Below are 58,127 nucleotides of genomic sequence, written 5' to 3' on the forward strand. Positions count from 1 at the left end.
TCATCTTTGCTCTTTCACTAAGTGCAAAAGTCAAAAGAAAATATTAACATTCTGAATTGAGTAATCCCTTATTAAGACATATTAGGCTGAATAAACTCTGCAGATGTAAAAAAAAAAAAAAAAACAAACAGAAATAAACCAAACTGCTATAAAGAAAAGACAAACCTGCAGTCTGAAACAGGACTAGTAATAATCATGGACGTATCTGATATGAATTGCACATTTGCGCCTCTGAGACAAGACTTCAGAGTCTAGTCTAAGCACGATAAAATGTCTATGATCCAGCAGGAGAACAAGAAACTGAACAGTGCATGATGACATGAGAACACTATCTTTTTAATGTTATTAAACTCGTTTTTCTTACAGATCAAACATCTAATAGGCCACTAGAATCACCCAGTCCGAGTGTTTCTGCTCTCTTTTTGCAAGAAGCCATCCTGCATCAAAACAAAACGTATTAAGCGATGAACTATTAGTTTGTAAACACTTGGCAACTTTTAAATGAGAATTTGAAGAACCATCCAGACCTTTTCTTTTTTTTTTTTTTCCTTCCATCATCAAAAACTAATTTTGATGATGACAGACAGAGCACAGCGCACTGAGTGAAAGGAAAGTGTCATTTTCCACACAGATCACTGAGATAATGACAGACCTAAAAAAGAGTATGGCAACTATATTTGTAGTATCATCATGTCCACTCACTAATAATAACTATGACTGATCCAGACAGTACTGTAGAGGTCTTCTACCACCAAGTCAACGCAGGGATTTACTGGCAAACACTGGACAACACCTTGCTGATAAAGTAGACTAAAACTGACCCTTTCAAAAGCTTTACATGAAGCGAAGTGGCGCACGACCCCTCCTATGACCTGAACGGAATTTTAAATAAATCACCTTTATCAAAAACATTTTGTTTCATCTTTTCAAGAAAAGAAGAAGGAAATCATCAAATTCCTTTGAGAGAATATGAATGTCCACATTGTCTTATAAACTATAAAACTGACTCCATATTTTCACAAAACTCATGGTCATCTAGATTATATATAAACTTTGTCCTGTTGACCAGTTTGGGGCCTTCTGTGAGAGAGGGGTAGAACTCGGTTGGCGTCATGTGGCCCTCGTGACCTTTGATGTACTTCTTGTAGTTCCTGCGTAAGCAATACCATGTGGTGGTGTAGAGGAGGAAGGCAATGCCCTTCAGGATGATGGCAAGACTCACGTACAGATGTCTGTAAGTTGTGTTGTCGTACAGCAGGCAAGCACCCTTTTTGCCGCAATCTGTACTCCAGAAGAGGCAAGTGGAGTCAATCCCGGCACCGAAGATCAGAGGGGGAGGGATGAATCCTGTAAAGTAGCAAACCCACAAACTCATTCTATTTCCATTTCCATTCGAAATAACATTTTGCTGTATGTTTTGCAGTTTCTACTCTTTGTTCTGATTATTTAATTTCTGCCACCAGTTTTCAGGTTTAAAAAATGTTTACCAGACAGACTCTCCAGACTCTAGTGAACACATCTTGAAAAGACTCTCGTACTACTTCCCACCTTTTCACATTTTCTAGCTTTAGTGTTTCAGGGTGTTTCGGCAAGCCTGGCTCCAGGTAAAGTTTGTGATAATTAGCTTGTGGAAATGAAGCCAGGAGGAGGGGGGGATATCTATAGTATCTAAGTGTGGTGCAGTGAGTTTGTCACAGTTGCAGCAAGTGTAACTACTGAAAAATACCCGGGCTATTTTAAATGAACAGTGTGTTGTCTGATCTGAATTGTTAACATTTCTTACCTAAGAGTCGCAGCAGAAGAAATAACACTCCAAGGGCGTACGATTTCAGTTCAGGGCTCACAGTCCTACAAGGGAAGAAGAAAGAATCAAATTTCATTTCCAAACTGAATTCATGGACTGATCAAATCTATATAAATACTGCACCCTCACGCATTTCCATCCAAAACACATACCTGATGAGGATGATGACAGATGGAGTCTGGGCCATAGCTCCGACCAGACTGCAGACACAGATCATACACAGGAAGATGAGGAAAGCCTCCTGGCAGCCTGGCATCTGACATTTCCCTGGAATCGCAGTGGCTAACTCACTGTCAGCAGATATACAAGAACATCCCGACAAATTCTGCAAAGGAAATTACAGGGAGCACTCATATCTCTTTTTACAGTTTTTAACATTTAAAAACATTGAGGTTCCATTTTTAGATCACTCTCATTGATTAAAAAGTAATCGAGGGTTAAAAACCTGAGAGATATTTGACGTGGCCCGAGCACTTTCTCTGCGGGAGCAGCCGGCGAAGCAGGCGGACAGATAGGTGACTCGATTGGAGCCACACACGGGGCTGATGGAGGAGGTGAAGCAGTTGCAGTGACTGATGCACTGGGCTTCTGGTTTCTCACCCTCCCGCAGCGTCCTGCACAGCGACACACAGAAAAACCTGAGCATCCCTTCCCCACCCCGAGTACCAACTATATCTGCATGAAACGCAAACAAAATCGAAGAAACGCTCTCGGCCCTTAATCAGTGACACTGTGGGGCTGCAGCACACTTAACAAGCTGCACTGCACCGCTGCTGGAAAGCAGTAAAAGCCTGAAGGTTCAATTTCTGGATGACCTACCTGGAATCAGACTTTCTTTTACATCTTTAGTACAGATCAAACTGTGTCCATAGCACAAAATACTGAAAACCTATTAAATCATATATATACACACACACACACACACACACACACACACACACACACACACACACACACACACACACACACACACACACAAACATACCAGTCAAAGGTTTGGACACACTTTCTTATTCATTTGAATGGGAAATTGTGTCCAAACTGTGTATATACTAATCATACATTGTGTTCCTGGTCTATTAATCATTGTTTGTCTGTATTTTGCTTTATTTCATGTACTTCTCTCTTTTACTTTGTTCTCCTCTTTCTTCTGCTTATGTAAAGCTCTTTGAATTGGCTATTTGTCTGTGTTTGATATATGCTGTAAAAATAAAGCAGCTTGTGACGTTAACTAAGCCAATCAAGTGTCATTTTGCTGTGTAACTTTTAAAGCAGACTGGTGAGTCTGCTATGTTCAGTATTCATATTCAGTCTGTGCAGCAGCCAGGAACACAAGGCCACTTTTTATAGACTCTGTGACATGACACGAGTGGTCTGCAAAAAAAGTAAACACACTGTGCCCTAATGGCCAGCAGTGATATGAATTTATATTTACTTGCATGAAATCCTCTAACCTTTGCAGCAGTGTTGATTTTCACCGCTGTTACTAACTGCTCATGTTTATTTATAAGGATATGTGGGTTCAAGGGCACAGATATTAACAATGAATTCATGTGACAAGCTAGGGAATTCAAGCACACTGACATTTCAGGACTATATCATAGAGATTATATATAATCTCCAGCTTTATTCACTATAAATAAAGTATCTTTGTCTGAATTGAGCTTGTTTTTGATGACAAACTGAAGCTACTCACCTGCTGAAGCTGCGTGTGTTTCATTACTTTTTACTCTGTCACGATAATTGACTGTTGGATTGTTTTTAAAGCGGAGAAATTTAAATATTTAGATTAGAAAGACAAAACCCCTTCTTCATCCCCAAAGTTAGCTGGAGTTGGCTCTAGACCCCCCACAACGCTGACAGATAAGTGCACAGGTAATGGAACGGGAAACTCCGGCCATAACCTGCACGAGGCCTTCCACAATCAATAACAATCATGTCTGCCGCATATTCAGGCTCTGCCTTACTCGTTGCCATAGGTGACGGTCACTCCAGCGACGGGACCTGTGTCGCAGCCAAGGAAGAGGAAAGAGACATAGCAGGCAGTGGATATCAAGTTAACCAACATAGCCATGCGGATGGCTCCCAGCGCTGACAGGTTCAGCTTCTTCACCAGCAAACCGCCCATGAAGATCCCCAGACATGCACAAGGGATAGCTGTCATACCTTAAAAAGGAAAAGAGAAAATCAGTTTGTTATACCGCCATACTACGTAGTGCACTGCATAACTGGGTATGCGTGAGCTCTGAATACAGACCCAACAGCTGATTTGCTGACGTGGTGGTGAGGTTGAACTGCTGCTCGAGGTATTTCCCCAAAAAGGCTGCAAAACCAGCCACGACAGCTATTTCCATACAGGCTGCGAGGATGATGCAGGTGAACACCGGGTTTGACAGGAGGTGTTTGGTCACCTTGGGGATCACTAAACATGAAAAAATAAGTAAGAATGAGAAGATGCTGGTCAAGTGATCAAATCAGGTAGGCAGTGAAATAATAAATAATGTGGGGCTGCTTTGTCCACATTTGTGCAAAAAAGAAATAAATAAAATAGAATTGCTAACTGAGCTATTTCCAATGACTGAAACAAGTTTGGGTTCAAGAGGCAGTTTATGCACAAGCACATTTTCACTGTGTTGAGGCTTACTGTACTGGGAAAACATGTTAGTAGCAGCTGTGGTGGAACAAAGTTAACTTTCACTGACAAGTACCTCTGAGGTACTTTTCTTGATTACTCCCATTTGAAAAGACTTCATATTAAATCAACACATAACCAAAGGAAATATTGTACTTTTTGCTCCTCCACTGGATTTAGTTGACAGCTGATCTTAATAGTGACTTTGCTGCACATAAAACAAAGTCATATCACCCAAATATCATGAAATATCATGAATGCTTCTTACTATCGTCATTTGCTATATCTAATTTATAAAAACATTCATGATTATAATATGTTGTCCTGTGTGTTGCATGCTCACCCCTGAGTTGCTGACAGCAGGTGGGGCTGTTGGCAGGCTCGTGGTTGTGCACAACCCCATTGCTGGGCTTTGGAGTCTCACTGTCTGGATTCGGAGAGGGCGGAAGCATAACTTGCTCGCTCTCTCCCCCTTCCTCTCTCTCTTTGGTCGGCAGAGACTGTGGGAAGCCAAACATCAAGAGAGCTGAGCAAAACAGCAAGGCACCGCACAGGAGGAAGCCTGCCCACCAGGCCCCAATCCACCGCGGGTCATCTGGAGTGATGCCCAGCTTACCTGTGGAGAGGCAGAGGGGAAGTCAATAAAGCGCACTTATACATACACACACACACACACACACACACACACACACACACACACACACACACACACACACACTGTACTGGAGAAAATTGAAACTCACTGGTGTCAATAAAGATAGCATCCACGTAGAATTTAGTGCAGAGGGAGCCAAGGATGAAACCACAGGCAGGGCCGAACACCAGCGTGGAAAATAGTATTCCTGCAGAGAAAAGGCAAAAGAAACACCAACTTTTATGTTGTGCTTTCAGATAATTTAAAGCCACAAAAACAAGCTGGATAAATTGATTGGAACAGCCATGAATGTTGTACCAACCAAACTAGGACCGGGTAATATTACAGCTAATTCTCACAGGAAGGTGCCATAAAACTGCCTACAACAAGATGTCTCCTTACCAGAAGGACTGAAGTATAATCAACTTTTACACACGTATTGCTTTTGATTTGTGCTATTTTCTTGGCTTCATATTTGCGCTGTGATATATTCACTGTTTTCTTTGTTAGTGAGAAAATTTTACTGGTCTGGCAAGACACATTTTATGTAATTTAAAAAGGGTCCATTCATCCATCCATCCATTTCAACTGCTTAGCCATCGTGGTCGGTGGGGGTTGCTGGGGCCAATTTCTTGCTAACATTTTGGATGAGGGCGGGGTCACCCTGCACAGTTTGCCACTCAGTCTCAAGGCTGTTTCACATTCAGACTCACACTCACGCCTACGGGGCAATTTAGAGTCACCAATTAACCTGAATGTGCATATCTTCAGACTGTGGAGAATACAAGAGTACCCAGAAGAATCCCGGGCAGGCACAGGGTGAACATGCAAATTCCACATAGAAAGGCCCCAGGCCCGGGATTGAACCTCTGACCTTCTGGCTGTGGGGCAACTGCGCTAACCTTTAAAAAACGAGTCAATTTAATACACACATCAACATCAGGGAAGGTACAATGATATTTGGGATTCAGTATAAGTTTCCCACTTGCACATCTTTCGTGCTTTTATGTAGCTCTACCAGAAGATACAAGCTGAAGGATGACAGCAAACAGGGAAACATTTTGGCTGTCATGAGAGATCAAATCTGCCTGTTAAAACCACAAGGCAAGTGCAGCAGTTGTGACAGCGCAAACAGTGAGTGTGCATGCTGTGATGACATGGCTCTGCCTTCTCATCCTCACTGGTTAACGCACACTGTGAGAAAGTAAAGAACACCTGACAACAGAAATCAGTTGTTTTGTCCCAATCTGCCCTGGTGGGCAGCTGGAGATAAAAAATGTGGAGCTTGATCCAAAAAGCCTCATTAGTGCTGTCAGCGGGGGGAAACTCTAGCACTGTGACTCAGACTGCAGGCAGATAATGAAGACTCAAAGCTCGGTTTAGTAGACAAATTTCTCCTTGTGTTTATGTCCTGTGATCTGTGTTATTATTAGACTGCAGCGTGGAGTGTTGGACTGGATGTCAGCCGGCAATGACAAACCAGATCTCGTTCTGAAGTTGGCCACTCATGAATGCCTACGAAAGCCTCAAATTACCGTTAGCCTGAAATGAAATTATACAATCTCTGCTTCCTCCTCCTGCTTCTGTGCATTAGCAACATCCCCTTTTACTGGCTGCAGGTTGATCGCTGCATCGGTGCTACTGGCACCGGCAGGAGAAGCCCCTTAATGAAGAAATGTGGAAATTGTCCCTAAGCCCTGTACGTCTCTGCAAAGTAAATGCATGGTCTGCTTCCTGCCTTGACCACCCACATAGGAAGGGAGTCAACACTTTCACGTAATTTCATCCCCATTCACACGATAGTTTAATCTTCACATAAAGGAAATGGCTCACAGATTCATTAGGTGAGACTCAGCTACCTATAAAATGGTATGAAGAGGCTCATTTAAATGGTGTGAGTGGAACAAAAGAAAAAAGACTTTCATTGTGGCATGAAAATGTGATGTTTTTGTTTTTTTTTTTGGACACAACTGAAAATTCATTGTGGTTGACAGCCAGACCAGTGAGGAAATGAACAGAGACACAGATGTGAGCCCATGAGGCGTCAGAGCACAACAGGCTTCCTCTGAGGTTTTAGATATAAATAAGGCCAGTGACAGGTAAAGATAATTTCCTCCACTGACAGTCGAAAAACCCAAATAAAAAATGAAAAAGTTTGAAAGAGTTGCGCTGAAATGGCAGCGCTTTAACCACATCCAAGACACACACACACAGAGGTGGTCACACCCACAAATACACACAACAGGCATTGCTGTGGCACATCAGGGAGTGTCTGCACCAGCGAAAATGAGCAGTTTAACAGCACTTTCATGATGGAGGGCTGAATCAATGAGCAAATTTGCCTGTGGTGTTGTAACTACGTCCGATGCACTCTGTTTTGAGTGTTTCCTTAGAAACTGAGTGTTGTCTTCTCATAGCAACAGCACAACTGTATTCATGACAGGAAACCTCAGTTAGTGAAATCACCTTCTAGGAGATGACGCCACTGCCACCACTGAGGGGATAAATGTTTCCTATGAGATCTGTACCCATCCCCAGATGCTTTAAGAAATGCTGTGCCCTTGATGATAACACTGAACCATAGCACAAATCCAGCATGTGGAAAAGATCACTAATCTATGGCAGGCCGTGCCTCCTTAGCAGTCTGCTGCTTGTGAGTGAGAAAAAAGGAGCGTGCAATTTTGAAGTTCCTGATATTGTCCTCATGGAAGATTAATTAAAATATTTCTTAAAGCTTTCTTCTTTTTTGTTCCGAGCTCAGAGCCAGCAGAGGAAAAGCAGACAGCACGATGAGTCTTTCAGAATGGGATTAAGCTGGCATGAGCATTAACTGGATCTTGTAGTAAAAAAATAGGGGAAGTAACATTGCGTCAGTTTGGTTTCCCTCTCCGTCTTCCCTCCATCCCTCCAACTACTAACTAATGTGATATGCTGAAGATAAAACTACATCTTATGAGGCCAAATCCTTAATAACACAAAAGTTCTGTCTTTAATTGTCCAATTTGACTAAAGGGAAGAGTCTGTTACCTTGGTGGGGGGTATTATTAGCCAAACCTTGCATTAAAACTCAGAGTTGGGTGAACAGCTGGAAGTTCTGGTGGTAAACAAAGCAATTTCCCTGGTGGTAAAAATGTTTTCCTATGGATGGGAGTATTCTAGATTTGCTAGTTATCTTATTTTAGCTCAAAGGCACCAATCAAAGTCACATCATAACTGTATTTAATCACTTGGAACAAAAATCATACTGGCGAATATGAATTCTGTTGGCGCTGCTGTGATTAAAGGACGGAAATACCAACTCGTGGCTTGCATGATGAAGGAAAAAGTCACAGCGTGCCTTCGGTTGAGTTGACCTTCTGCATGAACTGCGCACAGGGGCAAGACATTTTCATTTATTGTGAATCTGATAGACCTGTGGCCGTTGTCTCCTCCTTAGGCAATGATGTCAGTAACAAGAACACAACCAATTAATACGCAAAAGTTCCACAAAGAGAGAGTATTTCTTCATTAATCATGATCCAAGTCAATGTTTGGAACAAAAGCGAGATTGAATTCAAGTCTTATTATGCAGCTCCTTCATGCTTTAGACTTCTTCTACTGTATGTGCAGACAGATTTGTGTGTACACCAGCAGATAAATGACATGAGACCATGAATCTGAGCTGATTCGGTCTGCTTCACACCAGCAGTTCCCCTGGGCACATATTGACAGGCTTGGTTACTTCACTATTAAAAATGCCTCCTTCCCATCCACGTCATCGCTTCCTCCTGATCTTGTTTCTTAAAACCCGCTCTGACTGTGACTGGAGACCTTTGCAAAAATAAGGAGACCGTTGTTTCTAAGTGACCTGTACCAGAACATATTTCATGTTATTTCGCAGGCAGGATTAAACAGGAAAAAAAGGAAAACCTTAGTTAAGCACATTAAATCTCCATGAAGGACAATACAGGACCAGAGCCATGGTCCATAATCTTTGTAATACACCACTTCCAAACTGCCTCGAAATCCCTTTTCCCTTCCAGCAGTCCTGTTACAAGATAAGTACAAAACAAACTAATTTGTTCATGTTGTAGTTCGCCTGAGCCTTTTAGTATCCTGTGAATTATACTCTCAGGGGAGCATGTCAGATGTAATTCAATTACAAAGCTCGACTCTCGTGTTTTTGTCTCCCACTAATTTGTTTAGAGACTGAGAGAAAGGACTGGGAGAGCTACTGTCCATGAGGCTCATTCTTTTTTGAGTATTTTGACTAGCCTGCAAATATTTGCGTTAACCCCAGGTGCTACGTTTGGAAAGTTGAAACCTCTCAAATAAAGTGATACCTACAACTTCTGCTTAAACAATACTGTGGGCTGATTTTGTATCCTGAGAAGCATTTTGTGGTTTAGAAAAAAAATGACAAAGTGTCACACTAAGCACGTGTCCAAGTCCGAGCACCTGCATCTGTTAGGTGGTTGAGCGTAACTGCACTGCGAGCACAGAGTGATAACAGAAGAGAGCAGAGCAAAAGGCCAAGTTGTACTCATCATACAAAAAAATAATAATAATTTCTGGGTCAGGGGAACCAAGTGAGAGGCCTACTGAGGGTACCTCACATTTAAAATCCCCTCAGTCCCTTTACACCATGCAAGCCAAAGTGATCAAGATTATAAACCAGCACGGTGTGAGGTTAAACAGAAAAGCTTGAAATGTCAGATGCATTATGGCTGCACCATCCTCAGTTCATTTCCTGCTCTCACTGTACAAAAGGAATTCCTTCTCCTCCTCCATTAATCCTACTCAAGTTGGCTCACTAATCCTCTGAGCCAAATAAGAGCAGAGCGACACTGAAGTGGGAGGCCTAACAACAGCTTGTGCTACTTTCGTGTGGGGCCAGACTGAAACTGAAAGTGAGCTCAATGATTATTGAAGATAAAACCAAGAGCCACTTTCCACCTCTGCGGCCTGAATCTGACTTTTTGTTGGAGGTGAATCACAGTCATTTTAGAGACTGCACAAAATGTCCAGGTTGTTTTAAAAGTAGCTATTTAATTTTAAGGGCATGAAATTGATAGAACTTAATCTCTTTCTCAAATCAGGTTTTGCTGACCGTTGTAGTTTTTTTTTTTTTTTTTTAAACAATCAAAGGAGGACAGTCAGAAGAAACACTTGAACAGGCCAGAGGGGTCAGCTTGAGAACAGGTTGTTTTCTCTGTGTCCAGTGAAGTCCACTCACATCATTTACCTTAACTCAGGAAAGTCAGCCACCACGCCCAACAATCAGCCATCTGCTTCCTGGACACATGGTTTTTCTGCTCTCCTCAACGGCACAGAACTGCCTGCTGCCGTTTGCAACAACCACCACAAGTTACAATTTTTTTTTTGATTCAGGAAACCCACAAGTTTCGTGCTTAACACACTCTTCTTATAGTTTCAGAGTGCTAAAACTTAAAAAGAAATCTCTTCTCATGAAGCTGCATTTAACTGATTAAATCCTACTACGAGTGTTTGTCCGAAATGATGTTTACAATGTTGACTGCACCATAATGAGCTTTTGCCTTAATGTAGAACATCTGGCATACATCCTGCCTGCTGCATGCCAGTGTTACCAAAATAATAGGACAGTACTCTAAAAAGATGTGCAGCAAGCAAACGGAACAAAACATTTTCATAAAGTTTTTGCAAACCTGCCTATTAAACGCTCTGTCACTTAGCCTCGCTAACATACTGTCTGGGAGGTCTCTCACAGTGATGCACAGAAAATAAAAATTAAACAAAAAAAGCAATGTCCTGATGAGACAGTCTTTTGACGAGACACTTCGAATGCAAAACAGGGTTGATTTTATGACATGACGGAAAATTATCAGAGGAAGCTTAACGGTGTAAACCTGACAAGCCTAACAGGGAACTGTGTGCTAGGGAGGCTAAATGACTCAGCTTATGCTTATGTGATCTCCTGTTAGAGTGACAAAAGTCACAATGTGAAATAAATCCTCATTTTATACATTTGAATTCGGTGTACTTCAGGTAGTAATTTTTAAAACTGCTAAATCTGCCAGACTTAAAACTCAAAGGCTGGTTTTAATCCACGTGAAAATCCGTACAAACAGTCAGGCAGTGGAGTAGCCACAACAAAGTGCCATCTGATATACAAGACATACAACAAATGTCAGTTGTTAATCTCTACAAAAACATCCTTTGCATGTGTGATGGTTTGACTCGGATCTTGTGTTTCCCATATTTATCTGATGATTATGCATCCAGTCAATACACCCCACTTATTATCAGCTATACAGTGTCTAGATACAAGCTATTAAAAAAGGCACACGTCAGCATTTGTCCCATTTCCAATGATTCACAATTTACTGCAGTGTGGCATTAGCATTTCATTAAGAAAATGCATTTACACACCGGGTATTAGCACGCCATTCATAAGTAAAAAGCATTTCGAGTAAGCCATTACATAATCTCACTGGTTCTCAAATTGCTGCTTGTTAAATCCGCTAATAAGAAAGACAGACTCGGTGTGCTTGCAGCATGTTATCAACTACAATCGCAGTGCTCAATTTAACAGGACAAACTGTACATTGCAGGAAAAAAGAAAACATGACATGAAAGTGGAATTTTGGAGGTATTTCATCTGCTTGTCCCCACTTTGTAAAGTTTGACGTTGTCTTGTGTTTTTTTTTTTTTTTTTTGGTACTTTCTTTGATGTCACCTTTGTTCTCCAATTGATAAAAATCTTATGTTACATTTCTTGAAGAATATCAACCTGAGGCACCAGTTCCTCCTCTATCTATGGACGGTGCAGCTGATTTTTCTTACGAGCTCTCTTGCTCAGTGACTCTGTGACATTAGGTCAACCTCTATGATGTCATGAGAACAACCACCACTGAAACCGACTAGCTAAGAGGAAAATGGCTCATTTATGTGGAATAGAGATCTTTACTGTGATTATATAAGATTTAAATGCTGTCACCACAATCTTAATGCCATCGATTGATGCAGATAGTGGTTATGTAAAATCAGCCCAAACAAACAAAAGTCGTGCAAAAGTTGTCTCTGAGGTGAAGTCTTTCTTGATGAAGTACAGAGGAGATTAACGACTACCAAATCTTCAGTTAACCTTAAGGAGGCACTAACAGTATTAAACGAGAGCTTTCACTCCAGGAAGCCAGCATTGGCTCACCTCGGTGGCTTTTAGTATCAACGTCAAAATCACTTTTGAGGAAACAGTCACACTGAAAGTGACAAGAAGTCTTACTGGTCTTGAACAAATGTACCAATGTGCATTTACTAAAGCTTCCCCCATGAGCAGCTCAACTTTTAATGGACTGAAAGCCAAACAAGAAAAAACTGCTTTTGGAGGGTCATTTTCTGTAGTACAAAAGAGAAGTTTTAAAAACTTTAAATATTCAGTTTGTTATCAAATATGAGATAAGATAATAGTGAAAATTTTCTAAACTTATCAACTTGCTGGTGAGAAATGAGCGATGAGTGAGAGGAAAAATGGTTTGTTGATTTGTTGGGCAGCTGTGCCCTTTAGTAACCCTGTTGACTCCACGCAGCCATGACCTAAATAACAAGCCAAAGCTTAAAGTGGGCTCTCCACTCACATTCGAATGCCATTACATCAGGATCATCCTTTCTTAACTTCCGCTTGCGTCAAAATGTATAGAACTTGAAATTGCGCTTCAGCACAATGTGTCTGGCTGTGACGTGACATTAAAACAGCTTCTTCGGGTCTGGTAAACCTGTAACTTGTGGGGGAGCAGACGAATATTGAAATGGTTTCAATGAGGCCGTGTAGTTGCTGCATTAAAAGTGCCGCTTAAAGACACGTTTAACACTATTAGCATTTTGACCCTGAGGATGAGCAATGGGGTTACCGGAGCACGTCGTCCAGGCAGCGGCCAGCTGACACACCGCCTTCTCAACAGCTCTCTTCCCCTCAACACCCTGTCATCTTAAACTCAGCTCTGGCTCAGTCTGGGCCTCTGAGAGGTAGCAGCCAGAAATGGGAGGTCAACGTCAGGACTTGATGAAGGCTTTACTCCCTCAGATTGGCAGTCTGTTTGAACAAACTCCTGATCCAGGTCTAGACTTCAGACAGCGCGTCATTTAACGTAGCTGCACAATCAAGTGACGTTCACGGAGCTGATTGTACATGCAGTTTTTTTATTGTTACTACATCGTCTTGTGTCAACCACAAAATACACCCCTGTTTAACATCCTAATGTCAGATAAATGAAAATTGTCTTTACTATAAACACGTTTAAATTAGGGCTTTCAGCGTTAATGTGTTAATCACCATCAATTAAAAGGCCGCGATCAACGGGCAATCTTTTTTTAAAATCACATCAATTGTGTGCGGCTATTTTGTCTTCTTTGCTGGACCCTTAACTTGCCAGCAGCTACCTGTTTCCTGCATCATCAATTTGTTTCTGGTGATAAATATTAAAGTAATTAGCAGCTTGTGTAAATTTGAAGTAAAGTCAAATTTTAATATTTTAAGCCATGTTGCTGACGTAGAAATTACATTTCATTAGGCCTATTACACTTTTTTTAAATTTGAAATATATCTAAAGGGCAAGCTCATAAAGTAATTTTCTTCAATTTCCAATCCAGATCCATTGGTCAATCCTTCCATACATTGTTTAATTATGTCCCAGAAAGCTTTTGTTTTGATGCAATGGCTTTTCATTTTGATCCGTCATAAACCCCCCCCCCAAAAAAAAAAACAAAAACAAATAAACATACATATCCACCTCCTGTCTTTCTGTTTCAACAAGATACAAAGAAAATGTGAATTTTTTGGTCATATTTCAGAATGATGATTAATCCACAGCCACCTTAAATCTAGTAGCATATTAGCACGTAAACCTTGTTAATTCAAATCAGTTGGTTGATTGACATCAGATAAAACGGCATTGTCAATAACATATGAACTGCTTTACTAATAATGAGCATTATACTGTGATGTGAAAACGTGTTTGACATTTCATTAACTAATATTTTGACGCAAGTAATCGACAGTTTAATCCCTACTGTCCGTATTTCATATTGTTTCATTGAATTCCTACTGTTACGTATCGGTGGTATAAAACTGAAGATCTGCTGCACCCAACAGATCTCTGTCCTGTTTTATAATTCAGGGGCTGCGACAACTGAGCTGTCACTTCCCATGACTCCTTGGATGACAATAGAAAGAAAAATCACTTTAGTAAAACATACTGCCGGAGGATGGGACAGAAAAAGGTTTCCTAAAAACAGTGAGGCCCTGCCATGGAAATAAATGCTTTTCTGCCCCCCTCCCCACAAAAAAAATAAATAAAAAAAATCTACACCCACCCTGTTATATTATGTAAGAGAGTATTAAACTTTGGAAAAAGAACACTATAAGTGTGCTCATGTCCTGTGTGTCCCCTTATAGATAAAAACTACATCCTGATTATTAATGCAGAGATAAGATCAAATCAATAAATAGATATGAGGGATATTAGAAAGCTCATGTAAATAAACTAAATAAACATGGAACACCCAGAATGGAGGAAGCTTTCCATTTGATGCCATTCGTGAAGGCTTAGACGTTTTGCCTATGCTCGATTTCACAGGTCTCTTAGAGATTTCACATGCAAATGACTCATGCACTGCCAAAAAAAAAAAAAAAAAAAAAAAAAAGGCCCACACAGTTTTGTCTCAATTGAGAGAAATGCTGCAGTTATTATGCAACCACTGATGAAATTCAAGTTTTAAAGAAGTGATGCGGCAGGAAAGTTAGTATGGCGCTATTGATGCTAACAGTGAGTTATGAACCTTAAATGATATACTAGCATGATATATGTGACGATACTGTGATAGAAGAGGTTGAGTCTTGTTGCTCTTTTGTTTATCTTATTTCTGTTTATCTGCCTTTTCACTGCCCATTAAGTGCAATCGTTCTTGTGTGTAAAAGTTGGCCTGCAATCAGGTTCTGCTTCTACCGTACAGGTCAGTGGTATTAGGCATCCTGAACCTGACATGCACTCACTTAATCTTTGAGTCCAATTAACCTTGTGTCATCACCGTCCAACTATTCCAGGAAGCAGTAAAAATCCTCATTAACCTAAATGGTCATCAGTATTAGCTCGCCCTTGCTGGAGTTGTTTTTCATTTGTTTTTGTTTCGTGTCATGTAGCTTTAAATCTACACTGCTAATTAATTCACCGTCAGCAACATGAAAACGGGCACCTGAACTGTGTATTTCTATGAATCAGTGGTGCCGGGTCTTTGCTGCGCAACAGCTACAGATATAAAAGTCAAACAAGAAATATTACAGTGATGCAAACTTCGGCTGCAGCCATCATCAACAATAACGATGGTGTTTTTGAGCCGTGAGACTCCATTAACAGAACAGGCATGTTTTCAAACAGGGTACTGACTCAGATGACTCAGTCAGACTGCCAGCTGTGTTAACACCGGGTCAGCAAAGTTGGGACACACCCATGGACGGACAGAGGGACGGAGAGACCATAAGCAGGAGTTAATGTAACAGCAAAGCCCTGTCGTTCTGCCTCGATACAGTGAACTATTTGTCACCCTTCTTCAGATATTTGCTTGGAGCAAGGACGGCGCTACACACAGCCCCCATTGTTAGGTCGTCGGGTGGTAGGATGACGGCATGGAAGAGAGAGGGCACAGGACCAGAGCGTATACGTCTCTCCACTGGAGAGCTGCAGCTGCTCTATTGAGGATCTCAGAGAGGTTTGGGCCTGTTTGACAGCAGCTGTTAACAGCTTCTTCAGTGGGTGGCTTGGCCTGATTATCAGGACAGAGATGCCAGAAACCTGATTCACTACTTTGTCCAGAAACATGTGAAAGGCATGGGCACAATATACAACTGAGTGTACCACACCATGTCTGCCCCTGGCTATAATGGAGTACTAATTGCAGTGCATACTGAAAAGAGTGTAGGCCACACAAGTGTTTTAAAGAGGAAAAAAGTTAGATGAGAAGTAAACACCCATAAATGTCAGCGATATGCCTAAACTCTCAAACAAGATAAAAATGTTTCCAAAGTTCGTAAAAAAAAATCCCACCCCAGATAAAAGTTTAATTTACAATTTGAGGTTTATCTATCACTGAAAATCAAACTGTAAAACAACAATTTACATATTATTAAATGGGACACAACATAGTGGATTAGAGTTCAGACCCACTTTTGTTTTCCACTGCATAAATAAAATTTTGCAGATCAAACAGTCATCATAAATAAAGCCCACCTATTGATCAGAGTCCATTTAATTAGGCTCCGTTATCCCTCACCCTCCACCATCAGTGATATGGGGATTAAGTGCTGAACATGCTTCTGGGTAATCCTAGGAGCCCAGAGAGCAACCACTTGCACACCGCTCAATCACTGAGGCTTGGGATTTGAGGTAAAACCACGTGCACAGTGTGAATGTGTTCTTCCTGGGCAAAGTCCTTGTCCAAGGTCAGGACAGCTCAGTTTTCATTCTGAAAAAGAAATAGTTAAATGTATGTAAAGTCCACAAAGTGACAGCTGCATCCTCCTCAGCATGAGCAGAGGAAGGATGAAGCATCTCAATTCATCAGTAAAAAACAAAACAAAACAAAAAAAAACAAAACAAAAGCCAACCGTTTCTCTGGCAACAGCCTGCCGATGCTGCTGTGTTTACTGTACGAGCTGTCTCCTCCCACCTCTTCTCCCCATGCTCCTCCCCCAATGGATGCCAAAAAAAAAAAAAAAAAAATCCCCTTTTTAATCAGCAGTGACAGAGCCTGACCCAGATTGCCTGAGAAGGCAGCATGGTTGTGTGGTGAGGTTTACTGAGGCCACAAGATTTCAAGTAGAGGGAAGAGGGAGGTGCCACACGAGTATGTGGACTGTGATAGACGATTCAGCAGGGTGTTGAACAGGGCGTCTTTTCAGCTGAGCCTCAACTGCTACGGTGCTACAGATGAAAGAAAATGAGAAACATGCTTATGACAGTTGTCAGAGCCTCAGCGTGCCACACTGCAGGATCTGCTGAGGCCACCCCAGGGCCTCCAATCTGATATCTATGGCCATTTTTACACTGCGGTGTGACCTATTATCTGACTTACAAACTCACCTTCTCTGCTCCCCGATGGCCCAGCTGAGGGCCACCAGAGGCTTCATCAGGACAGAGAAGTTGGCCTTGTGGAAATTTCCAGATGTAGAGGTCAGGGGGTGGTCTTCAATTAGTTTGTATTAAATAAGATAGTTTTACAAAAATGAACACTGACTTGTTGTAAACCCTATTGCATCAAACAACAAGAAACAGAGTCTTAGATCTCTGAGAGGATGACGAGAGGCGTCTGACTATTAGTTTGAGGCCACAGTGAAAGTCTGTCTCTGGCATGATTTACGTTGGCCCGCAGATTGTGGAAAACAGGCAGCCGTAATTCATCCAGTTACACTCTGATAACTTTAGCCGTTGCACATCAAGCATTTGCCACATTTATTGGAAATATGCCAGTTTGATTGTATTAGTAATTGTTGTATGTTTCATCAGTGTCTCAGCCACTTTGCAGTGAACAGCAATATATACACAATAAATCCAACCACCCAAAGGCGCTCAGATGAGAAGAGATCAAGTGTTTGACTCAGAAAGTTGTTTGAATTCATTTTACTTCAAATCTCATTCAATAAATCAAAATGAATTTATATCTCACTTTGATCCAAAAGGCTTATTGGTTAAGTCTCTCATTCAAACATTCACATGCACACCTATGGCTATCATGGATGCTGCTGGTGTCCTTGAGCAGGACACCAGCAGCATCCTGATAATCAGGTTCAATCTCCGCAGTTTCTCATGTTTTCCAACCATGCCTCTTTTCTTTTTCACATCTTGTTTTTGAGATTTTTTTTTTTTTTTTTACATTCTAAGTCATTACTTTTAAACACAGGACTACCAAATTTAATTTCACACACCAACCATGTGAATAATATGATGCATAATGAGAGAAATATTGCTGGTGCTGATCACAGAACAATTAAGTTAAAACCCCATTCATACACGTCATACTGCGTTCTTATGTGCTGCCAAACAAAAACAAAATGAGGGATTTACCTTTGGATGCTTACAACACGGACATCCGTCAGACACTGGACAGACTGTAGCAAAACATGCACTGACATAATTATGGGGTTGCTGCCATACTATGCCACAAAAACAGCAGATTAACAGGGGGAGGTGATTCACTTCAGATGAGCAGCCAGATGACAAGCTCTTCTGAGCCTGACACATGCCAGGAATCAGGGAATATTAGGAGAGAAAGAAAAAGATAAAAAATAAAAATCAACCTTGGGCCATGTCCGCACCCATCTGAGCTTAATTAACCTTGGGATATTTTTTGCACACCCACCATGCCTATCAGATTGGCATGTACATAAACAAACTCTCACTTCTCTCCAGAAAAAAAAAAAAATTACAGGGTGTCAACAATAGACAAGTATGCTGAGCATGTTTTTCCTTATTACAGCTCAGGGCTGAGAGAAGACCTTATGAGATTTAAGGAAGGAAGGTAGACTCAGAAATCTAATAACTGCCTTGGTTAAAATGTAATATGTTAACTTGGGTCAGCACTAATCAATCAATACGACTTCCTATTTACCACACTGAGTATATCGTCACTCTCCACACGGCAGTATGTCGCCTCAGCTCCCTCCCAACTCCTTTATGTGACGCGATACCCCGAGTATTTGGGGAAGATTACTGATCGGCATTGCGGCAGCAGCGGCATGTTGTATATGGTTGGTTGGATATGACATAATCTCATGTTTATTGCCCGCTCTCCTTCTAGGACAATACTAAAAGTAACCTCGCTGAGGGCAGCTGCCGGGCCTGCAGCACAATGTCAACTTCTTTGGGTCACCCAGCTCGTAGCGCTGCGTGCCGTTGAGCCTACTGACACACATGGCAGAAAGACAAGAGCCCACATAGTTCATTACAGCAATGCAGAGGAGCAGCGGCTGGCTTCAACGCCGTTTATCATCTTGAGATAAAACAAACTGGTGTTGCTAGGCAAAGTCGGCATGCAGCTTATGGCAGGGATGGAAAAACCCATTTAGAATCTAATCCGTCAAGATGACATTAACATGCGCTGAGTTTAAGTAGCTTATATAAACGCCCTGCTGCAGCAACTGCTTGGAGTTAGAGCATTTTTGCAGGAACATTGACAAGTCTCTCGAAGATACTTCAAAGACATTTGTCTGTGCCTTCAGTTTTCCTACCAAACCCGAAGCCCAATTCATCCCTGCAGACCTGTAATGAACATAAAACATACCAGCAACATTACGGAAATATTGACATTTGTTGAAAGACAGCACTAAGGTCTGAAAATAGAATACAAGCCAGCTGTTGGCAATTTCATATCTCCAGCATATGGAGATATGAAACTTTTTTTTTTTTTGAGAAATTTACTTTCAAGGAAGAAGCAGTTATCTTGTCAGGGGCCATCATGGAAAGAAAAGAAAGGACCTTTGTGTTCCCCGTGGCTCAGCTTGGCTGTCATTCTTAGTTTGGTAGTTTGGCCCAGGGAGAGAGAGAGACAGAGACATGTTCAGACTGTTTAAGTCTAGCTGCAATTACTATCAGACCTCCCTTCTAGCAGTCAAATATTATAAATGCACACAGAAACACCAGACGTAGTTAGATATATATTATTAGTTATATATATTTAAAATGAAGAGGCTCTCTTTTTTGTGTAAATGCCTGCTGCCTGGCAAGTAGTGATAGTCAGAGACTCAACACTGACCTTTGAGCTTCATGCAAATGCAGTTTAACATAAACAAATTTGACAGATTTGAAAAAGGAAAAAGAAAAAACTTTCTTATGATGATGTCTGCAGGAGTGAACCTGGTGTTAGTTTATTAAGGCTAACACATGCACAGCTTATAACATGAGTGGGGAGTTCACAACATTGTCAGGCTACAGTCATCCCTGCTTAATCTGTTAAAACTTAAGTGAATATTTTTCACACCATTGGACTGACACCCTGTTAGTCAATTTAAACTGCATGCGTACTGACCAGCTGGAGGCGTGTGTATGTGCAGCAGCTTCTGCTATGTTTTTGTTTTTCCCAATTTGATTTCAGGAATCATTGAATTTCGTTGGTTTTCAACGATTGAACCAACACTGTCTCCCTAAAGTAAAAAATGTAATCTTCTCAAACTGCACTTTTGAACCTGATCATTGATTCATTATACTTATTTCACAACAAGCAGCGTCCAAATGCCCAGACTCTCTATGGATTTTGCATAAAAAGGCATGCCATTGATAAATAAATTAATATCATACTTTTAAACTCCCCCATAAATGTATTGCTACGGAGGCGCTGTATAGTATACATTATTCTTTAATGAGGAAATCCAAGGCTGCCTGAAAGCCTCTGAAACGTGCCGAGGCAGCTGAGTGGAGTTTGTGCTATGGACATTATCTCTAAACCCTGCTCTGTGTATCCTGTACAGTATATTTATGCAGTCGGGGGGTCCTGTGGGAAGAGCCAGAATTAGCAGTGGATAGTGAAAGGTCACAGAGCAGTGGGAATGGAGATCCTGTTGACGCAATCTGTCCAATCTTATTAGATTCCTTTGGATTGAGACGTGCCAGCGTCTAGACTTGAGGAAAAACCCTAAAAAACACAATGTTGTTAAATATATGTGTATATACTAGAGTTGTTTTTTTGACGGTGTTGGTAGTGACATCGTTCAAACCACTTTCCTGACAACTCTAGTACTTCCTTTTAAGAACACCGAACAGCTGTACATACTCCTAAAAAATCCTAACAATGACAGTGAACATATCTTAACCAGGGAGAGACAAAGAGCTCTCGCAAGTATCAGAGCAGAGCTTGCCCGAGTGTGTTTTACAGTTGTTTAAACAGCAGTAAGCCATGTCTGCGGCTGTATACACAGTGAGAGCAGGCAGCCGGAGCCTCTGGAGGAGTTGTTTTTCACAGGCCTGTGTGGTATGCATGTGCGTCCCAACCCACTCAGACCTGCCTCACGGCTGGCTGGTTGGCATTCCTGCATTGGTCTGTAATTATGGCTCCTCTCTAGCCCTCTTGGTTCTGCTCTCCTCGCAATACCATTTTTCTGACAGGGAAGGGAGTTGCCCGAGTCAAAGGCACACACTTCTCACCTGGCCAGACAGCTCAGGCCCTAATCTTAACAATAACACATTGCTGGGCAAGAATGTGCTTTGACAACTGCGATGGGGAACAGTTACAGCGGAGGGTGTTTAAAAAAAAAAAAAAAAAAAAAAGGCAGCTTCAATTACACTTTGGTGTCACGCATCAGAGGTCAGGGTTAATGATTATGTTTTTAACCTTCGGGTGAAATCATGTGATAAAAAGAACACAGAAAAATACTTATGAAAGAATAACAGTGGGTTGCTTGTTTTAAAGTAAGTCGCTAAAATTAGTGTGTGAAAAAGATCAATGTGAAGGAGTCTACACACGAAGCAGCACATCAATACTGTGCAGCCATTTGATGTGTAAACAGAACATTTCTTGTCTCAGATTTGAAATGTGGTTTCATTTCTAATTACTGACAGTTTCTTTAGCAATTGCCTGTAAATCTCCTTCTAAAACGTCTCAGCGGAAGCAAAATAATCCGGCATAGACGATGGATGGATTCACAGTTTTGCAACAATTATCCCCTTCAAACGTTTTATAATTGTGGTGGTGGTGTAGTGTAGGCACGTTAAGACTATTGGACTCATAGGTGGGTTAACAAAGCTGAACAGGAAACAAGACTGAAGCTGGAGACAAAACATTCAGTAAATAAACAAATGTTCTACAGTTCAACTTTCTGCTGCTGAGTTTGTTGAACACTGACGAATAATCCAAATGCATTGCCACTACGTGAAAGGAAATCTCTCAGAATTTCAGACAATCTGGCCCATTCATGCAGCTGGGGGCACATGACATGCCTGCACCAGAAGGATTAGGACGATCAGCTGAGTGCAACTCAATACCACATTGTTCCTTGCTGCTCACCGCTTGTTTTCCTACAAATCTTCTTTCAGCTTATCAGAGGAGGACAGAGCCAAATCTCTCCCACCTACGCCTGCCAAACTTCAATCACTCACAGTCCACTTCCCTCCGTAAACCGCTAGCAATTCACTACGTTGGTGCCAAAATGTCAACGCTACTTGTGCTACGTTTTCATGCTCTGTGTTGTTTCAAACAAAGCTCCAAGAGGTTTTTTTTTTTTTTGGGGGGGTTTTTTTTTTTGGCCTGAACTGTTAATTTTCAGGACAAATAAATACAATGAGTGGCAGAAAACAAGCTTTGGTTTGAGACTACAGACTACAGACTGCTGCCATTGTTCACAGATCACATCTGTATTTGGGTGACAAAAAGCAACCACACATGCTGCTATGTGTGAATGCATTAGAAAGGGTGTGTGTCAGCCTGAACTCATTCTCCATTCAGACTGTCATTGTCTCTGCTCCATGCTGATAACACAAAACACACACTCTGCAAACAGATCTCATCTACTCCATCAAAGGCTGATGTGGCAGTCTGGACTACAAATTAAAAGGCTGGTCACAGTCAAAACAAAGAAACATACTATTATAGATGGATTTGTGGCTGTGGCTCACAGGCCATTATGGAGAGGTTTACCAATGCTGGGGATGCTAACTTTTAAAAACTTTTTTCTGTTTGTAATTTAACTCAAGTAGTTTGGGAAAATGATCAATCTTTCACTTGACAAGAGAGACAAGAGAGGAGGATGAGAAGACGTCCATTCCCTGCCACTTTGGTCAACATGTAGATGGAGTTAGCAGCCAGTTACAGCAACATAAAATCTATTACTTGATGAACTTTAGTAGGTGGATCTTTACTTTCAGAATGATCCGAGCTCTCCTCACATCTTTACGGTACTTACGCTAAGCTAGGGTAGCCAACTGCTCGTAATAAAACTCTGTCCAACTGGTCCTTTAATGTCTGATGGGTCTTCAGAACAAACCACTGTGATAATCATCAGTTTCCTTCACTACTGCTGACAGTGATCTCATTCAGACAGCCATTCTGAAACTCTCCCTCAGCGTGGCTTTTGGCAATCTGTCTTTAAGTCTCACTTTTTCCCCCCTTCAATTTTTTTTTATTTTTTTGTACTCTTTTGTGAATTTGTCTCATCTATATGGTGTTAGAAATATTTCTCCCTCACTTTAATATCTGTTACTTTTTCAGAGCACTTTTTTATGTGCATAATATATATTTCATAGTGCAGTAAAGAGCTAAGGAAGAGAAAATCCTCCGTGGCTTGATGAGGAAAGTATTAAACTTACTGTCTATAAAGCAATATAGGGAAATACGTACATATCACAGCAATTACACACATCCCTAGACCACCATTGAGCATTCAGGATTTTGCACAGAAAGCATATTGAATGCACCTTTAAACCCCAAAGAGCCACATCAGCAGCAGCGTCTTGCGCTTGAAAGAAGACTGAACGCAGCAGACGTCTCTGTTATGGAGATTAAAAAGCTCTAAGATGTGCTCACCTGGCACTCGCGTGTGCAGGCCTGTGCTTGAACAAAGGGAGATGTGCATGGACAAACTGTGTTGACTCAAACTAAGCAAACACGGCACCTGATGGCGATGAACAAACACATTCATGGCTGCCGTTGCTGTACCAGTTTCAGCTGCCTTGGGAAATAAATTTGTTGAAGTAAATACATTTTTACTTCCCAGTGTGATAATCACCTGTTTCCTTCAGCACTGCTTTTCTTCAACAGTGATCTCATTCAGCCAGTGATTCTCAAACCTTCCCTCTTCGTGACTTTTGCCAATCTATTTTATCATTTCACTTTTAAAAGCAACAGACTTGGTGCAATCTGGATTATGAACATTTTGTTTGTATTCCATCATGAAAGTGGCTCACCTATATAAAGGGAGGAGTCTTTCTTCTTCACGTGATCATCAATGTAGGACACCCCCAGAGGCTGCACTGGCGTGGCTCCAATACCCAGCAGGACTTGGGCTCCAATTAGCAGCAGGTACATCATGCTAGTATTGGCCTTGTTGGCACATGAAATTTCCTCTTGGATATTGCTGCTGGTGTTCGAGCAATCATCCCGACCCACGTCAGTCCGCCACATTTCCACAATCTCATACTGATTTGTTAGGAACTCTGGGAGGGCCGAGAGAAGGGCGCCGAGGGCCATGACGATGCCCCCACAGCCAATCAGACGGGGGCGATGTGCTTTGGCCCCAAAGTAACTGACAAACAGGATCAATGCCAGGTTGCCTATCTCAAAACTGCTGGCGATCACTCCAACATCAGCACTTTGCAGGTTGAACCGCCGCTCCAGGGTGGTCAGCACGCTCACCTGAAAACAAAAACATAACAGACTCAAACCAGCCTTGTGATAATGATGCAGAACAAAGCAAAAATGCATAACGAAACACAAAACCAATTATGTGGATATCTCATGGCTCTGGCTGAAAGAGAAGTTTGACCCCATAATTACACTTGCATACAATATCCTCTTACAGTTCGACTCCATTTCCAGCTCACATTATGTGAGCTGTTAAAAATGCGCACAGAACACAACAGAAGGTGAACATATCCACCAGTCTGCAGCTGGGGGTGACTTGTGCATGCAAACCCCATAATGCATTTCTTCCCAGAAAATTGTTGGGCATGATAATAATTTACCTCTTCCTGCTAGGTTTAGCAAGCTCAAGTAAAGCTAGTATTAACAACAGCAGCCATCAAGTCCTCCCTGCTAAAAAGTGATTGATGCTGCCTATTGACGAGTGTCAGCTCCACCCAACTAATTTGTACATTATGATCCAATTAAAAGAATCGCGTCAGCAAGAATACTTAATAACAGCAGCGATGACTGCTAGGCCTGTTATTCTCCAGATAACACATCAGGTATTTCTACCAGGTAAACAGGGGCTTATGTTTAATTTTTCTGGATGTGCTCCTCGTGAAATTGTCAGTCACGTTGGTTTTAACTGTGCCTTTCTGCTGGAACATCCCGGATGAGGCTGTTTAGATGTTTCACACCACAGCCTTGCCAGCAAACCTCCGTTTCTGATTAGGCGCGCACAACAACAGGGACTTCCATGGCTTCAGTTAGAACGGCTCATCACAAACATCACTCTCTTTCACCGGCTGTCATCCACAAAAGAATCGGAGACAACTAGTAACATCCAGCTGAGGCAAACAAAGAATAATGGCTGTCACAAAACAGTTTGTCAGATGTGATCCAGAGGTCAGTGATTAAATACTGTAGGGTTGTAAGCAAGGCATAATCAGTCTGTTGTATAGCAGAGCAAAGATGTGTTTGCTTGCTTGCTTGTGATGCGTGGGAACCATCTCTGTGCTCCATGAACCAGAGTGCCATATTTTTAAACAGTTAACCAGCTATTTTCAGATTTGCCCCAAACTGTCATTGAAAGGGCATCAAAACTTTCCATCTCACCACTGGCTCCAATTTGAGTTAAAGGGGAAAAAAAAAGCATCCTGCCAACACAAGCATCCTGCTCTGAAAAGAATGACTTCCCTGACTCGACTTGCCAGTTTGTCGCTGGAACAATTCACATCAAAGGATAATGAATTTGAATTGGAGAACAGGTTGTTGACATGACTTGAACAGGTGACTTGATGTTCAGTCATCACGTTCATTAGGACTGAATGCTGTCGTGACTGATCAAAATGAATCTTTAATTTAGCCTACTAAATGTGAATACAATCTTTAACCATTTGCATTCAGCAAAAAACCTTTGACCATCCACTTTTGACTTCACTGATAATGAGTCCTCTTTCAGTTTCCCTTAACATAGACAGAGACTAGCAGGACAGTGACATTTTGGAGATAAAAGAATGGAAAATTGAATTGTCCTGAACCAGACGAGAAACTGTGTGTCCTTCAGTCCCCACAAATGCCTGCTATGAATCTATGATCTGTTTCCTGTGCCATTTGAGATAAGATTTAATACACAACAGTCGAGGAGGATGAGTAGATGTCATTGCCAGCAAAGACAAACATTGTACAGGCTGTTTGCTTTGTTTCTGGAGTACATAAAAAAGTTGCCCTCTGATACTGAGGCATAAGTGGCAGCAGACCGACGCTCTTGCAGCTGCTCTGAAGCAGTGCAGTGCCTCCTTCACTCCACATCAAGGATCAGGAAGATGATTGTTGGGAGCACTTTGTGCAATTGTCCTTTGGCAATGTTGAGTGAAAGGAAAACTTCTGAGTCACTCATGACATTTCTGCCTCTTCAGCAGGTATTAGAAGGGCTAGAAGGGCTGCATGTATGCCTGGCTGGCTCCACCCAGGCTGGGGTCTGATTGCAACGTTGGCTCATCCTCTAGGCTACCTCGAGGTCTACACACTAACACTGCAATGAAGTAAAGCAGAGGGAGTGAAGGCATTATCTAATCAGATCCCAAGTGTGTGTGTGGCTGACTTCTGCAGTGGAAACACTGGATGAGCTAAGCTCTCATCACCAGGTCCAACATGTTTGTGCACTTCCACTTAAAATGGCAGCCTTCCAGGAGGATTATGCCCAGAAGAAATTATTCAGGGAAACCGAGTGGAACACAGATTGGTCAGTGGTTACAGCCACATTTTGTCCATAAAACAAAATGTTTAAATCAGTTCCATAGCAACAAAACAAACCCTCGTCATGCTGTGTGACATCCCATCACCTAAAAGAGGAGCCAGTGTTGTCTGAGCACAAGGAACCTCAACATCCATTTTTCAGCTTCGACTGACAGGGTGCCTATTATCAGCAAGCAGAAAAAGCTGCTCAGTTCTGACATTCACGTCAGGAAATCAAGGTTTAGTGCTGAAACGGTTCTATACATGAAGGCACTGCAGGCTTATGCATATGAAACTTTAGCTGATCAGAATCATTTCCACTCCGCTTTATGAATTGTGACCTACTGAAATGTTAGATAAATGAGAAATTTGATGTCTAAAATAAGGTACACAGATAGCATTAGCTGTCGGTGCACAGAATAATTTCTACTTTTTTTTTTTTATGTATATTTATCTGACGTTGAGAGTGACTAAAGTTTAAACATCAAGATTTTTTTTTTCCCCCAGGTAATGTGTCCAAACACACAGTGTGGCACATTTTAATTGGTCTATTAACACCAACTTAGTGTTTGGATAAAATAAGTCACTTGCGATTACTCATTTTTATCTTAGTACTGTCCAATGAAAAGAGCCCTGGTACCAATAATAAACGACCTGAAGATGTATGCTTTAGATCATGGTCAAATATTCACCTGAAATGTCTTATAAACATTGTTTTAAAAGACAATAGTGTTGCTGTGGAACGGTTCAGGCCTCTCCCTCTTAAAAAGAGTTTGAAAGGTTCGCTCAGCTGACATGAAAACAGCTCAGGCTCAGGTGTTAGTTGCTCTTTGTAGCTCGGGCCATGCAGTGTCAGATTGGTTTCCTATCAGGGCGTGTTACTAGGACTAACAGGCTCTGAGGTGTTGCAAAAAGCGGAAAAGAAAAAAAAAAAAAAAAACAAATCACAGAAACAGAGCTTTCCAAGGTTCCGTAAATAATATTTACTCCTGCATTTGACATCAGCTGAAATTAACTGCAACACTTAAGGCAGCAGGCTTGAGTGACCAGTCACTTTAGGTACATTTCCAACTTCTCAGGAAAAAAAAAAAAATAAAAAAAAAAATGCTGCCCAAAATAAACGGGCACCTGCAGACAATGCAATGACCACATTAACCAATACTTGAGCAGATCATTAGTTCCAGCCATAATAATCACTGGCTGTTGGCAGGAATCTTTACATGAAATTATTTATGCCAAATGTTCAAATTCTTTGTGGGAATCACAAGAGGCTGCTCATTGCTGGATCAAAACCATAACGATTGATCGCATCCTTCTGTTGAATTTCCTGTGCAGGCTGACGGGTTGAGGTCAGGCCACTAAAATCAGGACGTGAAGCATGTTGCTAAGTGTCTTGTTCTCTAAGCAGCTCAGAGAAAGCAAAGGGGCCATGATAGTTGAGTTTAGTCTCCCTTTGCTGCTGGAAAACGCTCTTAAGGCCAATCATCCAATCAGGGACGCCACAGCAGCTCATGCAGACTGATTCCAGTTGACCAGATTGCCACTGAACCAGGTGCCCAATGTCCAGCCCATGTAAATGGAGCTTCATGGAAATGAGCTGTCTTGTGTCAACAAAAATCAAGTGTGTGTGTGTGTGCGTAACTAGAGTACCGGGTTTATTGCTCAAACTGTCTGAGCAGGTGTACCATGGAAAAAGCAGAAATGAGGTGCCCATTTGAACAGAAACTTATGATAAAGAGCACGGAGGAGGAAGCCATCCTGACTGGCTGTCGAAGGCACTGCTGCGCTCTGCGGCTGCTCCGAGCCGCAGGATGCTTGATGCTCAGCAGGTCATCTAACAGAGAAGATAAGATGTTCCACTCCAAATATGGCTAAGGCATTTAGAGTTTAGTCTATTAATTGCGACCAAGCAGAGGAAATGGCGTGATTCTTGGAGAATAAACATTGCCAATGTCAAAAACTAAATGTTCACAGCAGCTGGCTCAGGCTGTGCAGCTCCTCTGGGACACTTTGAGGAATATTTCAGGGAGCTTTGCCCGACAAAATCTATATTAGAACCTCTGCATGCTTTCACACTTTACTGTTGTGATTATTTTTTTTGCAACGTGATCATAAAGAGACTTTTTTTTTTTTTTGGTAGGTGCATGTTACAAATACAAAAAACATGTAGATCTTACTCATTGTTTGAATAGTTTTTGATGCCAGTTGGGTTCATAGTAAAACTGAAACTAATAACATCACAACAGTACAAGAGGAAAGATACCAGGAGGAAATGGAGAGGGGTGTCCTTGACCTTGAAAGGCATTTGGGGAAAAAACCAGCCAATTACCTCCTTTTTAAACGGCTATTAGTGTCAACCATAGATCAAGAGGTCACCCCTCAGTTTCTGCATAAGTGACTGAATGTCTTCAGTTTGAGACACACTGACCCACAAACAGAGGTGTCTTCTCCAAAGAAGATCCAGCTAACCAGCTTTCTAGCCCATGACACTGTTCAAAGCCCAGAGCCTGCAGAGGAGCTCCGAGCCCGAAACCCTGAACCGGGACCGGGACCGGTGTGAGTGTGACCCGGAGCAGCGGGGGTCTCACGGACACACGGCCACCCCCCCGGCTGAGGTGGGGGGCAAAGTGTTGCACTCACCAGGTATGCTCCGACGGTGCCCTGAGCCAACATGAGGGCGCATTCCGAAATGAGGAAAATCTTGATATTGGAGAAGCATGAGGAGTTCTTGCGGAGGCCCTCAGTTTCCAGCATGTCCCCTCCGCTCCGGTCCGAGTCCCGGTGCTTCTTCACCTGCATGGTCCCGGACTGTGGTCTCTCTCTCTCTCACTCACTCTCTCTCACACACACACACACACACACACACACACACACACACACACACACACACACACACACACACACGGGCGTGCTGGAGGACAGTAACCGCGGGCAGGCAGCGTTTTGCTCTCCCTCCTCAGGACTGCATCCGCCGTGAGTCCGGATCCAGCACCGGGTCCTGTTTCATCTGGCGGACTGACTCCAGCCTGCCGGTCCGCGCTCACACATCGTCCCCCAGTCGGCTGACACGTGAACTCCTCGAAGGTGTTAGCGAAGGCACAGGCGAACCAAAGGAGCGCAGATCTCCAGCAGATCGCATGTTTCCCTTCCGGGGTTTTTTTTTCCCTTAATTGTTACTGTTTTGATGTTGCTGTTGTTCTGTAGTGTTTCGGGTCCCAGCTGCAGGTGAAGGTCTGGTCGAGGACTTCCTGCCGCCCCTCCGGACTGTCACACTGAGTGGCTGCGCTCGGCTGAGCTCCCTGCCGCTCCGCCCTCCCGGAGCAGAGTGGCTCTGAGGGGGATTTTAAACATCACTGAAGCGCTCCTCTGATCCGGACTATTTTACCAACTGTGAATCTGAGTCTGCAGCGTTTTTTGTTTTTGTTTTTGTTTTTTTTTTGGAGGAGGGGGGGGGGGGGGGGGGGTAATTTTGTTTGGTTTCAGTTTTAGTACATAGACTCATTCATTCAACAACAAACCTTCATTGGACAAGCACTGGTGGAAATGAAATGGCTCTTATTTTACGATTTTACAATTCAATGGGTTAAAAAAATCTGATGATAAAATGAAATCCGTGACTCCTCTTGAAGATTTTTCCTTTTTCTTTGACAGGGCGGCAGGGAGCACAGTTTATTCTTATTATTCTTATTCCGGAGTTAAAAATGGGAAATTTCAGAGAAAAACACTTTCAGAAAGACGATGAGATCAATTTTATTCTAAAGCAGCATAAAGTTTGGTAAAATTTTTATGTTGACGATTTGAGATGATTTCTATCTAATACACTGATTATCTTCTCAATTTACAAAACAATGCCGTTTAAATTACTTTATTGGAGCCATCAAATAACTTTTGCTTGCTGTTGTAAATAATGTAACAAAGACTCTCTTACTTTGGCATCGTTAGCGTGGGCATCTGGACATTTTGCACATAGGTTAACACACAACAAGATTATTAAAAAATGAAACTGAAAACCCACACCATTGTGTTGTACATGGGAAATGAGCTAGACACTTAAAGGTTTTTTTCTCGATTGGACATTGCTGCAAACATTGGCATTTCTGCTATAAAGTTGGACATTTTAACATGGGAGTCTATGGCAGCTTGCTGTTTGAAAGTAGAAATAGTCTGCTCCATCCCTGACAGTAAATAAAACCTGAAAGTGCTTTTTGTTGTTGTTGTTTTTCAGGTTTATGCGGATTAAACAAACAAGATATAATTCACTACATGTTTGGCTTAAGATGCGGTGTTAGTTGGATTTGAATATATTTTTTAGACCAAATAATGTTAACAGTTTCCAGCCATTGGCTCAGCTAAACCAACCAGAAACTAACTGGGGCTATATTCTAACTGTGCAGGCATGAAGGCGATATTGATTTTTTTTCACCTATCACTAACTATTAAAATACTGTCCTTAAAGCATTTGTCAGTGATCAAAATAGTTTCCGATTGAATCAACTGCTTGACTAACAGATGAATGAGTCACTGCAGTCTAGGATGTTTAACAGTTCTTTGGGGAAAGAGCTGCAATGTTTGCACAGTACATTTCCAACATATATTACTGGATTATCATGTTGTCAGCATGTCTGGCCTGAGGTATTGCAGCGACTATGATGTAATGTGAGCATGTGACATCATTTGATGATGATGGTAGGTAGCCAGAGTCTTCTGCAGATCTGTTTGCACAGTCTTTGGTTCCTGCAGCGGTTGCAGCAGTAGCAGTATAAGGGCGTGCAAAGGTCAACGAAATGAGCTGGTAAATGTTGAAGTTTGAAATATGTTTTTTTTTTTTACAGGAAACTCAAGCTTTAGAAACTGGTTGAATGGCATTCAAATGTTTTATAAGCATATGATGATATGAGGGTTATTTGCTTTATTGGATATTTTAGGCCAATGTGAGTCAAGCTGAATGAACAGTCGAACTTCTGAGCATGTCAACTTTGCTATGACTGCCTGAACGTGATACATCTTTCATTGTCTTCGCTGAACTGCAGTAAATAAAACCAATAATAGTAAATCTATTATATCCATATAACCATGTTCTGACAAAATTCTCATATCAAGATATCTTTTACAACCCACAAAAAAGATATTTTGTGAGATAAAGCATTTTATATTTTCCACACACACACAAAAAGAAAATCCTCTTGAGTCATTACCAGGATTATAAATTAACCTTTTTTTCGTAGATGCTGCCTCACTCTCGACCAGCAGACTCCCACGCAAAAATCCTTCCCACACGCTTCTGCATGGTACTTCCTACCTTCAGCCTGGTGAGAAAAGCAAAATGTTGACTGGCAGGCTGACAGTTTTAGTGTCCGAAGCTCAGATAAAACAAACTGTGTGTTACTGTGTTAAAATCCCACTGAGCTTTGATGTGACAAAACCGAGAAATGCAAATATTGAAAAAGCACAGTGTTGCGAGAAAACTGAGTCTACCATTAAGTAGAATGTGTCACTGTTTCAAACAAAGCTTTATGTTTTAAAAACCATACAACCTGCACAGGAGCAGCACTGATGTGCAGGTTCGTTATACTGGCGGATTTATTATTCAGCAGCAGTGACTGCATAACCTCAATAATGAACCTCTAACCCTTCTGTTCTCAACCATTTCAAGTCATGACCCCTGAAAGTACAGTCCAACTTTAACTGAAGTGCTCTAGTCAGTTTGAAGTTGGGTCCAGCTGGAAATTGTATGAGGGTGCCAACGCAACTGAATATGTGAAATTTTCCTGTCTGTCTATCTTTTCAACAAGAGAGACAAGACAGTGTTTGCGTTGTCGCTATCCAGACAATGTTTGGATAGCGACAATGTTTGGAATATTTTGAAGTCTAATCTTTATAGTTTGTGTTTTCATGGTTTTATCACAGATATACTGATTTGTTATTAGTATGACTTCAAATGAAAATAGTGAAAGATGCACACCCACACTCACACACACACAAACACATACGTAGAGTTTGTGAGGACCACTGCTTATTTATGGTGGATGTGCAGGGAAATGAGTCAGGTAGTAACAGGCAGTGGGCGGTGACGGCTCGGACTGGTGCCAAGAATGTATGAATGGAAGAGACTATTGTTCTGCCCTCTGAAACAACTGCTATTTATAGGATTTGGAAAAGGGTGGACAGTGGAAAAGAAGCCCCGCCCGTCTGCTGGGAGACACTGGGAGAAGTCTGAGAAATAGCTGCGAGTGCAAACACAGCAGAGTAACTCTTTCACTTTAGATTTTTGATGAAAACAAGTCTACAGCAACTATTTCACAATGTTTACTAAAGAAAAGTTACCCAAGAAATGTTTATCATGTCATCAGTGCTTGTTTTTAAATTGATTCATTGACATGCGTGAATGTGTTCTGGAGACACACTTGTGTACAAGAGCAGAGACACATGAGACAGATCAGTTTTACATTAAGAAAAGTGAGAAGACTTGAGTGTGATGAAAAGTTTCTGCAGCTCATTCTGTTGGTATGGAGACTGAACCCAGGCCTTCTCCAGCTGACGATGAACATTAGGTACAGCTCATTTAGTGACATCCTGAGACCTGCCTTTGTGTTTATTGAAGAGCGGAGGGGATGACGCAGTTAACAATATGCAATCCAGTCAAAGAAGGTCATGCTACTTCTGATATGACAGTCATATACAGAGTCAAGGGGTGTTAAGTTGGACAGAGAGGCATTTATATAAACAATATTTACATTATTTACATTAACAAAACCATAAACTTTAAAGAGTGCTCAATGATTTCCAAACTAGAGAGAGGACCAGTATCTGTACAGAGGGCTGTTTCGACCACCAGTTTGTTTGTTAATGTTCTATTTGCTTCTTGATAAAAAAAACACAATAGGGCTACAGGCTCATTTCCTTTCATCAAATAAACAGTGAAATATCCTTGTATACAATATAAAATGGAGAACTACTGTGAAACTTCCATCTGCCCTCCAATATGTTGATATTGTATATCCTGCACATTCATTATAAAATGTCCCTATCATATTTCTGATTAAATATTTTCTCAGGTCTTCCTCCTTCTATCCCTCACTGAAATACCACCATTTGATTTTGTTTTGAGTATGTTTACATGTTCAGAGTCGGATGTGTCCACAGTATCTCCCCACATATTTAAATCCAGAGCACAACATGATTGAGGCTGGTACAGAAAGGGCTAGAATCTCCTCCAATCTATTCTGTGTAAGTTCCTGTGTTTTCTTGCACATTTCTAGCGTGGAAAGAGACAGAAGCCGTTGCTTTTGCAAACCAACACTGCATCTGACTTCACATGGTTCGCTGCATATTTGGTCCCACACAGAGTTTTGCCTGCAGTAAAAGACTCAGGACAATCTGTGTGTGTGTGTGTGTGTGTGTGTGTGTGTGCTACCAGCAGCTGTCAAGCCTAGTTTTTGTCTCTTAGATACAACTGAAAACTCCAACACAAAAATATGACCTGCACATTGGATTAAAAAAAAAATAATAATAATCTCCAGCTCTCCATTTTTATTTGACTTAGTGCTGATTCAAGACTCTGATCAAGTTGTGCGTCCATTTGCACAATCCTCATCATCTCATCTGTCATTAGATCTCAGCACCCATCTGAAAATCTTCAGCCCTGCTCTCATGCTCCCACAGTTGCCATGGAAACAGTTCTGGGAGGATACAGGCAGCGGTCTGCTTATCTTGTGAACTTATCAACAGATTTAACAGGAAATTAGATGTGTGAACTACAGTAACAACACTGTGGCTGTAGCGAGAGCTGCTCCTGCGTCTGCTACATCAACCTACTGCTTTGTGTCTTTCTCTCACCACAGGAGAAAAACACTACTACTTTTAAATGCAGTCTTTCTCTTCAGTATGACTTCAGATGACTTGATCTGTGCTTTGTAAATCGACTGGACATGAACTGTGATTTTCTTTCTTCTAAATTAAAATAAGCTTAGTTTGGTCTAGTTTAAAGAGATTGTCCTCTTAAAACTGCCCTGAGCCTATACAGAGTAGAACAAATACTGTTTGAGCACTTATAAAGTTGAACAAGTAAATTTAACATGATATCTTTTTTCTTTACTCTAAACCACCCGATAAAGAAAATGTTTTACAGAGCAGTATGTGCTAAAGTTGTTGTTTTTTTTTTTGGGGGGGGGAGTTGCTCTTTTACTTTACATGTAGAAGCGGGGTAGCTTTTTCATTCTGTTTTCAGAGTTTCATTTAAGCTACGTTTTATCCCTAAATGCTTTTTTTCCTTTGAAGCACCAAAGATTTGAAGAAATTTGTTTAATCTTTTCCATTCTTCATGTCATCTCTTTCCACATAAGCTGAATATTTCTGGTATTTTCAACAGTTTCACAATTAATCACTTTCAGTACTTTCATTATATAATGTGAAGACACAAGTATTCTAGCTGAAACTATTTCTCCATGAATTCTCCAACATGTTCAGACAAGGTCAGCTTCCTCCCTCTGTCTGGTCTCAGAGCACAGCCCTCTTCAGCCCCGGGATTTCAGGTGTTGCATCACTTAGCAAAGAAGCTCGCAGAAGCAAAAGTACTTTGTGGAAAACCTCCCTAGTGTTTCCTGCAGTGTCATAGTGTTGTGTGCACGGGAAGCAGATACTTGGTCCTTACTCTATTTTACAATGTGCCAAAAAAAATCAGAAGCACTTTTAGAATCCCACTTCAGCTGCTGGAATAAATCCATGTTTTTTGGGGCCAGCTGTGTGAGGTGTTTGTTTACATGTGACTGGATATATAATGCGCCACTTCACAGACTTGAGAACCAGCTCTGGCTGTTTTTGCTCTCAGTAAGAGATCACAGTTGTCTTCCTTCACTTCAGAGTAACAGAGAGTCGGGCTCAATCTGAGCGAAATTTGCGTACCAATGCGTAGCAACTTGGTCCATTTGCTTTCTGCCACACAGAGTGGCCAACAGCGAAGTCACACCCTTAGCCCGGACCTCCACTCAGAGACCGACAGAGATCTTCAGAAGACATAAAAACTGCATGAGTGTAAGGACAGTCAAACGGCATTAGCAGCTTCAGTGGAGAGTTCCTAGAATGTCATGAGGCACATTTTATGATTGTGTTTCGTCTAAATATAGCATCCTGCTGTCTGTTCTACATTTTAAACCATTTCATGCTGCCGCTCTGCTGTCTATTTTTACACTGGTATCAATAGAGAGGGCAGCATGTATTTTTAAAATAGAGTAATATCGCTGCACTGCTGGGGAGAGGGTTTCAAAGATGGCACACATGAATGACTTGCTCCAGCTTTCTCTGGATAACGGGGTGTAAATGAAGCCGAAGGACACGTGCAGTTTCTTAAATTCAGCCTCTCGTCATGAGGCTGAAGAGCCTGTCGGTCGCCGGGTTTAAATTCACATCATTCCCTCTCAAGCACGTGACGTTAAAAAAGTCACTCCACCTAGCAGAGTTATGGCTTTCCCAAAGAACACACATGTCAACAGTTCTTTGGCAGTGTTTTTCACAGTAATCCAGTTGGTTTCATGAAAATGACACCAACAGTTTGCAACACAACATTCACAGGAAGGTAAAATAACCGCGCTGCTAAAACCAGACAGACAAGTCAGATGGCATCCAGACAAAGAGCCAGCAGAGAAAGAAGCGCTGTTGGACAGGTGAGCATGGGGAAAAAAAAACAACCCAACACACATACAAAGTTTTGAGTTACAAGATGGGATGGATGGAAACAATGGCAGAGGAATGACAGACAGAAGAGATCTCCTCGGGGGAGCCATCAGGAGGACATTTCAGGCAGACTCCTACTAGCCACAACTTTTTTTCATCAGCTTCCATGTGTCTGTGAAAACAATGTTTGCAAACATAACCAAATCACTTTCAAAGAGATAAACAACAAAACTAGGCGCTTTCATGCCATCATCACAGGAATGAGTGTACTGGATGTCTGTTGGCTCATTTTATAGTTGGTTAGCAAAAGATGCAAATGTCTCTCAAAAACACCCTGAAGAAACAACAAATATTTTCTTACCTATACAGTGTCCTGAGGCTGACGCTGAGCAGTCGCATCTGAACAACTGATCATAACAATCGTGTTCTTTGTGTTACGTGGGAAAACCTCATTTAACCATATAGGCAGCTGTCAGGTGCCTCAGGATCACCTTCTTACTACATTGTGCGACAGATGAGACACCCAAGGCAGAATATATGTGTGCATTTCATGAACGCACTCCCTGTAAGCGTTGGCATTGCTTGTTCGCATTCACATTTGTTCCTGAATTCCTGCTTCTCATTTTTAATGTATATGCAATTTGAATGACATACCCTTCTATAGCCAAACTGATACAAAACTTTGCAGGCACCACGTAAAAAAGCACGACATACTACACCATCTTTGTTTTCCCTATAAAAACAAAACACAAGGAAATATTTTGGTAGGTGCACCTACATTTGCTTTAAAAATTGTTGAGAGAAAATTAAAGGTTTGGCTGTAATCTCTTGGGCAAACAAAATAACTGTTGTTTCTTGGCTGCTATTTCTGCCACGGATCAGCCGCTTTCTGCAATACATGATTGTTTGTAATATCACCTCTGGTGCTACTCGGTTATCCGAACGGATGTTTTCCCTAACTTAACTTATTTTCACTAGCTTTTATTTTGGACTTTTTCATTTTTTCTGCATTTATCCTTTTTCTTTGTTTTAATTTTTTAGCAGATGGTTCATTTTTTCGTGGCATTTGCTTTAACTCCTCACATCACTGTGAAATCCTACTTGCATTAAAGGCACCTTTTGTGATGTACCTGGGAAGAAAGGAACATATTATCAGTATATGGTAATAGCTATCTCAAATGTCTTTTAATCAGCCATTGAAATACATTGAATATTATATTTCTAAAACCTTGAGATTGGGGAGGACACCAACATTGTGCCCTAAACGATATCTTTTGGCCCCAACTGCATGGTGAAAGCTAAATATGTGACGTAATGCCTCTCTCTATGGGTTTATGAAACTGACATGTTACTAAACACGTAAGGCAGATGTGAAGAGAATACTTCTCAGTTTAAGATCCAATGGCTGTGGGTACAAAGTTTATTTGCAAGAAGTATACGCTTCGTGATGTGACCTTTTTTGAAATGTGAATTACCACATGCCGATAATATGGCGACTCTAAGCCTTCTTGCTTTAGCGTCCAATGATAAATAAAACGTGGCAGTTCTGGACTTGAAAGGAAGTAAAAGAAAAACTTTGTGTGGGATATTATGGGTTATTCACATGAGGTTTGCCAGCTGACACAGACACAGAAGCTAGCACTACTGCCATACTGCCATACTAGCAGTATGGCTTTAAACAGGATTTGTTCCTTCACTCAACAGATTTCTATGCTTCTTGTGCAAAGGAAATATTTTAGTCTCTGACATTTTGATTGTCATTGTTTGGCATGTGGTGGGTTTATAATTCACGTTGAAAAGCTGACTAATGAGGCAGCACATCCAAAAGGCTCTCAGTCACTGGAGGCTGTCCAGAGTTAAGATGATTTCATGCAACTGAAGAGATAATTCACTTGGAAAATTTGTTCAGCACAGCAAGATACGCATGTGACTTTTTATGTCCAAGTGATCTTCCTTGACTCTGCGTTGATCCATCTCAATAGTTGATTTGTTATTGCACCATTTGTTCTAGTAACAACTGGCACATGGCAATTTGTCATGATACACTCTACCAGTTTGGACACACTTTCTCGTTCAAATGAATAGGAAGGTGTGTCCAGACTTTTGACTGGTGGTGTAATTGGCACGCATTTGTTGTATTTTGAATATTTTAAGACCAGAATGAAATTTCTTTGCCAAAAAAAAAACAACTACTCCTATCTTCAAAGGTATAATGCATAAAATCATCTCTCCGGCTCTGTGGCCATAGGTGGCAGTATTTCACCTCTTTGTGCCCTTCCTCTCCTGCACAAGCTTTGCCGAATTTCATAATAGTTATGTAAAGTGGTTATGATATGGTGAACAGATGAAAGTGCATTCATTCAGTTTACTGTATCCATACAATCTCAAAGAATAACCATCAGTTATAAAACAAGCCTTTAATTGCTGACAGCACAACAGCTGAGCAGGTACAGACAGATTTCTACAGCATCAAACTGCATCTCTTTACTCACCAAGCGGTGCACTCAGTTCAGCTTTACTCATATAGCACTGCAGAAACCTCAGCTGAAACAAAGCGCTGTACACAAATAGATAAAACAACAAGAAAACAATAAAATGAATAAAATGAAACAGGATTGAACACTAAAAATAATTGTGTTACTTTTTAAAAAAAACTATGAAACAGTAAATAAAACCAAACCATAAAACACGAAAACCAGAGCAGAGTCTCATGCGGGGTTGAAGGCCAAGGAATAAAAATGGGTTTTAAGACGAAGTTTAAAAATGGACAGTGTCTAATGTGCAACAGTAGCTTGTTGCATAATTTAGCAGCCGCAGCAGAGAGAGCTCTATCCCCTCTGAGCTTCCGTTTTGACCTCGGCACCTCCAGGAGCAGCAGATCGGCTGACCTGAGGCACCGAGCAGGAAGGTAGGGCTGAAGGAGCTCAGAGCACTGTGAAGGCAAACAGTGAGCAGATTTAAGTTGTGCTTCTCGCCACCCAAAGAATTCACACTTCTTTTTTTTCTTTATTAGCTCTGTTTTGGTGTCCCGACCTCTCAGGGGAATCTTCGGCTCATTAACTGTCAGTGTTCCATTACGTTGACCTGCAAAGTGCTAACTGAGCTTTGGTTCTCCATAGCCACCCCTTTTCCTTTCTTTTTCTTTTTTTTTTTTTTTAATCAGTGCCTTTTTATCTCTAAGGGCTACAGTATATGCTGCTAGAAACAGGGCTGATAGGAGAGCAAGCATTAGATCCATTCCAACCAAAACAGACATCTGAAAGAAACGTAAACACTGAGCTAAAGGGAACTGCAGAGCTGGATGATAATTTTGTGAAAGACTGTCACAGTAAGGGCGATCACTTAACTATCATTACCGAGTCATTTGTTCTTTGTTGATATCAAAATATTGATCAGCACAGCTTAAAATGATATAAATTGCATTTTTTGTTCCTTCAAGATGAAAAGCCTTATAAAAAAAACAACAACAACTAAATTGCTTGATAACCCTTTATCCCTTTATGCAAAGTTGAATTATGATGTTAATGTTTTGCTAAAGATTTTGCTGTCATTTCTACAACTATCTTTTTATAAACTGGTTTAGGGAAACATTCGGTGGCTTTTTTACCCCGGGGCACACACTGAGAGGAAACATGGGGATGATGGAGAGGACATTATGTGAAATTCTGAGGAACCTTCAGGGGCCATTACAAACCACTTAGCATATTTATACCATGAAATATTCAGGCAGCACTTTTCCCGGGAAGCACACAACCATTCTGGCAATCAAATGTAAACCCACTAAAAAGCAACATGTGCACATATGGTTGCTCAACAAATTCTCTCTCAGTGGGACAGCAGCATGGAAAAAATGTTTTAGCATTGAGCATGTTCGCAAAAGCAGAGCCTGTACTGTATGTCCCATTAAATTATGTGTTTGTATGAGGCAGGGAAATTAAAGATAACAAGCTTTTCACAGACAACAACATAAACTTGCTATATTTTAATCAGATTCCAACTGACATTGTAAAGGATTACAGTTTTGTTTTTTTTTTACGAACCATTTACATATTTGCTTGAATTTATTTGGAGAGGCCTATTTACTCCTCTCTCTTTTCTCTTTTTTGTTTTGTTGGCAGAGAGAGAGGAGGGCTTATTTCACTCTCTGCATATAAGAGGTGCCATTCTTCCTCATCCTGTAATTCCGATGGTGCAAGTTTGAAAGCTTCCTTCCTGTCTGGGAAATGACACGATAATGGCCTGCTCTTCCCTCTTTCCCAGTCCTGTATCACAGCTGTCTAATGAGAACATCACCATATGTGTAAGTGTCTGCTGATGATGGATGCCTTCAGTTTTATCAGCTGCAAATAACTGATGCCAGTAGTCCCAAAGATATAATCTTTTTGCTTCCGACTGAAACGCTCCATCTGTCTTCGTCTGCAGAGGTCCAAATATAGATTTTCTGCTCTGTATCTATTCTGATATTAAATCACATTGTTTTACAAAATGTTGGCAAATGGCACTCCCATTCTAAATGGGTCTGTTCAGATTACACATGAAACATGTTAATAGCTGCTGTAATCAACGTTATCCATGCTGCCAATTGGACATTTGTAGTTTTGAGTGAAATGTTGCAAACAGCATGGATTGGATGGATTGCATTGATGTGCAGTGCAGACTTTCATGTTGGTCTCAGGATGAATTAGGGTCTGACATGCTAAAACATGAACCAAATACAGTAAGTCTGGTTAAGGCTAGCTCTATCACATATCAGCATGTTAGCATGATAGTTAGTTAAACTAGTATTTCTAAACTTGTTACATTATCAGTGGATTCACTGACCATAATCGATGAAAAAGGGACAATTTTAGTGACAATTTCCCAGATGATTGTCACCAAACAGTTCCTCTCAACTTCATTTTTATGGCTGGAAAACTACCAGCCGACCAGCTGGTGCATCACTTTGCAGCTAAAGAGCCCATTCCCTCAGTAGATCAGAGCAGATTTCATAATGTACCTCCATTCATCAGCTTGCCAGAAACACGTCTTTCAATGAATGCTAATGTTGCTCTCTGCTGGATGTTTGAACGGGAAACTTATGACACATTTGACAACCATTTAAAATGACAACATGGCTGCGTTTTGTTAACAGCTTGTTCTGTTACCCACAAGTGACCAAAAGATATGAAAAATATGTTACTATAGTTGAGCTCACATATTTATTTGTGTGCAAATGTGTATAAACAAAGTTGTGTGGGCAAATCTAGCAGTTGCAAAATGGTCTGTTTTTGAGAACATAAATCTGCTGCAATTAAAACAGTAAAGGTAGGAAACCCCGATGTGTAGGCGGAGGACCATATCTCCAGTTACATTCCTTATCATCTCAGACAACTGAAAAAAACCATGACCCATCTCATAAATGAACTCTCTACACTTGATTCGTGGATATAGCATCTTTTCTTAATATTCTCTATCATGTAAGGAACTCACATTGCACGATAGTTTCAATGCAAGCTAAACATAAATGTAAATTCAGTGTGTACACATGTAAGAGGAGCTGTAGCTCATACTACTGCAGCAAAACGTTTAATTTTATTCTTCTTGATTTAAAGTGGCACATTTCAAATAGAACCGGACTCAAATGTTAATATTAGTAGGGCCTGCCAGCTGCTGTCTTTTAACAGGAGGATAGTTTTCAGTTTACTTCCTTATCGCATGGGGAAATGGGGAGAAGTCGAATTATCACACAGATAGAGTGAGTATAAGTTAAGTCTGTAAGAAGATTTCTTTGCATAAGCACACACAGCTGAAGCAGCTCCCTGTGAGCCAGCTTTGGATGAAAAGGTGTTGTTGAGGAATTATAAACACTGTACTGAATTTTGCTGAGGTCTTCATTTCTTAAGGAAATATTTATATATATTTCACAATATAAAAAAAAAACATGTTTGGTAGCGGCCTAAATACTTTCAGTAATACACGACTCTTCTCTATTGTCAAAGTACTGTTAGGAAAGGCAGTAAATGAATTATGGAACGTGAAAGATGAAAATGGTTTGATCCACAAAATCCTTAAAATTCCTCTTTTACATCTTTTCATTCTGCATGATGTTCACTGCACCACTTGATATCACATGCTGAGAAAGCAGTCACACAGCGCTGTCAGTTTGACGGTTTAGTACAGTCCAGTTTGTTGTAACAGAAGCGTGAGCATGAAATGTCAACACTCAAGTACATTTGCACAAGTCCTGTTAACATCAATTATCTCCACTGAGGATAACAACAAAGGAAAAACACTTTGGAGCTTTAAAGAATCAAATATTGTGATTTGCTCAGCAGACAAATTCTGGCTGAAACACGTGGGATTTGCAGCTTCATGGAACGCTGTGTGACAAGTGTGTTCTGTGATGGAATACATTTCCAAAGGCCATAACATTCTGGAGGCACTGGAGGTAAATCAGCTAATTGCAGCTATAAGGGCTGGTTTATTCACTTCATGAAAAAATTGTTTGACAAACATTCACACTCACAGCTGTGAATATTTTCCACAGGTTTCTGAGTTTTGTCTGATGTCTGATGAGTGTACAGACATATAGACTGCATATTTTTGATAAATATGGTAAATAGTTTTATTGAACCTGTACCATGTGACAACACCTCTCAGATATTTCGAGAAAACTGCTATTTCAATAACAGATGAATGTCAAGTGCAATCCCACTTAATGCATCAGTAAACTAGGACATGAGATGATACAAAAAAAGATATTTATAATTTACAAACTAAATATTATAAAAAATGACATATGGAACACCGAATATGATCATATCTACAGTAAGCATTAACAAAACCTCAAATATTTACAATGATTTCAAATATTATGAGCAGAATTCATGCCAAAAATAAAATTAAAAAAAATTTAAAATCAGTCATGCCCATCAAACACCACATGGGGAAGGCCAAATATTCAAATGCCGATCTTTCTCTGAACATTCTGTCTCAAAATAATTTATTTACACAAGATAAGAGAGGGGAAATGCTGTCAGAGATGATAGAGTTGTTCCTTGGACTTTTATGTGTATGAGAGCAAAGGTACGTGGAATTAAACAAGTTTCAGATCAGTTGTGTCTTCAAATGTGACCCTACCTGATCATGTGTGATCTATAGCTGCGTGTATTTTCCATATCACATTAGGAACCATGTGACCGGATGAAATCCCATTTAACTAAGAAGAGAGCAATTTGATAAGATAAATATAAATATAAATCTCTCTCTCTCACACACACACACACACACACAGAGGTGGGTGTTACAGTCAACAACCAGCCAATTAGCTGAGGGTCTGGTTCAGTTAAACCAATCAATGTCCAATTTGACTCTCCGCCTTTTTCTGGGTCCAGGAGGCAAAATAGTCACGTTGTGGAAGCCATTTATTGAAATCTACTTCCACCTTGTGGCTACACTCATGAACAACAACTATAAAGCCCTGAAGCTCTTTTTCTCTGTCTGCTTAAAGAATAGATAAGATGTTTTAGAGTCTTCAAAGTAGGCACTTCCATTTGTCTGTAAATCTGATAAATTGTAAATGTCACTTAACTGACTGGGAGATGAGCGCTGATTCAACAGAGACAAAATGACTGCATCACATCAGTGTTGGAAACTTTTTAACTTTTTCTACATCCTATAATTTCTTTTTTGAAAATTAAACTCCATGTCATATTAACAGAGAATATATATTATATAGCATGAAATTACCAATATAATTACTAATAAGCAAATGTTTTCACTCTCAAAACGAACTAACATGTTATGGAAGCACACTCACATGACTGACACATTTAATGAACAGTTTGTTTAATCCAGGAGACAGACACACCGGCTAGTTTATAAATCTGCCCAACATTTACTAGGAATTTCATGTTATTCTTTAAATGGATGATTATTTGATACAACTAAATGTAACAAACAAAATAAAGTTCTTCTTGTTGCTCCCGTCAGGTTGTTGTTGTTGTTGTATTTTTTTTATTTTTTATTTTTTTGTATTTATTTCAGTCACGTTCATGTCCTCAGGGACATATGTGAGCCAACTGTTGCTGTTGTTGTTGTTGTTGTTGTGGTTGTTGTTGTGGTGTGATCAGTGGACTCCGCCCACCTGTCGGTCCCATATTAACCAGCAGCAGCTCTGCAGCTCCGTCTGTCCTCCTCACATGGAGCTGAGCGATGGACGCCAACGTCGCTGTCCTGGGCACCGAGAGCGTCGGGAAGTCAGGTAGGACACGTCTTCCCAAGAATTACCGGTCTGTGGGAGTTAAACCCTCATTTGTGTTTTTTCAGCGCTGACTGTTCGCCTCTTAACCCGCCGATTCATCGGAGAGTATGGAGATATTGGTGAGTGTCCGATCTGTTTGACTGTCAACTTCATCAAACTTCATCACCTCAACTATATTCTTTCACCTGCTCTTGCAGAATCCATCTATAGTCACAGTTTCATGGTCAATGGCAGAGAAATAAGTCTCAATATCTGGGATTCACCTTATTCTGAGGTAATGATAAACTGACCATTACTACCATTACTGCTGGTGTTAATAATGGTGCTTTATTCTGATGTGTTTGCTGTGTTGTGCTTTATTGATATCAAGTAGGCTACTCCTTAATTGTTCAAATGAAAAAGAAAAGCAGAAATGATGAGAAATTCCTGCTTTCAGATTATGTTTATGAACTGAATTAGTAAATGTACTGTTAGACATTTTAAAAGTTGCAGCAGGTGATTCTATCCTTGGTTTTAGTTTTAGATAGTTTGATTCCAACAATATACTAATTTGGAAGAATGTCATAGACATTGTAATCAGCAAAAAGTTATATTTCCCTCTGAGATGTAGCATGTGTCTTGAATTTGCACTTTGGTAAATAGCTTGTAAATGTATTGCAAGCTACCTTCCTCCAAGAGTTGCTGCTGCAGATAAACTTGTGTGATTCCACAGGATTTGTCCATGGAGACGTCACTCTTTGAGAAAAAGGTCCAGTGGGCTGATGGGTACGTTCTCGTCTACAGCATCTGCGACAGGGCAAGTTTCAACAGCGTCAGCAGGCTCATTCAGACCATCAGGTCGAAAAAAGACTACATGAATGCAGCGAAAGTACCCATAGTGATTGTGGGAAACAAGAGGGACCTGCATCACAGACGGACAGTGCTGAGCGAGGAGGGCCGACTGTTGGCCCTCAACACAGACTGCCACTTCTACGAGGTGTCCGCGGCCGAGAATTACCACAGTGTGCTCATGGTGTTTCACGGGCTGGTGGACAGGATGAAGGATGCCAAGCTGACCATGAAAAGGCCTCTGGGGTTCAAGGGCATAGTGAAAAGCATGTCGGCAGTGTTTGCCAGGAGACGGACGGACTCCTTATAAGTAAGTCCAAGGATAAAGAAGAGGAAGGGGTCTTCGGTGAATCCACAGCGTGTGTTCGACTGGATGGATATTACAGTGTTTGCCGGTTCAATGTTACCAGGCGTGTGAGAAGTTACTGTGCCAAAGGTAACAGAGTAGAGATAAAGAGAGGGATGGAGGATTCTTAAGAAGAGAACAAGCCATTCAGCTTACTCAAACATGGAGACTTCACAATGCAGCAGAGGTTACAGATGTTTTTTGGTCACAAGTTATGCACTCAACTTCACTTCAAGCTATAGAAGATAAAAAAAGTAGTCCCTTGTTTTACAGATATTTGTGTGCAACAGGGAAGGCAATGTGTTCAAATTGTTTTACATATTACAGATTGTAATAAATCCTATGCACAAATTGAATGTGCCTTTACATTTGAAGTCATTGCTGAAGAGACCACTTCAAACCACAAGTGAAACCAATGTGTTGCTGAGGAAAAAAAGAAAAAAAAAACTAAAAATGTCTCAATGCTGTATTTAAGACTTGTGAGCAAAACAGAAATATCTCTATTTATTCAAGTATAAAACACTAAAGCCAAATAACAAACTGTTTTCTATATTAATGGATGTTCCCAAATTTGATTAATGTCACATGTAATGAAATGTATTTGCCTAACTTGGTTTTACATCTTATAAGGAGTTAAATAAAACAAAATCTGCTCAAAACAACTATTTTAATTAGTTTTGTTTTGGTTTTGAAATTAAATTATGTGCTATATTGCTATATACCATATACCCATAAGGAAGGATGATGAAAGGTCAAGGCAGATCAGCATGGCTTAATCTAGTAAAAACTCAGGGCTTAAGGGCAGAGTATAGATAGTCTTTATTGATTCGAACTATCTGGATGAAAAGCAGTCTCATATTGATCATATCATCCTATCACAAAACCCCCAGCATGACTATACAAAACATCTGCAGTCTGCGTAAAATTTCTGCAAACCCATTTGAAACAAATAACCAGCAAACAACTATTTTCATCTATAAAGATATAGCTAGGATATGAAGTCCTGAGAACAGAACCGTCACACCCACCCTGTGTTTGTTGTGATCTCAGTTACTCCTCTTTGCTTTAGTGTCTGGTCTGGCGGTGTATGAATGCACATGTGAATTTTAGCACGTGAGCCCATCTTGGTAAAAAATAAAAAGAAAAGAAAAACACCACCCACCCAACCTTACAGAATTTCCTCTGAGGCCCATTAAAACATCTATATTTAGTTTTTTACAGCTTCTACTAGTTCTCTGGGTGCAATTAATGACAGTCTTTGTCATTTTCTTGGCCAGACTCAGCAGAGAAGCCCAAGGCTGAATTTCCTTTCCAGTCCAACAGTTATGAGCTTAAAAGGCCCTTAAAAGGAGGGAACTTCAATTCCACATACACAAGATTTATTTACATACAAACGCATCCAGCGTGTGAACTGTCTGTAAGTAGGTCAGGTCAGTAGTTTTAAATCACGCTGCTATCTACTGAGGATTTGGCACAGCAACATTGTCTGTCACGGGCATGAATCATCATCGGAGGACTGCTCCCATCCCTCGAACAGCCTGTTCCAGCGCCTTCCATCGGGCAGAAGATGCTGCAGTCTGGGATGCAGGGCTGTGAGGTTCACAGACCGTTTCCTCACGACTGCCATCAGACTTATGGACTCAATGAAAACATTGTGAAAATTCACTATCACTAGTACAATAATCAGTATATCCTTAACCAGTGCAGCTTGTATTCTCCTCTCATGGGGGGGTATTTATTTACCTCCTATGAACTGTATCACTATTTTTCCCAGGTGCTTGCATCTTTGCTGTTTTTGTCGATGGCACTCTGAAAGGAAATTCAGCCTTTTTAACACTGGATGTAATTGCTGTAATTGTTGAAATGACAATTAAATGCACCTTCAGTGGGTGAATGTTAGAGGAGTGTTGGATAATGAAAACCAAACTTCAAAGAGAAGTAACGGAAGAAAACAATGCTAAACTATTTTTTGAACAACCTGTAGCCGGAACAAAAGTTGTCTTGTTTGCTTTGGGGGGTATTTCTTTAAGGGACCGGGAGAAAATTAAAGTTCGTGCGCGCGCCGGCTAAATTGCTAAAGAAGCTAACGCTGCTAACAGGCGTAATGGCGGACGGGGCGAGCGACCTCCATCCGCAGCAAACAAAAACCGGGCGAAATCAGCAGTGTGGGAATATTTCTGCGAACAAAGGACGACCAGGGGGTTTGAACTACGACCGCCGTCTAGAGATAAACCCACAATTACAGGTACACAACTGTTTGACTCCACTACAGCACGGTGTCGTTTACGACCGGTGTGCGCGTTAAAAGAAATGTTAAAAACTCATAAAAAAAAAACAAAAAAACAAAACACTTTGCACACGAATGACAGTCATCGTCACTCTAAATATCCACATATGATAAACCGTGATTATTTCCAAAACCCACAGATGTCCCTTCCCTCGTCTGATGGGACTTCTGTCAGTGAGGATCAGCTCATGGCCTCCATACATGTGGAGACGACAAGGAATGACAAGGAACTGTCATTTAGTCCACAGTCACAGAGAAAGTAATGAACAAAGAAGGATTTTCTATGTTATGATAGTTGTTATTATAACTGCAGTTGGACATTTCCTAAGGCTGCTGTAATAAAAATTTTAATAATGGCACAGTGCAGGATTTAGTAGATTGAGAACGATTTTCCAGAGGAGACTAAGAACAGAGCTAAAAGAAGGAACAACATTAGTTGGATGTGTAAATAATCAACTTGTTGCTAACAAGCTCTATTGATTACTAATATCAGGGTCAAATATTTCTTAAATAAATTAAAATAAGAGCATGGAAATGCAGTTTAAAATATGTCCACTGAACACCAAACAATTTGTACTGAGTGGGATTGCCAACACAGATTTTGGTGCTGTAGAACATGCGGATACTTGATAGAAACCTCCTGCTTCTTTCCCAGTGTCACTACGTTTTCAATCTCTCACAGATTTCAAGCTCATCTTTGTTTTGAATGAAAGGTGACAAATTCCACTCTGCATCCAGGACACCATTTGCCCTGAGAAAATCCTCCAATATGTCACTGGCCTGCTCCAGTAAACTTGGGTTGACCCCCAAGATGAGCAAAACCGTCTTCTTTTCCTCCCTTTAACCTCTGTATTTGTGGTGTCAGGAAGATGCCAATTTTTGTGGCTATTAGGGAAATAGCATAGCCACTTGAAGTTTTATAACAACTGAAATGCATCTAAGCATTTTGTGTTTGTAAAGAGCTGTCTGAGGACGCCTGTTAGGAACTTAAAACCTGTAAAAGCATTTTATATATAAAGTGCTGGCCCTGAATCCTACTTTAATAAGACATTTTGGGTGCATTATTCTTTAGAAATGCTGCTTATCCTTTGCATCATATTTGATGTTGCTTGTAATGCCCAAGAATAAATATAGATCATCTTATTTATCCTACAACTGAATCTTTGTTTGACTAAAAATATTTAGGAGTCAGAGGTTTGCTGTGGGTCTTCAAAACTTTCACACTTCAAAGTTTTAACAACACATTTTTCAGATATCTAGATCACAGTCAGCCAGGGGCCACTTTTTCTTGTACAGCTTACTTGTGTCACATTCAACACCCCCGATTGACTGAAATATTTCAAAGTAAAAATCTATCAATGGGTGAGAAATATTTCATTGACACCATGGTCCACACTCTCCTGATGGTATCAGATCAGCAGCAGACAGCAGCAAGCTGACACTTAACTCACCACACTGCAGGTCGGCCACTGCAACCTGAACAAGCTAAGAACAATAGCCAAGGCTTTTATATTTCTTTCATAAAGCAGCTTTTGGATCTCACCTGTCTGTCACATATTTTCAAAGCCAACATGAATGTTACTGTCTCCTTGCGTCCCCGGTTGGATTACTGCAGAATATTCTGTGGCAAACAGCAGCATTCATTCATTTATTCATCTTCTATCACTTATCCGTTTCTGGGTTGCAGGGGGGTGCTTGGCCAATCCTAGCTCACATAGAGCGAGGGCAGGCTACACCCTGGACAGGTCACCAGTCCATCACAACATACAATGAAAGACAGATACGAATAACCGCTCACACTCACACTCAGACATTTGAACAATTTAGAGTCACCTGATAACCTAAACATCCATGTCTTTGGATGGTGGATGGTGGGAGGAAACCCACAGAAACATGGGGACAACATGCAAACTCCTCACAGAAGGCGCCATGCCTGGGAACCGAACTCACAATGTGCTAGTTGCACGCTAACCGCTATTCCACCGTGCTGCCTCAGTACTTAACATCTTGTTCCTGAAATTTGCTGGAGGTGGGAAGTGTTTCATATCATGGCACATGGACTCTAGTTATTCACTAGAAAAACAAATGCTGTGGTCAGCATGTATTTTAAATAATTTGTCAATTCATCATTATCACTGGGCTGATTTTGTTTGTCAGAGTTTCATTCTGTCAGTAGCACTTTATTTTTATCTGAAACTAGTTTTTCACAGCGGGAATCTGTTTTTTGATATTTCACATTTTGTGATTGATACATCGCATCTGTTCCCTGTAGAGCAACAGATTTATGGTTTGATGAGTTGAAAATGTCTGGATACCACTGATAGTGAGATGATGTTTGAGCGCTTGCGGTTTCTGCGACATTTAAAAAAAAAAAAAAAAAAAAAAAAGTACACTGAACCAGTGATGTTAAATTTCCCCCACAAGAATCTGGCTTGATGTGTTTGTTTATAGCTGGGCTTTGGTTGAGTTGTAAACTGGCAGTATTTTGGCTCCTGTGATCATGGCCTCAGCACATCAAACTCTTCACTGCATTATAACCATGACTGTCCACATTTAATCAAACAGTAACTTAACCAGTGGACCTTGTCTGAAGTGTCTGGTTCAGTTACACAACTCACTATGTGGAGGAATGAAGTGAGTAAAAAAGGAAATCCAGTAACTAAAAAAGTAAAACAATTGCCTCTTAAGGTTCCTGAGAAAATACTTTTAACCAAATCCATATCAAACAGCAAAGTCACCAGCAGTCATTTCAGATAGTTATGGCGTTTCAGTTATTTCATTTGTTGTAACATAAGGAGCACCCTGAGTTTAGTATAAACAGTGTTATCAAAAGGGGAAATGATAATGTGTTACGGAGATGCATATGCTCACACTGGTGATCAGACTGTCTCTATTTCTGTGGCTTCATAGAAGCAGCATCTAGATGAAATTGAGCAGTTCAGTCAATCCTCATTAGGAGTTTCTGTACAAGGAATATGAACAGAAAGAGAAGATTTCAGGATTGCAGCCAACTTTGACTTCAGAGAAATTTGACATGAAACAAGATTGAATACTATGCCAGATTTCTTTTGCAGGAAACCAGTGACAGAAATAGGCCAACTAAACAATACAATCGAATGCATCAATCAACATCTTATAGCTTCAGGCCACATTTTAGACCTTCACTTAGTGCCGCTTCCTGCCTGGCTGGCTTCGTATTTTCAAGAGACATAACTGATCAATGCAGTAACACAATGTAATTTTCTTTTGCCTTATTAAATACAAACAGGCCTCATTTGATTACTGGGCAAACAGCTTAGCTGGGATATATAGGCTAGGAGGTCAGTGAGTTCAGAGACAGAGTAAGCAGAGAAATAAAACCAAGAGAAGGAAAACTCGCAATAAGTTAATCAAATTAAAGCTTTTGCACATTAACACTTCTGTAAAGTATGAAAAGACTGCATCATAAGACTGCATCATTAAAATTAAACTGAAATGCATCTATGTGATTTCACATAGGGTAGAATTGTTCTACTTAATAACCAAAAGCATGGAAAGAAACCTGAACTGTTCCAGCAGGAAACTCCAGTTCATTTGTTGGATTACATTTTTCTGTCTCTCTGGCCTACACAGTCAGAGATGGGTTGGCTGAAATTAATTTCAATCAGCTCACTCTCAGTTCATAGTTAATGGGGATCTGCTGTCTGTCTGTTCTTCCACTATTTGGAATAACACAATTTAACCACATCAAACTCTCAGAAGCTAACATAGCATTTCTGACACTCTGGTATGCTGGGGTAGTGTCCTTTTGTAGCTGGACCTGATTTTCAGGACATGGTTTAAAGATCGGAGTGACAAACTGAATTCACAAGATCAAAGTTAATATTTGTAACAAATGAAATTTTGTGACCTTTTGTGACAAGCCAAAACCAACTTAAGCTCACCTGTCCTTTCTCTTACTGTAGCTGCTTGTCTGTCTCTCTGGAAGGGAATGCCCAAAACATGTAGAATAAAATATAATGTCAATAAATGTGGTTTTTAGAGTTTAGCAAAAAAAAACCTTAATAAAGAAATCCTGCTGAAAGGCAAAAAAAAAACCAAGTAGTTTAGTTGTGTCTTTTGGTAGTTTTTAGTGAGTAATCGATCTGAGTTTTGGCTTTGTGGGACTGCTGTCTGGAGGTGGCTCATTCACTGCTGCTGGATGAAAATGCCCAGAAAAGAGTTTTTTAACAATGAGCCAGTCTCACATGTGGCCTCTTACCTTGTGGCATTACAGGCTTTGTCAACCTGATAAGGATTTAGACAGGGGGGTGTAGAATGTGTGGACTGCACATCCTCATTGCTTTTTATAAGAATATGTTAATGGTTCAAAAATGCCAACTATCCCTGTGCTGATGCCCTTTTGCCTTCGCCAGGCTCTCCTGCAAAGACTGAAGGACCCCCTGCAGCGCTCTACAGCTTCACAGCTTCCAAAATAAGGACCTGGTGTGTACACACCGTAACTATAATTCAACCCCCAGCTGTGAAAGCAGTAAAAGTTCAAAGGTCAGTAGCACTTGTACATTTTCTAGTTAAGCTTTAATGGCTCATCTAACTGCTACCTCAGGAGCCTGAGGTACAATAAACGACTTACCTCTCTATTACATGCCACCTCTGCATGCATTTGGCATTTGGAAAATATGTAACTGTAAATAAACAGCTCCAAATGAGTTTCCCAACTCTTAGCTGTTGATTAGAAAGCATTACAATTTTTAATGTTTCTCACATCCAGGAATTAACAGACAGACTAAGCAATCATTAGTTTTGGTTTAGCTTTTTTTTTTTTTTTTTTTTGGTTTAGCATCTTAATGTGTTGTTGCTAATATGATCCTTCAGATCAAGAGTTAATTGTTTGAGTCCTTGAATAACCCGATTCTCCACTGAGTGCAAGGTAGTCATGTCTGAAGGGCAGAGCTGATAATGCTTTAATTTAATATAAAATGTGTGACAGAGTTGGTAAATTGTTTTGTCTCATATGAGGAGTTCACATGGAGGGGAAATGAAACATATTTTCACATGTGAGCTGGTAAATTAGATCAGGCATGGGGATGAGTGACTCATCAGTCTGTAATGGGCAATTGGAAGTTTACTGAGTGCCCCTCTGTGGCAGTAACAGGAAATGGTGGCCTTGCACAGAATAACACACAAAAGTGAATTTTATTGACTTCTTATTATGCTTTAGTCAAAGATAATATTTTTTAGTTTCCTGAAAACCAAGGGTGGGAATCTTTTACTATCACGATTTGATTCAATTCTGATTTTTGGGGCTATAATTTGATTCAAAATCGATTCGATTCATAATGATTTCTGCTTGAATCTATAGGTGTGCAAAGGTTCTTCATGATCTACTTCAGTCTGCTTTGCACGGTGGCGTAGTGGTTAGTGATGTCGCCCCACAAGAAGAAGGGTGTGGTTTGATTCCCAGTAGGGGCACCTGAACATGTCTAGGTTAAATGGTGACTTGATGTAAATGTGTGTGGTGAATTGAGCAGCACGGTGGCATAGTGGTTAACTCTGGGCCGGTTGAATCTCTCTTTCCTCCGTTATTATTGTTTCCTCCTTGTTTTGGTGCTTACCACACATGTTCCAGAATCGGCTTGGTGCTGACGTCAGGACGTCCTGCGTACAAAATGGAGGCAGACAGCCTGTGGATTTGTTTTATTTTTTGAAAATTGATTTTGGGACATTTTAAATTGATTCTGAATCGTAGTAAATGAGAATTGCGATTCTTATATGAATCGGTTTTTTGGCACCCCCGACTGAAAACGGATGTCACACTTTATTGTGTACTGGGTTTTTTTAACGGAGGTGGCCAACTAATTAGCAGGGTCATAACATTACAATGACACTTATAGTTGTGTGATGATTTATAAAACAACTCTGTGAAGGCCACTTAAAACCTGACCTCTAGTATTTCTATATAACTTTTAAACAATTATTTACACAATTAAACACGAACAAATGTCACAAAATGTCACAAAAATGACACACCCTTAGCAAATATTTATCAAATTTAATACAGAAAAATTCAAGCCATCTGCTCCATCAGGATGTTTTAGCTGTGTTTTTGATAACTTATCATGCATAAGTGATTGTTATAACTGTGTTATAACAGCCTCACAACTGTCTAAGAACTAAGAATGAAATGTTGGAACATTGAAATGTGGAAACTTTCACCAGTCCCTGCACCAAAAGTTTGTTTTCCATGTTTTTTAAGTAGTGACATTATTCTGATTGATAACCAAGAGTCATTCCCTATTATTTATTTTTAAATACATTTTCATCACTACTTGTCATATCAATATGTTGATATTCTGTGAAGACTCAAATTAATTAGTTTGATTCAAATCTCCAGGTTCAATCTTTTGTGGAAAATTAAATCACGTTTTCATTTAACTGTATTTTGTACACCAATCTTTTAGATAATATTCAATTTATATGCAATGTACTTACTCTACCATGCACACCGCATGTACATAATCTGCCCCCTCAGTAGGCATATATGCCTCAGTACTCCTGCCAGGCTGAACATACTGTAGGGGTCCGATGTTGTGTAATAGCCCCTTTGTCTAATCATCCTCAGAATTATGCTGAGAAAAGGGGAGTTGCAAGGAATGTGCAATGAATGTGAAGAATGCTATTCACTACATTTCCAAAGAAAATCTCAGAGCGCTACATGCAGGGTCACACAGCTGGACATCCATTGGCGGGTCGATAAAATATAAAACTACACCCAACACAATTACCAAGGTACGTAATAAATTTGTATTCACAAACAATGAGTGAAACACAAGTTATAACTTGGGCTGGTAAAGATTTATTGACTGCCAAACAATCTGAAATCAATAGCATTTCATTTGCTTGTGCCAGAGGCAAGAATACACCATAAACTGACAATTGGCTGTTACGTTAACATCAAAATGCTGACTCATAGAAACACCTGAGACACATAAGTTTGGTGATGATGATACTGTAAGAGGGACCAGACCACCTGGTGGAAGCCCACACAATGACATGACAGAGGAGAAAGCGAACAGGCCCACTATACAAAGAATCACAAAATAACTCAAACCCTAGTGCTTTTATATTCTTTTTACTGTCTTATAGTTGAACTCTTAAGTGCAGTTCTAGCACACGGCGAACCAGACCAATGCCCTGCAATCATTCATTTGACCAAGGAAGGAAACAAAAATATTCATACATTTGTCAAATTTGACTATAAAATGTCTACACACAGTGTGTTTAATGTGCTGGAGATACAAATGAGACATCCAGTGTCTGCGCTGTTGGTGTTTATTTCTAAAACTAACCACAGGAGGGCAGCTGTGTCCCAAAAATCCTGTCCTATGAACTATGCATGTTTTTCTGTTTGTTCATCTGTATACAAACATACAGAAATCCAATAATTACAGTTTCATTTTAACATGGGTTGGATACATAGTTTATTGTTGTTTGAACAATGTCAAGATTTAAAGAATAATAGCACATTTGTTTCAATGAAAGCACTTTACTGTTGTTTTTTGGTATGGCACATATGGACAGGTGTTGATGACCGCTGAGTTTGTGCTCATATTGAAGTACAGCATATTAACCTGTGTGTGGCGCATTTCTCTCACAGTTGGTAAAGAATATTGGCACACTGATTATGCCAAACTGTACTGGCATCCACAAACTAATACATAAGTGGGTGAGTAGCCTGATGAATAACACAACAACTCAGTGTGACCAAGGCCTGAAGGCCACAGGTACTGCACTAAACCTTACAGGCCTTGAGGCACTCAGGCATCTTCCTCAGATAAAGCTGTGGATTCTGTTGATACTAGCGGAGGCAGGGATGACAAAAGCAGACCTTGGATAATAAATGTGAATAAAAGTGGCTGGATGTTCCCAGACTCAGCACTTGGGTGGGTATGATTGTGGTTCTTTTTTATGGTTAATGAACCAATAGCATTGTTATACATCCCTCTGCCTCGTGTCCCTGTACTTGGGGTACTTGACTAAATATGGAGTGTAAGCTTTCTGTTGTATATAGCACTATACCCAGGGGTTGCTACTTCAGATTTGAGGTGACGTCATGCACAGGCACTGTATTGATGAATTTGCCTTTCTCTATGATTCATCAAAGAACATCCTCCAGAGATCCTGAGTTTTTTTTTTTTTTTTTTTTGGGGGGGGGGGGACAACATCAGAATAGCATTTGTAGTTTTGAATCGAATACTTTATCTACCTGTTGGATGAATTGCCATATAATTTTGATCGAAATGACTTTGGGGATTTCATGTAGCGCCATTATAAGGTCAAAACTGAATTTCTGGCAGGGCAAAGATCTGTGATCATTTAGCTGCAAGGTAACTTGGTATAACCCTGAAAAGAAAAACCCTTAAATGGACTATTAATCTTGTAAGAGTTATGTTGCTATAAAGAAAACATAAATAGCTAATTACAAGTGCGTAAACAGGGTTAGGGTTAGGGTTACAACAACTTTTAGACTCATTCATAAATTGCGATGATAATCAAGACTACATTTTCCTCCCTCACTCTGTCATATTTTCTTAATGCATGACTGACAATCTGCACCATTATTTTCAGCAATCAATAGTAATTCTGTTCAAAATAGCTGTAGTACATGACCACTGGTTTCCAGGAACAGACAGGAGAACAAACATTATAAATCTGTAGGCCATAATATCCTCCACGGACTGAAAACAAGCTCTCTCATTTCGGGAAGATGTGCATACTTCAAACAGCCAGCTCAAAGCCAAGTGCCATCACTAGTGGCCACTTCCACTGCTTCAAGAATGTGGAAAACACTTTAAGGAGGTGAAGGCTATGTGAACCAAGCCACTCCAGCATGCACAATTCTTGCTTCTGCATTACAATGAAGGACTAGTAACTGGTATACATGAACTTAGGAACAGCAAACCACGATTTCACCATCACCTCATAGTAATTAAAAATTTTGTTCAGGATTTTCAGGATGCTTTCCCCAAAACAGGAAATGGATTAAAAGGAAACATACAGTAACGTCATTTCAGTTCCTTTGTTGTCATTAAATTTATAGGAAGGTAATTTTTAAGCGGTTTGATCAAAAGAGAGAGAAAAAAAAAAATGTACGTAGGCAACAAACTTGCACTTGCTCTGTTTACTTTCAGACACACTTTAAGTGTACTATAGAAAAGCTCTTAAAACAGCCGTGCTTTGATGTTCACCCAACATATACCTCACATGAATTACTACAGCCTCAAGACGTTCAAGTACTGAGCTGGAAGTGTTTTTAATTTATATATTGCAGAATTGTGTTTTGCATTTATGCTGAAGAGTAAGAATTATCAAAGCCACTCACAAATTTTAATGCCTCCATGAATGGCTAGCTCATACACACTGTTGGTACTGTTGGGCATGTGAGTCAACCAAGTGAATCCCTGAGAGCTTGTTCTAATACTGGTTTATCATCACTTGTGTTTACTTGGGTGGCCAACAATTGAAGCAGCAGAGGTGATGGTTTTCTTTTATTTTCTCCAGCATGTTGAATGAAAGATATGTCTTCAAAGTAAAGGAAATCCTCCTACTCAATGGTGCTATCCAATTTTCGTACTTTTTGTGCATTTCTGAGAGTTAGTAAGATTTCTTTCATTGCTCGTGATTTGCAACACTGCATATACTGTCTTCAGAATGTGTACAGCAATTTGTTTTTAATTTATAGGAATAGAAAATAATCCAGGGAAAACGCGCACAGATCTCGTTATTGGGAATGAATAGTCTCAAAAAATGGTTTGGATTTGACCAGCTTCTTATTATTGGAGAAACCTTTTCAAGGATTTTGATTTGGAGAGTCCCTGTTTATATCAGTGGTGTTTCTATGCACCAAGCAGAACACTGCGTGTTAAGCTCTTAAATTATGAAACCTATGCTTATTTTTTCTAAACTTTAAATTTCAGATGTGATTCATTTAGTAATTTGAATGTTGGAGTGACAGTTCACCCCATATGCATGTATGTATTCATAACATCTTTAACCCAATGCATACAACGCATTACCATTTGCCATATGCTAATTGTCACCTTCAGCCCATTGTGTTTGATACCTTTTCTGAA

At 40.5% G+C, this 58,127-nt stretch overlaps 2 protein-coding genes across 4 annotated transcripts; one reads left to right on the top strand and one right to left on the bottom strand.

Moving 5' to 3' along the window:
* Positions 1-467: 467 nt before the first annotated feature.
* On the bottom strand, positions 468-29,956 carry slco3a1a (solute carrier organic anion transporter family member 3A1a). 3 transcript variants are annotated; one of them, XM_029523690.1, is made up of 11 exons: positions 29,512-29,956; positions 29,284-29,481; positions 23,970-24,417; positions 5,180-5,278; positions 4,780-5,052; positions 4,062-4,226; positions 3,772-3,970; positions 2,250-2,418; positions 1,957-2,129; positions 1,784-1,848; positions 995-1,347 (listed from the first exon to the last, which is right to left on the bottom strand). In XM_029523690.1, the coding sequence occupies exons 2-11, from the start codon at positions 29,440-29,442 to the stop codon at positions 995-997; spliced, it is 2,103 nt and encodes a 700-aa protein (XP_029379550.1). In that variant the 5' UTR covers positions 29,443-29,481; positions 29,512-29,956. The 3 variants fall into 3 exon arrangements, with proteins under 3 accessions (XP_029379551.1, XP_029379550.1, XP_029379552.1); XM_029523691.1 differs by lacking the exon at positions 29,512-29,956 and having other exon boundaries at positions 468-1,347; positions 29,284-29,442; XM_029523692.1 differs by having other exon boundaries at positions 2,277-2,418; positions 29,284-29,956.
* Positions 29,957-44,505: 14,549 nt separating this feature from the next.
* LOC115056181 (ras-related and estrogen-regulated growth inhibitor-like protein) lies at positions 44,506-45,692 on the top strand. Its single transcript, XM_029522447.1, has 4 exons — positions 44,506-44,554; positions 44,620-44,673; positions 44,752-44,828; positions 45,267-45,692. The coding sequence occupies exons 1-4, from the start codon at positions 44,506-44,508 to the stop codon at positions 45,690-45,692; spliced, it is 606 nt and encodes a 201-aa protein (XP_029378307.1).
* The last annotated feature ends 12,435 nt before the right edge of the window (positions 45,693-58,127 follow it).

The sequence above is a fragment of the Echeneis naucrates genome, chromosome 16 (assembly GCF_900963305.1).
Source record: "Echeneis naucrates chromosome 16, fEcheNa1.1, whole genome shotgun sequence".
NCBI classification, from domain to species: Eukaryota; Metazoa; Chordata; class Actinopteri; order Carangiformes; family Echeneidae; genus Echeneis; species Echeneis naucrates.

Coding starts and splice junctions, on each gene's coding strand:
- slco3a1a (XM_029523691.1), bottom strand. CDS start 29,442: ATGCAGGTGAAGAAGCACCGGGACTCGGACCGGAGCGGAGGGGACATG. Junction 1,849..1,956: donor TCTGTCATCATCCTCATCAG/GTATGTGTTTTG, acceptor CTTCCCTTGTAG/GACTGTGAGCCCTGAACTGA. Junction 1,348..1,783: donor TCTTCTGCTGCGACTCTTAG/GTAAGAAATGTT, acceptor GCTACTTTACAG/GATTCATCCCTCCCCCTCTG.
- LOC115056181 (XM_029522447.1), top strand. CDS start 44,506: ATGGACGCCAACGTCGCTGTCCTGGGCACCGAGAGCGTCGGGAAGTCA. Junction 44,555..44,619: donor CGAGAGCGTCGGGAAGTCAG/GTAGGACACGTC, acceptor GTGTTTTTTCAG/CGCTGACTGTTCGCCTCTTA. Junction 44,674..44,751: donor CGGAGAGTATGGAGATATTG/GTGAGTGTCCGA, acceptor CTGCTCTTGCAG/AATCCATCTATAGTCACAGT.